This window comes from Zingiber officinale, chromosome 8A (genome assembly GCF_018446385.1).
Source record: "Zingiber officinale cultivar Zhangliang chromosome 8A, Zo_v1.1, whole genome shotgun sequence".
NCBI classification, from domain to species: Eukaryota; Viridiplantae; Streptophyta; class Magnoliopsida; order Zingiberales; family Zingiberaceae; genus Zingiber; species Zingiber officinale.
The window spans coordinates 108,580,064-108,652,152 of record NC_056000.1 but is presented as its reverse complement, the minus strand read 5'-3'; the positions used below and the strand labels follow the sequence as shown (position 1 = coordinate 108,652,152).

Genomic DNA, 72,089 nt, shown 5'->3' with positions numbered 1-72,089 from the left:
AAGTGTTGAACCTTAAGCCAATATCTTATACATTTTCATGAGGAACATCATAAGCACATTTGTTTTAAATTCCAAACTTCCTAAACCCATTAACTCAAGGTGGCCGAAACATATCAATCATGGAACTAGGTTTTTAGTGGCATAAGAGCATGAAAACCACAACTACATTTCATAGCATACATCACACGAACATCATAAGCATATACAAGTTGGATTCTAAATTCCTCTAGGCCTTTAAACTAGTAGTGGCCGAAACATATCAAGCATGAAACTAAGTTTCTAGGGGCACAAGAGCATGGAAACCACAACTACATTTCATAGCATTTATCACAAGAACATCATGAACATATCTAAGTTGGGTTCTAAGTTTTCCTAGGCCTTTAACCCAAGGGTGGCCGAAACATGTGAGCTTGGTTTGGTTTTTTTTTTTCAGATGGCCTAAAAGCATGGAAACCCTACACAATTTTCATGGCAACATTACAAGGAACAACATGGTAAACTTAGTTTAAAATCTAAGCATCCTAGCTTAAAAACTTAGTGTGGCCGAAAGTTACATGTAACCAATCTTCTATGTAACAAGCAACCATAAGAACATCAACTAGTTTCATATCATTTTATCAAGAAGGTCATGAGCCTCCTAGACTTGGTTTAAACTTTCCTATACTTCAAATCTCATCATAACCGAATCTTCATAAGCATGTAATAGGATTCATAATCAATATACAATCATGGCATAACATTATAGCTTCATATCTTGTCTTAGGAAAAATCTTAGCATGCTTAGTTTTTAGGTTTAAAACTCTCCTAGGCCTTTAGTTCTTCCATGGTCGAACATTCATGAGCATGGAATTGGAGTTTCAAACAACATACAAGTAAGAGAAAAAGTTAACAACATCATTATCATAGGGTACATAACACAAGAATAAGGAAACATGCTTAGTTTGAGTCTTAAGCTTACCTAGTCCTCTTGTTCATGCTTGGACGAGAGTCTAGGGTTCATGGATCTAAGTTTTCATTGTTCATTCTAGCATGGAAACCTTAGATTAACCTCTTATATAAGATACATGTCACAAAAATAAATAATAAGCATATCTAGTTACAATTTTCTTAAACACTTCCTCTTGTCTTGGCCGAAATTCTCATAAAGCAAACCTTAGGTTTTTAAGCGATCTATCTTCATGGAAAACCATATAAACTATTGTACCACAGGTGAGGGGAAACTTACCTAGTGTTCCCTTGTTAATCCTTAAAGAAATGGTACCCTTGGTGAAGAGGAAGGAGGCTAGCACTCCTTTTGATTTCTCTTGCTTGGAAGGGTGCACCTTGAAGGTTCCTTCTTGTAATTTAATTTCCTCTTAGGGAGAAACCTAAACTTGGCTTGTGGAGATGAGGGAGGAGGGCTTCTAGTTTTGGCAATGGTGAGGGAGAAGGAGAAAAATGAAATCCTTTCCTTTCTTTCCTTTTTATGCTAGGTGGGTGGAAGATACAAAGATGAACTTTGCTTCCCTTTTTCCTTAATTCATGCATGTATTTTTCTAATGAGAATATGTCCTCATTCCTTTCCCTTAATTCTTCTCTTCATTATTCTCTTAAACTCCACGAAAATAGAGAAGGAAAAGGAAGAAAGACAACTTGCCTTTTGCTTACTCCTTTTCTTAACCAAGAGGTAAACAAGAGGAATAAACCTACTTGATTTTCTCTTGTTCCCTCACTTAATCATATCCTCACTTTTAACTACAATTCCCATCATTTTCCATTCATATGTTATTCATTATCCTAGTGGTTATCATACATAACTTTATTTCTATCATTTATGAGAGGTTCAAGGTTCAAACCTTCACCTCTTCTTTTTATTTCTCTTATTTCTTTTTCTTTTGATTTTTCTTTTATGCTCTAAAGAAAATAATACCCATATACTTATCTTATAATTTTGTGGGTGTTACAAGGGAGAAGACCCTAGAGGGAGCCTGTTTACGGGAGAAGGCCCCAGAGGGAACCTGTTTACGGGAGAAGGCCCTAGAGGGAGCCCATCTATAGGAGAAGGCCCCAGAGGGAGCCTAATATTGATAAGTCTACTGCGACAACATGATGAGGTTTGATGGGAATACTATGAGTAAAAAGGCCCCGGAGGGAGCCCATTTATGGGAAAAGACCCCAGAAGGAGCCCGTTTATGGGACAAGGCCCCAGAGGGAGCCCAATATCAGTTTCTGTAACAGCCCGCCCCCTCCTGCTAGTGAAGGCGGTGTTACTTTCTACATACATAACGTACGTACATGAATTTCTAAACAGCGGAAGTAATCGTTCATTTTTTTTTCACAACTAATCATACTAGCATGCTCAGCATAGTTACAAACTTAAAGAGTCATAATATCCATATCTTAACATAAGCATAAGTAAAGTGATCATGCAAGTCATCAACATAAAATAAGCATGGTTCATATCAATCCTAAATCAACATAAGCAGGTCTTTCTTTCTTAGCCAAGCCACCACCACACACATCTCCTGCCCCTCCTGCTGCTCCTTTAGTTTATCCATCCTTTACCTTTATCTGTGGTACAAGGAAAGTAACTATAAGCACACAAGGCTTAGTGAGATCCTTTCCTACTCACAAAAACCATATGTCATAACATAATCATTCAACATAATACAGATAGCATGGACATACAGAACATCTAAACCACATATTTTGTAAGAGTAATCATATCACATATCATAGCATACATGAACATCATATCATAGCACGAATGTAAGTGGAACTCATACCATAGCATAAATGGAAATCATATCATGGCATAAATGAAAATCATATCAAAGCATAAAGGAAACATCATAGCATAAAGGAGCATCATAGCATGACATATGAAAGCATCAGGTCATATTATATCATATCATAAAAGGAAATAAGCATCATGACATATCCTATCATAGCATAAAGAACATCATATCATAGCATAAATGTAAGCATCATATCATATCATTTTATAACCATACATGCAAGATGTCCTTTAAAACATGGGTAATGTCATGTGCAAGATGCTTTTCAAAAACATGCTTCATGTCATGGTGCAAGATGTCTTAAAAAAAACAATATAATATAGTACTTGAAAATAATTTCAACATGAGGGGGCTCGGCTTAGTACCACATACATATATAAATGCGCACATCCTAAGTAGACCCAAGGTAGCTAGTCTTGAACCTACTAGGAAACTAGGCCCGTAGCTCGACCTAGGGGCACGTAAGGAGCTCACCCTTTACTAGGCCCGTACTTCGACCTAGGGGCGCATAAGGAGCCCACCCTTTTGGTACAAGCCATACAAAGTAAAATAACATGTCATATAATCATAGCATATCATGTTCGTGTCATGCATAGCATATCATGTACATGTCATCCATAGCATATCATGTTCAAGTCATTCATAATTCATCATTTTCATATCATTCATAACTTAAATTAGCATGAAGAGTGCTCTTAGTCCCACTTGATAGGGAAACAACTCTTAGGCCTTTCACTTAGCATATCATAAAGAGTGCTCTTAGTCCCACTTGATAGGGAAGCAAAATCTTAGGCCTTTACATTGTCCTTTCATAAGCATACATACTTGAGCATATAGTACATCATAGGAGATCTTTTAAATGCATGATTCATAAGCATATATAAATGAGCATATATCATATCATGGGAACATAATCATGCATGACACATAAGTTAACATCTCCTAAATCATATCATGGAATGTGAAACACATAAAGGGTCATAATTGGGTCTCAATCATCAATTCCTCATTGGTGGCCGAAACATGCAAGGGATCATCTAAGTTGCAAGCAATCATATAAACATATGAACCCTAAACCAATTTCATAACATTTATCATAAGTAACATCATAAGCATATTTAGTTTAGGTTCTAAGCTTCCTAGGTCCACAATTTATGATGTGGCCGAAACATGCAAAGGTCTAAACCTAGGTTACAAGCAATCATATAAACATATGAACCCTAAACCAATTTCATAACATTTATCATAAGGAACATCATAAGCATATTTAGTTTAGGTTCTAAGCTGCCTAGGTCCATAATTTATGATGTGGCCGAAACATGCAAAGGTCTAAACCTAGGTTACAAGCAATCATATAAACATATGAACCCTAAACCAATTTCATAACGTTTATCATAAGGAACATCATAAGCATATTTAATTTAGGTACTAAGTTTCCTAAGTCTAAACTCATGATGTGGCCGAAAGTCATGAAGAGTGGAATTAAATTCTAAACCAACCACAAGCATAAGAAGATCATGGTAACTTCATATCATATTATAGGGAAGAACATGAGCATGTTAGAGTTGAGTTTAAGCTTGCCTAGGCCTTCAAACCTATCTTGGCCGAAAGTTTAAACATGAAAACCTAGTTCTAAACAACATGAAATCATAAGTACATCAAGTTATCTTCTTATCATATCATAAGGAAGAACATGAGCATGTTAGAGTTGAGTTTAAGCTTGCCTAGGCCTTCAAACCTATCTTGGCCGAAAGTTCAAACATGAAAACCTAGTTCTAAACAACATGAAATCATAAGTACATCAAGTTATCTTCTTATCATATCATAAGGAAGAACATGAGCATGTTAGAGTTGAGTTTAAGCTTGCCTAGGCCTTCAAACCTATCTTGGCCGAAACCCTAAGATGGGGTTTATCTAATTCCAAGCAACATACAAGCATGAACTCTAAGGAAATATTCATATCATATCATAAGAAAAATCATAAGCATGTTAGTTTTGAGTTTAAACTTTCCTATACCTTTAAACTTGTGATGGCCGAAACCCTAAGGTGGGGTTTATCTAATTCCAAGCAACATACAAGTATGAAACACCAAGGAAATATGCATATCGTATCATAATAAAATTCATAAGCAAGTTAGTTTTGAGTTTAAGCTTTCCTATGCTTTAAACTTCTCATAGCCGAATCCTACCAGGACATCCCTAAGGTCTTTTTTCTAACCATTCAAGTTTATAGAAAAACCATAAACCACTTGTACCACAGGTGAGGGGATACTCACTTCCTTTTGCTTGGTCTTTTCTTAAGAGAAGGTACCCTTGTGGAGAAGAAGAAGAGAGCTCCTCCTTCTAGTATTCCTTTTTGCCCTTCTTGCCTGTAAGAAGTAGATCTTGAGGACTTCTTCTTGTGGTTTAGTTTTCTTAGGGAGAAAACTTAGTTGGATTTTAGAATTTGGGAGAGGGGAGGCTCTAGGTTTCAGCAATGGTGAGGAAGGAGGAAGAAGAAAGGAATAAAAATGGTACTCTCCTTTCTTATTTATCCTTAATGATAAAATAAAGGGAAAATGTCCCTATACATCCCCCTTGATTCTCAAATCCCTCTCCTCATTAACTCCCACGAAAATTGAAGAAAGAAAGAAAAGAAAAGAAAAGAACACAAGAAGAAGGCAACTTGTCTTTTGCTTATTCTTTTCTTAATCAAGAGAAGAGGAGGTAAGCTACTTGATTTTCTCTTGTTCCTTTATTTAACTATCTTCTCACTCTTAACTAACATTTCCATTCTTTTCTATTCACATATTATTCATTACTCTAGTGGTTACCATACACCAACTTAATTCTATCATTTGTGGAAGGTTCAAGGTTCAATCCTTGACCTCACCCTTAATTTCTTTCCATTTTTTTTTTTGGTTTCTATTTCCATTTATCTTTTTCTTTTATTCTAAAAGAAAAAAAATACTCATAGGTATAGCTTATCATTTCGTGGGTGTTAAAGTTTCCATAATATGTTATGAATAAGTTAGGTTCTGGATAAGCTAAATTCAGATCCATGTTATGCTATGAATACATTAAGTCCATAATATGTTATAAAAATGTTAAGTTCATGATATGCTATGTTCATGCCCACGATTAAGTCTATTCATGCTCATGATTATGGTTGTTAATATGCACACTCATGTTTATTCTCTCTTACTTATATCGGTGCCTATGCTTACGTTCATAGTATGCTAGTAGAGAGACCCCAAGTTACCTTGTATATGATTCCCCTTAGTACATTAGATTATATTCGCTAATTAATACATAACGCTGTTTCGAATATGCTGAGTTTCTCGACTCACAGATTATATTTTTTTTCCAGATAATGAGACAAATGAGACAGGAGACATTGACCAGTGAGCCAGCTCGGAACAAGAGCAGTACAACCCGAAGACCATCCAGATTAAATTCTGTATTTTGTTATGTTTATCTTTGAACTGTCTATGTAATTTGAACTAAGAAACCTTTATGGAAGTAAGAATAGGTGACGCCCACAATTTATATTTTATTACGTGTAAAAAAAAAACTATGGGCGTTACAGTTGGCATCAGAGAAAAAGTTCTTGGAAGGGTTGTGCCTACAGCCGGTTCCGAGAAGCTCACGGAGTCAAGCCTCAATTCTGTAAGTTTAAATGCCTTGTATTTTTGATTCATGAAGAAAATGAAATTTTGTTGAAATATTAAGTTAGAGGATTGTTAATATGGGTAACATGGATTAAAACTGCTTAGACTTAATAAATTGCTAGCTTGCGTGTCAAAACATTATTGTTAGCTTTAGGCCCAATCTAATATTTTCCCCCGAATATAGAATGACTTTTACTGACTTGGTAAGTGTTAATTTCGGGGATGAAATTTTATTTAAAGGGGGGAGGAATTGTAGTGTCCAAAATCACTTATTTAATTAAGGAAATTTATTGAGTTAAATTATAATTTAATTAGAATCCAGATTTATTGAATGAAATTATAATTTAATTAGAATATGGATTTATTTAATTAATAAATTTATTGGATTAATTATAATTAGATTTTAAATTTATTTAATTAAGAATATTTATTGGGTTAATTGTAATTGCTCATTTGATTTAATTATGAATTTATTTACAGAAATAAATTTAATTAATTCAGCTAGTTCACAATTATGTAAATTTGATTAATCAAGTATATTAAGAAATTGGAGCTAAATATATAAAATTTATAAAGATCTAGTATTTATATAACATATTTGTATAAATTTTTATAGATTATTAATCTAATTAATATAGAAGTAAAACATTAGAAATATATGACACATAATATATAACTAAACAAAAATAAGAAGAATATAATATATATGTACAACGTGTATTAAGTAGAATATATACAAAATTAATGCAATTACTTAGTATTATAAACATGAATTATATGTTACCATGTATAGTTAATATAAACATGGATATATATAAATATAAAATTAGTATATGGATAAGTATATGGATATAGGCTTCTATTTATACTTAGTATTAAGTTTTATAAAAACTAGTGTGATCGTAATATAATAATATATAAATTATTTGGGTATTTGAAAATCTGAATTGTTTAGATTTTCTAGTGTTTAGAGAATCCAGCAATAAACTATTGTAATGAACTTCCCTATGCAAAAAAATATTTTAATTTAATATTATACTTATCTTAATAAAAGAAACTAAAAAAAGTATATTTTTTAACATCGTCGGCCTAAAATATTTATAGAAGCTTTTTAATCATAGTGTTGTCAATTCTAAGATGTGGGACTAAAGAGAACTATATTCTTTTATATAAAACAACCAAAGAAAATTACTAATAAACCTTTGAATTATTTTTAGTGTGAATAGAAAAAAGGACAGTAACGTAAATTCATTTTAGGCTTCACCAAAGTTAGTTAGTAAAGGGGTGAGATTTTTAATAAAATAGTAAGATAATATAAATGATTTAACATTTATAAAACCTTTAACTTACCGATTTTTATATATGTGGATATATATGGAATTATATTAAAATAATAATAATAATAATAATAATAATATACCAATATACAAATATTTAGTATTTATATAATTTATGTGAATAAATAATTCTTCTAAATAATATGAAAATGAAATATAAATAATTTTATATATATATATATATATATATATATATATATATATAATATAAATTATATAGTATAAAAATAAATGTATGAAATTATATAGTAAATAAGAAATATTATGTATAATATAAAATATATTATATAAATTATATTGTGTAAATAAAGATTAAACAAGAATGAAATTAAAACATGTGGATAAAACTTAGTATATAGGAATTAATGGACTTAGCATTTAGGGATAAAATTTAGTATCTATAAATTTATAGAGATTATTCATCTAATTAACATAGAAATAAAATATATATAATATATTATATGAAATGTATAATATAAATTATAAAGAATGAATAAAAGTAAATAAGGAAAAAAATATATATATACGAAACACAACGTGTAACATACTATTTCTATAAATAATATATTATATACAATATAAAATATATAATTAAATAAGAATAAGAAAAAAAAATAAGATTTAATATATTATGTATGTAACGTGTAACATATATGAAAATAAAGTATATATATAAAAAAGAGATAAATAAATTATATGACTTGAAAAATAAAATTTAGACAAAGTCTTAATTTCCATCTCTTTAAAAACCCTACCTCCAAAAGCCCCATCCGCTTGATGTGCCGCCGGCCCTAAGGAGCTCCTCTCATTTCCATTATTCTCCACCAGTTCTAGAGCCCCAAAGAAAGACGAGAAGTGGGAGTTGGTAGAAGGTATGTTCCTAACCTTGTTATTGTGGTAGTTAGCCTCTATAGTCTTGTGTAGTTTTGGGTGTTTCCTTTTTATGATATCATGTTTCGATTTCAATGAATGGTGCATGTTTCTACAATGTTAATGCTCTTAATTAGTTTCTATAATTATTTAAAGTTTCGGATTAGGTAGCTTGTAAGGTTAGGTTTGTTTCCTTATTATGATATCATGTTTTGGTTTCATATGAATGGTGCATGTTTTCAATTATGTTAATGCTGTTAATTAGTTTCTATAATCTTGTGAAGGTTGGAAATTTTATAGCTTGTTTCTTGGTTATGATATCATGTTTAAGTTAAATGAATTGTGCATGTTTTTAATTATGTTAATGCTCTTAATTAGTGTTTATAATTTTGTGAAGTTATTAATTTTATAGCTTGTAAGGTTGGCTTGTTTTCTTATCATGATATCATGTTTTGGTTCTATATAAATTGTGCATGTTCTAAACCAATTTATGCAATATTCAGTTCATATAATGATGTTTAGGAATAGAAAACCCAACCATGTTTAAGAGATAATTTAGTATGTTATGTTAATTTTGGTTCTATGCTTTTGAATGCTGTAAAATTAAATGCATTTTTTATTGGTAATGATTATGTTTTTCTCTTCTTGTTCATGCGATGATTCGATGAAGTTCTAATGACTTTTCGGTAGGGACCATGTGGTTTAATTAACTAAAATTATGATTTGTTTCTTTAATTAATCGTGAGATTTATTCTATTTATTTGATTCCAATTGTTAGTTAAATTTAATATCTTAATGAATAGGTCTACTATGTAATTTATATATGGTATGATAATCTAATCTTGATTAGAGATTTAATGAATTGAATTATTTATAATTTATTATTCATAGATTGATTAAATGGTTGGTGATATAATAGATATTCATTAATTGGTTGAGGTTGATTAGTATGTGATTAACTGCATTAACTATTAATCTGATTGAATACATATTTAATGGGTCAATCAAGTAATATTAATCGAGTTATTAGTGTAGTTTGATTATTGAAGAAATAGTTGATTAATTAAGTCATTTGATTAATATGATTAATTAACGTAATCAGAAAATTTATTTGAGGGGTTGCATAACTAAGATTATTAATTAAAAAGTCGGTTAAGTAATTTAATCAACTTAATTGATTAATTTAGTTTGTTAGATTAATTAATTAATAAGGATGATTGAGAGATTAATTAAGGAATTAATTAAGGTGAGTTAATTAATCTATGATTTAGTTAATGGAATTGGTTAGGCAATTTTATAACAGTTTAATTGATAATCTGAACTTTAATTCTTGTTTTAGTAAAATAGTATTAACACATTAATTAACAAGTGGTTAATGAGATTCAATGAAGATACCATGAGGGGAAAGGCCCCAGAGGGAGCCTGTTTACGGGAGAAGGCCCCAGAGGGAGCCCGTTTATAGGAGAAGGCCCAGAGGGAGGCCGTTGACAGGAGAAGGCCCCAGAGGGATCCCAATATCGGTAAATTAATTAATAAAAATTTAATGAGGATACCGTGAGGGAGAAGACCCTAGACGGAGCCTGTTTACGGGAGAAGGCCCCAGAGGGAGCTCGTTTACGGGAGAAGGCCCCAGAGGGAGCCCGTCTATAGGAGAAGGCCCCAGAGGGAACCCAATATCGGTAAGTCTACTGCGACAACATGATTAGATTTGATGGGAATACTGTGAGGGAAAAGGCCCTGGAGGGAGCCTATTTATGGGAAAAGGCCCCAGAGGGAGCCCGTTTACGGGAAAAGGTCCCAGAGGGAGCCTGTTTATGGGACAAGGCCCCAGAGGGAGTCCAATATCAGTTTCCATAATATGTTATGAATAAGTTAGGTTCAGGATAAGCTAAATTCAGATCCATGTTATGCTATGAATACGTTAAGTCCATAATATGTTATAAAAATATTAAGTTCGTGATATGCTGTGTTCATGCCCACGATTAAGTCTATTCATGCTTATGTTCATGCTCATGATTATGGCTGTTAATATGCAAGCTCATGTTTATTCTCTCTTGCTTATATCGGTGCCTATGCTTACATTCATAGTATGCTAGTAGAGAGACCCCAAGCTACCTTGTATGTGATTCTCCTTAGTACACTAGATTATATTCGCTAATTAATACATAATACTGTTTCGAATATGCTGAGTCTCTCGACTCACAGATTATACTTTTTTTTTCAGATAATGAGACAAATGAGACAGGAGGCATTGACCAGTGAGCCAGCTCGGAACAAGGGCAGTACAACCCGAAGACCATTCAGATTAAATTCTGTATTTTGTTATGTTTATCTTTGAACCGTCTATGTAATTTGAACTAAGAAACCTTTATGGAAGTAAGAATAGGTGACGTCCGCAATTTATATTTTATTATGTATATAAAAAAAAAACTAGGGGCGTTACACATAGGTCTTTCACGCTTGTGAATGGTTCTACTCTGTTCAACTCTTCTTTGGTTAGGTCACACCGTAGAATTTGAGTTGTCTTTGTGTCTTCCTTAATCTTCCTTTTGGTTGATGCATCCCATTTGTCACAGGCAAGAGGTACTCTATCTTTAGTTGGGAGTGTGAATCATGTTTGAATCATGATCCACATCTCCACTTGGGTCTTCAAGTGATACTCCATTCGGCTCTTTGAGTAGCTGAAATACTCGTTATAGAAAAGAGATGGTTGTGCGGTACTGTAGCCTTCTTGATGGGCAAACAAAACAAATCTTGCACACATGAAAATAAACGCGAAGAAATATCCCAAGACTAAGTATTGAATTACTAGTACAAGAATAAATTAACGAGAAGTGAAAAACGAGTGGTATTGCACTAATTTCGAGAAATTACAGCAAAACAAAAGATTTGTCAGAAGAGATAATTGCACTAATTCATACTAGAACGATGGTTGTATCAATTCAGAGCGACCCTGCTCTGGATCGAAGAAGCGCTAAAGGGGGCGTGTGAATAGTGCGTGTCACTTTTTGACATTTTTTGTAAACTCAAGACATAGCAACGGAAATAGAAATGAAACACAACACAAACACGATTTCTTTTTTACTTGGTTCTAAGCCCAGCGACTGCTAGTCCAAAGTCCACTATCTTGATCACTTTCAATGGGCAATACACTATCAATTCATTGGTTATAGAAGATTAGGAGTGGTAGCACATTTACCGTCCTTATAAAACAAAGTACGAGTAAGACTAATAAAAGAAAACAAAGTATACCAACACCAAAAAGTAGAGGATGAAGAAGAGTGTCGTTGTTAGAGCAACATTTCGGCGTTGCAACAATGTTTTTGAAGCGTGGAGCACTTAGAAGAAGAGTAGCAATTGATGATCTGAACTTGTTGGTCGAAGGTTGTATTTATAGTGCATCCAAGGTGCCTCGAATGACCTAGGGTGCCTCGAGTGAGCCTCATCTGGTTCGATGCAATTGCGCGTTATCCATTTGATAAGTTTTCTGATCAAGGGCGCCCTAGATGTTTCAAGGCCCCCTAGATGTTTCAGGGCGCCTAGATCCAAGCCCCCTGGATGTTCCAAGATGCTTGGATTCCAAGCTCTTGGGTTTGTTCCAGGGCACTTGGACCGGCGCCCAGAAACTCCTCTAAGCATCTGGAACTTCGTCTAGGCCATTTGCTTCGGCTGCATGCATTACAAAGTTAGCACTCAAGTATAAAATCAAAGTAGACATAAACTAATTTAATAGTCTCGAGACTGTCTAGTCATGACTTTTGGATTTTTAGTGAAACCACTAGGTCGGACCGACGTCTATTGTTCTCTTTAAGAGAACATGTCCTCACTTACTCCTCTCACGAGAGTTTACCTGACTTATTGATACCCATGATTTTGCTACATTATTTTGATTCATAATGCATGTTTTTAATGGTCTATTCATAGCTTAATCTCACATTTACATCATATTTTATAATTGCATGTGATCTTGGACTTAATTATAAATTAGCCAATTATCATGATATTTGATGCTAAAATTTGATTATTATTTTGTAGGCATCAAAAGGGCCATGGACCCGATCAGATCAGACCATACTTGGGATCAAATCTAGGGCTAAACAAGGCGATCAAGCCTTGGAGTGATTTGGACCGTCCATTGAAGATCGGAGAGATCTGAGCCATCTGTCAAGAATCTGGACCATCCGACTTAATGTGGAGCAGATCTCGTCTGTTGATGAAGATCTAGAGATTTTGATCCAGATCTGGGTTTATCCAGCCGTTGATCAAGCCCGAATTTTTCTGGACCGTTGGATCAGAAATGAGGAGGATTTAAATCGCGCGAGAAGGTACAGTGCTTCCTGGGCTCGGCGTTTTCGCGACATCGACACTATTCTTCTTCCTTCTTCCACGACGCCGAGGCTCCATTCTTCATCTCCAGATCTCAGATTTCGATTCCGTCTTCAACAGCGAATTCATGATCTCTAGGCAATCAGCGAATGAAGATCAGATCGTGATCCAAGGTCGTTCTCTAGATCTGAGGCTTTCTGGCATTTACGGAGGCTAGCTGGAGTTCTCCTGAAGCTTCTTCAATCGTTCCGCTTCCACATAAGCTCGCAGCTCTGAGATCGAACTGATCATTCGATTCTGAGCTGTGATTTTCATTTCTTCCTCCGTTCTTCACGCAACAAGATCGTGAGCCATAAGGGTGTTCTCTGCGGCTCAGCGATGCTTATATCCACTAGCTGAACGTTCCTGATGCAACTGTTGAGAGCCAGAATGGCGTTCTCTGCGGCTCCTTTGCAGATCAGCGAAGAGAAGGGATTGTATCTAAGATTTGGAGTTTGTGGAATGTTTAGGTTTTATTTTCTTTTAATTTGTTCTTTATCAGTTCTTGAATCTTGCTCAGATCTATTGATTTGATTCCCTTCCTTGCAATTTCTTCTTTGATTGAGGTTTCTTATGTAATTCCGATTCTGAATTTTACTTGCAATCCTCTTTTCTCTAAGATTTCTGCAATTTCAGTCACGTATAGCTACTAACTTAGTTTGCAATCTAGATTTTGATTTGAATTAGACGATCTGATTATAACAAGGCTGTTGAATTTCAATTCAAGGATTTAGAAGAACAATTAGTTCTATTCATTAGGATTGTTGCGATTGTAATGAACTTTAATTGTTGAATACTTAATTTGAGATGTTGAGTGTTGTACCTCTATTCATTGATATTGTGAATGAGCTTCTGAGTTCATTGTTGATTATGATTAAGATTTGAACTTGAGTGTGATGTTGATGAAATATTAGGTTCGGTTCTTGCAAATGTGATGAGGTTTTGAATGTAATGGGTACTGTGGTTGTGAATTGTAGAGATAGTAGTTGACTCATTTGATTCAATGTTGCATTATATCTAGGATTTAACTGAGGTTCACATGTTTAGAAGGAAGTGGATCATGTTTAGAAGGGAGTTATATTTCTTTGATGTTATTCTTGATCTGATTGACATTAGATGTTGATTGGAATCAATTCTAGAATTAACACACATTAACTAGTTATCCTTGGAAAAATACGACTTGAGATTCCATACTACACGAGTTTTCTTTAATTATAATGAGTTTTAATAATAATTAATTTGATGTGCCACGTGACATGCAAAAGGCTAACACCACTTATTAAACATCTAATCCTTCAAACCTATTTTGACTTCCTGCTTGGCATCTGATCCTCTGACCCAGAACTTCCTTTCAATGTTTGGTCTTCCAGACCCATCGACCTGCTAGATTCCGATCCTCTATACCCATTTAGACTTCCCGCTTAGTGTACTCGATCTGTAAAATCTTCTGCCTCATATCCGGTCCAGCAAACCTACTAGGATTTTACCTTTGCCTAGCATTCACTAGGACTTTCGTCTTGACTAGTATCCAGTCAACTTGACCTACTAGAACTTTCTAGTTGAGCTACCTGTACACTTAGTCAACCTAATTAGATCACAACAAAGCCTAACTTGAAACTCTTTACCAATATTAAAACCAGGTTCAATTATCTTGTATTTCATGCACCAACACTAAGTATATGTTCGTGTCATCTTAAATGTGTCAGACAGAGTTTTCCCTCAATAGGTGCAACCTCTTTCGCTCTAATATTTACATTTCACAATATATTTAAAAATTTATAAGTCATGCTAAGATATATGCTTAATCAAGTGAATGATTTTGAGGTGATGTGTAAACCAATGCTCAAATTAAGATAGCATAGGATGGTAAAATTATTGTTTGAAAGCAACTTATTGTGGCAAAAGGTGAATACGCTCGTCCTCAGCGCCCCCGTAAAACTAAGGTAGGGTAAATTTTTTAACGTGACTGGGCCCACCGCTCCGCGACCCCATACCCCAGAAACCCCCGAAGGAATTTTTTGAGGAGCCTCAGTACCACGTATCCGACGGATAAAGAGTTGATAATAATTTGAAAGCAGCACCTAGTCAACATGTAGTCAAAATCACTTATAATTTATAGTCACAAGGACTATTACTTTGGCCAACATTTAAATATTCCTTGGTTATGATTAATTAGGTTAGTTAACATGAATTGCTATCTGTTATATAATTTATGTGATAGAGATTACTTGAATTCCTTAGGATGATTAATTTAATATGTTTATAATGAATTTTTAATATTAATCAGTTATTTATTTGATATTATGCTATGTGGTGGCTGGGAGTCAAATGTGGATGTGAATGAGGACTTTTGGCTCTTGGTATGAGTTTCGAAGTGATTTGAATACTCACAATTAAGCAGAGGTGATGATAAGATGCTGAGCACTAAGGTTAAATCTAAGAATTATGGTGGCAGCTAAGACAAGTGGCAATGAAGAAGTTGAAAAGGCTCCAAATTCAAGCATCCCTCTTATGTTGAGGCTTGAAGATCAAGCAATGGAAAATCGGTTTAGTCTGAGGGGAAAGATGATTCAAAGGGGATGATGTGGTTTACTAGGTTTGAGCATATGTTCATAAGACCTTAACAACAAGAAATGTGTGAGGTGGTGTTTCTTCACATGGAAATCAGAATGTGCTAGAATTAGTTATGTAGTAACTAAAACAATGGATGCCAATGCCAAGAAGAATAGAGAAGATGATTAAAGAGAGAAGATGAAGTTGGAGGGGAGTGAAGTTACCCCATCACGTCAAACACATAGCCTCTAGGGTACTTGATAGAGAAAACTTGGCCGTAAGATTTGATCTACTCAACTGCCAAGTAGAGAGACACATTATTTGATGTATCCATAAAAATAAATAAATAAATTACACCATCAATATATAGTTCTTTAAATCAATACCCACTAACTGCATATCTCAGGAGGAGCCATAAACATAACTATAAATTATAATAACTTATATCAGATGTAAACGAATAACACATATGCCTCATGCAACAACCCTACTACACTACATACTTTTCTTGAAATATTAGCAATAGTTTCCTTGTTCCATGGGTGGATCTAGAAAGAGCCCAACGGGAGCAATTGCAGTCACTTGGCTCAGAGATATTATTAAAGATTTTGCGTAGTTTATTTCTGATTAAAAACACAAAATAGTTCTCAACCCTACAATAATGTCAAAATAGTCTTTAATTTTCTCCTTGTATCCATCTAACTTTGATATTTCAAGGCATGAGCTTATTTTATTTAGTGATTGATATCATTGTCCATCTCATATCTTGAAAAAAAATAAATACTCTTATCTATTTTTGTTTCCTTCTAGTTTATTGTTCATAATCACGTTCTCTTAATTGAGCTTGTACAATTCAAAGTATCCAATTAATAACAACATTTTTAGAATGATTAAAGTTGTGTATTACGCGAGCCAAGTGAGCAATTGCTTCGGTTAACTTTCTCCCATTGCCCTCCAGGTCTTGGATCTGCCACTGGGCTTGTGGACTATAAGTGCGCATCTTGAGCCAACACCAATCAAGACTGACTAGCTATTCCACTTGGGATATCAATAACCAGATACAAAGCCTCGAGCATCTCTATCCAGCATACATTATATAGCAATAATCTCTCAACATATGCAAGTAGAATACCTGAATTACCAGAAAATGCCATCAAAGGAATACCTTTGAAACTAAATGATAACTTCCTCCTTGGGTGTCTCATTCAGAATAGGTTTAATTCCGAAAACAACAGCAATTTTTTCAACAAATAAGCCTCCTCATCGCCTAACAATCTTAAAATTTTCCTCTTCTATTCTGATTTCTTCCAATGAGATACCAGTTCACAAGATAACTAGTTCAAATGAAAACAAAAACAAAACAAACAAAAATGCAAAGCTCTATCCCCGGACGAACCAAACAAGCGAGCGGAGCCATTATGATTATCAAAGAGAAATGGTAAGGTAAAAGAATGAAACAAGTGGCAAAGGCGAAATCGCTCGCCCCCAGCGCCCCCGTCACACCCGATTCCAGACCATCACGAGGAAGGTAAATCACGACAGCCGAGCAGGCAAGTAGTGGGTGGAGTGAGGTACACAGGGTCCGGGGATTTACTCCCCGACAACCCCGTGGTTCGACCTCGCGTTCTCAAGTGGCAAATGAACCACTACTTACCAATTCGGATGACCGTGAAACAAATATAAATCGTACCTCAGGAAAGAAAACATACATTAGATTCTCTAGCCGGTGAGGATCGAGGCGAAGGAGAAGACTGTAAATGGGAGGAAATGGAACGTAGGCGGAGTAATTAATTTATTATTTTATGGAACTAATTCAACTTCTTTTCTCGTAGTGATTGCATAGTTCCATAGCTGGTGACCACCCGATTAGAATGACTCATGTTACACCCATCATCGGGTTCTTGAACTTGCACGTCGAGCCCCTCACCTCTTCTTCTCCATCCTAACCATTTTAGATTGAAATTATACCTCCTCCGTGCTGATCTTGGTATGAATTGACGGGGATATTGGGGGCGAATGTAGTCTCCTTTTACCACAATTTTAGATTAAAAGTATTATTATTGATGTCTCGTAACATTGTCAAATCCAAAGTCAAGCAAAACTAAACATAAAATCAAATCGAACTAGGGTAGAGTCAAATCAAACTTAGGTCAAGTCAGAATGAACTTAGGTCAAGTCAAATTGAACTCAGAACAGGTTAGAATGAGCTCGGGCTTAGTTAAACCAAGCTCCAACCTATCAGTCTTGATAAAAGACCCAATTCAATTTTGTCTGAGTCACGTCGAAGTATGGATCACCCCAAATTGGAACTTAGATTTGATTCAACAATTGGTGAAGCGCTGATCACCAAGAGATGCATCAATTAAAGCACCAGTCATCAAGCAAGGTGTCTCTCGGTAAAAAAGGAAGAGGTGTGCCATTTGGTAACTAAGTCATCCTTTCGCCTTCTATTTAAAAGTAACCGATTGCAGCATATAGGCAAGCAATCTCATCATTATTTACTCTCCATACTTTTCTCCATTTGTTTTCTTCACCTTTTATTTGAGGTTTGACTTAAGCGTTGGAGGAGTCTTGCTAAGGTTTGTCTTGACCCCCCCCCCCCCACCATTTTGATCTCTTCCTTGAGTCTTTTCATACCTTTGTTTGGAGGATCTTCTTGCTACTCAGCGTCCTGAAAGCCCAGTTGAAGGAAGCCTGACTTAAAGGAAGTTAGCCAGTTGAAGCCCGACTTGAAGAAAGTTGGTCAATTGAAGCCCGACTTGAAGGAAGCCCTACCTAAAGGAAGTCAGTCAGTTGAAGTCTGACTTAATTTGTATCCAGCCGATCAAAATTACTCGATCATAGTTACTTTGTTGATTTATTCCATCCCTTGATCTCAGATCGGATCAAATTGGTGTCGCCCATGAGAATTTAATCTGACTTGAGACATTGAGATGGGAGATACAAGAAGAAATCTAGAAGATCTCAGATCTGCCAATGAAAGAAGTCAGGTTGCCATGCTTAGTTTAGAAACTCCTTTGAAAAGAGAGAATTTAAGCCATATAGTGGCCGCCACTATGGAGGAGATTATTGGAGGATCTTGCGGCCGGCTTGAAGGGGGGTTGGATAGACGACACCCCCAAATCGCTCGCTTTCTACGTATTTATTAGTTGCGCAGCGGAATACAAATAATACAAACACAAATACGAAAGCTAAATACAAATATAAAGAACAAGAAAGATCAAGCAAACCAACACGCGTCGATGTAACGTGGTTCGGAGATGATGCTCCTACTCCACGGCTGTCTGTAAGGTGGACGATACCGATCCTTCGGTGGATTAGCCCCCGGTAAATTCCGGCTACTCAAGTAACTCCTTATGGGTGGAGAAACCTCAACACAACACCAACCAAGAACACTTGGACACAAGAGACCTTGAGCACTTTGGTGACTACTAATTATGCTTTAACCAAGTCTAATTTCGTTACCTTGGCCGGCCATCCCAAGCTCTTTCTTATAGAGCTTGGAGCAAATCAGTAAGCTGATTTGCCCGTTACCAGTCGACTGGTCCTTGCACCAGTCGACTGGTGCCAGCCCAACGGCTCTCTACAGTGTACCAGTCGACTGCTACAGTCATCAGTCGACTGCTACAGTAACTGCTACAGTGCCCCCCACGGGATTTTTTCCCGAGTACAATCTCTCATGCACTCGTACCCTCACGACTCACTTGACTCTTCTTTTGCAGCCTTGACCTCTTGCCTTCAAGCTTACTTCCTTTGGCTCTCGTCCCTCGGATGCATCCAAGCCCGCGGCTCGTCCCCAATGCCATCCTTCGCGTATGCCTCGAAGTCGCTTCCCTCGACCCTTGTCCTTGCTGCCTTGTCCATGATCCCTCAGATGCTCCATCCTTCACTGGACCCGAAGTCGTCAACCTGAGTCACATGTGTATCCTGCAGTCCTGCACAACTCAAGTACACATATCAAATACAAGGGTGAACCTAACTTAAACCCTTTGCCCAAACACCAAACACATGGTCCCACGGACCATTGGGATTGCTCCAACAATCTCCCCCTTTTTGGTGTTTGGCAATACGTTTAAGTTAGGGAAAAAAATAGCAAAACAATATGCTAAAACAAATGGACTTACATTGCCAAGGCTGCACACTTGGATTTACACCGCCGAATGAATTTACGTTGTCAAGGCTACACACTTGGACTTACACCGCCAAAACAAAATGCAAACAGGCATTGGAACCTATCCCAAGGCTCCCCCTACACCCAAGCTCCCCAATGAGCTAGGATTTTCCCACAGGGATTTTTAAGAACCTATCACAAGGCTCCCCCTATGCAAAGGCACTTAAGGTTTTCCCAACTAAATCTTACTTCTACCCCTTCGCTTAACATCCCAAAAAAAATTCTCCAACAATATCCCAATTGTTGAAAACTTATCATCCAAACTGACCCTAAACTCATGTATTTATCCCCCATGGATCCCATACATCTAAACGAGTTGACATGGTCAAGAACAGCACTGACAAACAACATCAGGCTAGTATCAGTCGACTGCCCCAAGTACCAGTCGACTGCCCCCTTCGATGCAACCTTACAGAATCATTCTGTGGTCGAAAAACACTGTTACCAGTCGACTGGTATCGACACCAGTCGATTGGTATCGACAAAATGAGCTTACAGAGATATTCTATGCTCAAAAACATTGTTACCAGTCGACTGATATCTGTATCAGTCGACTAACACCCAATTTCTGAAAAAATCAACCTTTTCAGACCAACTTCAGAAATACACCAGAAATTCCTTAGACCTCTAAAAATTCCCAAATTTTGTGGAGAGGTCTATTGTACCATTATCTACTTGGGAAAAATACATTACAAAATGTATCTATCACCAATCCCAAGATTGACACAAAATCCAAAACTAGCTAAATGGTTCAATTGAACCTTGACCTAAAGTCCTAGTTTTGGCTTCCTCTTGATGTATTTGCCCATACCAACCCATAATGCATCCCTAGAATTGGTTTATATAGCATCTATACATCCAAAACTAATTGTCATGCAATATGACCCCAATGTCATATTTTCAAGCATGAAACTTAACTCCATTGTGCCAAATCCCTAGGTTTGAGACTTAAGTCCGTCTCCAAACCATTTGGCACACTCCATGACTCCTCTAGACTCCCAAGTAGTACCCACCTGAGATCCATTTGCCATGAGTTCTAATTTGACTCTTTGAGCTCCCCCTAGAGCCCTTAGCCTTAGCCACCTCCCTAGGTGACTTATCCACAATCGCTAGGCCACATTGGTGCATCTCCGGTGACACTTGGCCTACGAACCTAACTTTCTTAACCTTGGATACCTTGTCCTTGGTTAATTTCTCCTTACCTTTAAATGGCTTTCCCTTGCCATTTATTGGCTTCTCCTTACTCTAATCATATGCAACCCTAGCATACGACTTTCCCTTAGCATTGGAGACACTAGATTGGTATCCTAGACCTGATCTATCATTGTTGGGTCTTTGACTACCCAACACCATACCCAAACCCTTAGATCTAATATTGAATCTTTCTAGGGTTTTCTCCAATTTATCAAGCTTTGCCTTCAAAACTTGATTTTCCCTTTCTAGGTTCCTAAACCTAGAGTCAACATGTCGACATTCCTAGACCTATCATTCCTAGGCATATGTCTCCCCTTCTTGGGATTAATGCCTTGGTTCTCTATTGCCTTCTTCTCCTTAGGTAATGAGAATTTAACTTTCCTAGGTCTATCATGCATAGGTCTCCTAGGGTTATGATCAACATTTACCCTATTCTTATCATGATATTTAAATCCAAAATTTTACATGGGCATACAATGATAATCAAAATCATTTCTCCTAGCATGCATGAGAACATGAAAATTTGAATTGCATTTCAAATTAGGGTATACCTCCCTTACCCTTGAAACTCCCCCTTGACACTTGCTTCTCTCCTTCTTCTCCTATTTCTTTAGATGCGCTAGCTTCTTAATTTCTCCCTTCTTGGGGCATTTGGTGTGGTAGTGGCCCTTCTCTCCACACGTGAGGTATATGATGCGCATCCTCCTTCCTTGGGTTTCTTCATTCCTACAACCCTTGTTAGTATTCAAATTAACTTGAATGAGTTTAGGAGTTACCTTCTTCTTACCCATAGGACATCTATTCTTGTAGTGCCCCTTCTCATTGCACCCGAAGCATATTATATGGTCTTTTGACTTCACTTCGGTGTAGGTGCTTGCTAGGTTGATTTCCAAGACTTCTTCTTCTTCTTCACTTGTCTTGGATTTTTCTTGAATTCTTGAGGATGTAGATGATATCTCATCTTCCTTTTCCTCCTCGGATGTTGAGCGTGACTCAACTTCCGTTTGCTCCACATCAACTTGAGCAATTAAACCCATCTCCTTGGGTTCTTCTTCTTTTTGTGTAGGTTTAGGTTCTTCCCGTAGAACCATCTTCACCTTGCTCCACAAATCGTGGACGTTCTCATAGTCACCTACATGACTCATCAAGTTATTAGGCAAAATATCAATTAAAATCGATATTACCTTTGAATTTGGCTTTGACCGTGAGGTTTGCTCTTTCGTCCAATATCGCGGTCGGAGTTTCTTCCCTTTCTTATCCTTCAGGACTTCAACGGTTCATTTACCACCATCATGGTGTCACAATCCGTGTCGAAGAAGATCTCCATCTTCATCATCCAATAGGTGATGTCCCCAAGGCTTCCTCCTTCAAACTTTGGAGGTTCAATCAAGCCGGTCATCTTTGCTTCCTTGGCGGTTAGTCCAATGGAGAGCGGCCTCGCTCTGATACCACTTGTTGGAGGATCTTGCGGCCGGCTTGAAGGGGGGTTGGATAGACGGCGCCCCCAAATCGCTAACTTTTTTTTACGTATTTGTTAGTTGCGTAGCGGAATACAAATAATACAAACACAAATACGAAAACTAAATATAAATACAAAGAACAAGAAAGAGCAAGCAAACCAACACGCGTCGATGTAACGTGGTTCGGAGATGATGTTCCTACTCCACGACTGTCCATAAGGTGGACGATCCCGATCCTTCGGTGGATTAGCTCCCGGCAAACTCTGGCTACTCAAGTAACTCCTTGTGGGTGGAGAAACCTCAACACAACACCAACCAAGAACACTTGGACACAAGAGACCTTGAGCACTTTGGTGACTACTAATTAGGCTTTAACCAAGTCTAATTTCGTCACCTTGGCCGACCATCCCAAGCTCCATCTTATAGAGCTTGGAGAAAATCAGTAAGCTGATTTGCCCGTTACCAGTCGACTGGTCCTTGCACCAGTCGACTGGTGCCAGTCCAACGGCTCTCTACAGTGTACCAATCGACTGCTATAGTCATCAGTCGACTGCTACAGTGTCGTCAAACTGCTACAGTACCCATTGACTGCTACAGTGCCCTCGTTCACTGCTACAGTCCCCCCCCCCCCCCCGGGATTTTTTCCCGAGTACAATCTCTCATGCACTCGTACCCTCACGACTCATTTGACTCTTCTTTTGCAGCCTTGACCTCTTGCCTTCAAGCTTACTTCCTTTGGCTCTCGTCCCTCGGATGCATCCAAGCCTGTAGCTCGTCCCCAATGCCATCCTTCGCGTATGCCTCGAAGTCGCTTCCCTCGACCCTTGTTCTTGTTGCCTTGTCCACGGTCCCTCGGATGCTCCATCCTTCACCGGACCCGAAGCCGTCAACCTGAGTCACATGTGTATCCTGCAGTCCTGCACAACTCAAGTACACATATCAAATACAAGGGTGAACTTAACTTAAACCCTTTGCCCAAACACCAAAACACATGGTCCCACGGACCATTGGGATTGCTCCAACAGAGATATTGTGGCGACATTTTTTGCTGAGTCTAGCACCTATCAGAGTATCTATTATAAGTGCCCCGGGTTAGTTTTGATATGGTCAATCGAGTTAAGTTAGGTCCTGTAGTTTTGATGCCTTGTGTCTGAGTGTACAGGAACTTAGGAACACAAGAAGTCGAGTAGAAAATGCAACATATGAGAAGGATGACATGGAAAATGAGTCGATGAGCTCGATGCATCCGAGGGATGAGAAGTTATGGAAGAGTATACTGGTGGACGCCAAGGACACCCCCGACGCTTCCTAGGGATGAGAAATCAGGAAAGAAGCATGCTCGAGGAGAAGATCGAAGTTGGATTGAGTGAGCTCAATTCCGAATGGCTCAAGCATCACCCAAGCAAGCACGAGGAAAATAATGGTCAATACAGTAACTGACCATTCGGATGAACAATGCTCGAGGCGCCTCTAAGAGACACCTCTAATGGCTTTGGAGGTGCCTCAAGCTTTGGTAGTGAAGCTACTGAATTCAAGACTCGAGACACCTCAGTTGATTGGAGGCGCCTCGGATGAACAATGTTGAGGTGTCTCGGATGAACAATGTTGAAGCACCTCCAATGCGGCAGAGCCGTTGTGTGACTGTTGTTGCGTGAATAAAACTTTATCCACTTGGAGGCACCCTAGATGCCTTTCGAAGCACCTCCAAGCCATGTTAACACAATGGTGACTTTTTCCAGAATGATATAAATAGCACATTGGAGCTAGGAGTTCAAACAACAATCACTATACTCATTTCTTTAGTCATTTGTGAGCTTTCAAAGTCTGTAAGAGACTATTCCGCCTTCAACAAAAGAGAACTTTTGTAGGCTTTTACTTGCCTTGGGTTAACAACCACCTAGGTTATAACCAAGTAATTCCTTTATCCTCTTATTTTATACATTTCCTTTTGATTGTTTAATTTATATTGTCTCCTTGCTAAGTTTGAAAAGTAAGCAAAAGATTTTTTTTAACTTTCTTTTCAGGGCTATTCATCCCCTTTCTAGTCAACTTATCTGGAACTACAATTGGTATCAGAGCTCAACCGTTTTAGAACAACTAACCACCATCTAAAGCAACAAGTAGATGACCGGACTGAGTATTCACCCACCAAATTTTGAAGGGGAGTTCGTAATATCAAAAAAGAAAATAGAGGTATTTTTTAAAACATGTTTTGATTTATTATTGATAATCAAATATAGTTTTACATTACCCAAAGATCAACACAGAGAAGAAAAAGAAGTGTATCTCTGGACTAAGAAGGAGTAGGCCAACTTTATGGCCAACAAAAAAGCATAATTTCATCTTCTAACTCTGTTACCATCTCAAGAAGTCAACCGTATTGACAGCTACAACTCGATCAAAGAACACTGGGAAAAGTTCCTAGAGCTTCACAAAGGAACATCTGAGACCAAGCTAGCAAGACGAGACATCCTCTGAAGTTGAATAACTAACCTCCAGATGGAAGAAGGAGAAAAGGTGGCTCAACTGCACGCCAAGATAAAAGAACTGATCACAAAACTCAACAACCTTGGAGAATTGGTAACGAATCGAGATTCATTGAGGTATAATTTAAATGCATTTCAAAGAACACCAACATGAACATCTATAGTCCACTCTTACTATATTTCCAAGGACATTGAGGTAAGTATGTTAGAAAATTTATTTTCAACTTTTGAACTTCACGAGCCTCGATGTGCAAGTCTTAAAGATAGAAAAATTCAAACAATAACATTGCCCTAAAAGCGAAGAAGATCAAACCGAAGTCCTAATCATCACTCGATGAAAATGAAGAAGCCTACATGGTAAGGAAGTTTAGTAAATTCTTTAAAACTAACAATTTTGATAAGAAACAGGCAACGAAGCTACTCTGAAGTAAAAGGAAGGTTCGTTGCTACAATTGCTAAGAAAAAGGACACATCAAAAATAATTGCCCAAAGTTAAAGAAAAGGGAGAAAGAAAAAGATAAAGGGCCAAGACGAAACACAAGAATCTAAAAATCACATAGGATGAGTCGTCATCAGAGTTTGAGATTGAGGCCTATGTTGAATTTGCACTTATGGAAAATCATCAAGAAGATGAAGACGAAGAAAACTCATCCAAGATGAACATTGAGAGTGTCAATAAAATGGGAGCATCAAATTACGAGTTTGACATGATAAATGAGATATGCCTCTTACCTTTAATTAACTTTATAATGCAATATAGATGTTATCTAGATCTCTATGTAAATTAAGAACCAAGTATTTGAATTTAAAAAATGATAACATTGAATTAACAATTAAGTTAGTTAAAGCATGCCCATTAAAACATTTTGACAAAGTTCAAATGGAAAATTGAAAATAAAAAAAAACAAATAGAATATTGAAAAAGAATTATACATGCTCAAATTTTTTACCAATGTCTCATAGGAGCCAAATTGTAAAAATACCTAGAAATTATATTCCAAGAAAATATTTGATTAATTAAGTAGATAAAAATTTATATTGGGTTCCTATATTTGTTCTAAACTATTAAATTGACTTTATATGTATGCTAGAAATTAGCTTAGTTGAATACATTGGTAAAATTATTTTTCTTTTAACTTTTTGTTCGATTTTTTTCTACTTCAATTTTTTCTATGGTAAACTAAGAGGCTATTTCTTTAAGAAAAATTATCAAAAAATTTTGACCCTTATATAATTTTTTTATGAATTTTGATAGAAAAATATAATTTTTAAAATTTAAAATTTCTTAGAAATTAATTTTGAAAAACATAATTTTTTGAATGGCCATTGTATTTTGAATGCTTAGAAAAATTAGCAAGATTTTTTAAAATAAAAATATATTTTTAAATATTTAAATTTAAAAATAAATATTTTTGTTTAAAAATATTTATTATGGTTAAAATAATAATATTCTATTCATGACAATTTTTGTCATATTTCGAATGCTTATGTTTGTAATTTATAAAAATATTCAGAATTTTTTGAAACTTAAAACTTTTTTTTTAATTTTTTTTTTACCAAAATTGAGGATTAATTGATAAAAATTATTACTCTTAAATTAATTTTGGTAAAAGGACATATTCTTGAATATTCTATTTAAAACTCCAAGAATATTTTTCAATATTTATTTATTTATATATATTTTTCTAATATTGTTCGATGTAATTAAATGGTGAGAGAGATTAAGTTAAGAGGGAGGTATAAAATTTCATGTTCTTTACTTGTATTTATTGCAAATTTGTTACTTGTAATAATTATAAATTTATTTGCTTAAATTATTTTATTATTTGTTTACTCTAACTTAATTTGGGTTTATGCACATCACAAATGGTAAGATTGCAAGTACTCCAGGTTAGTTTTAATGTTATCAAGTGAGTTAAATTAGGTCCTATGGTTTTGATGTCTTATGTCTGAGTGTGCAGGAACTTAGAAATACAAGAAGTTGAGCGAAAGATGTAGAGGACGAGAAGGATGACACGGGAAGTGAGTCGACGGACTCGGTACATCTAAGGAATGAGAAGTTACAGAAGAGTACACTAATGGACAAGAAGGACGCGCGAGGTACTTATGAGGGACGAGAAGCTGGGGAGGAAACCTGCTCAAGGAGAAGACTAGAGTTCGGTTCGGTGAGCTCAATTTTGGACAATACCCAAGCAAGCACAGGGAAAAGAATGGTCAATATGATAATTGACCATTCAGATGAATAGTGCTCGAGGTGACTCTAATGGCTTTGGAGGCGCCTCGAGCTTCGGTAGTGAAGCTGTTGAATTCAGGACGCAAGGCACCTTAGTTGATTGGAGGTGCCTCAGATGAACAGTGTTGAGGTGCCTCCAATCACATTGAAGGCAACTGCAACGCGGCAGAGTCGTTGAGTGACCGTTGTTTCATACATAAAATTTTATCCACTTAGAGGCGCCCTGGATGCATTTGGAGGCACCTCCAAGCCATGTCAACACAACGATAACTGTTTCCAGAATGTTATAAATAGTATCCTAGAGCTAGGAGTTCAAATAACAATCACTGTACTCATTTTTTTAGTCATTTGTAGCTTCCAAAGTTTGTAAGGTACTACTCTATCTTCAACGAAGGAGAACTTTAGTGTACTTTCACTTACCTTGGATTAATAACTACCTAGGTTGTAACCAAATAATTTCTTTGTCCTGTTACTTATTTTATGCATTTTCTTTTGATTATTTAATTAATATTGTGTCCTTGCTAAGTTTGAAAGTAAGAGATTTTTCTAACATTCTTTTCAGGCTATTCACCCCCTCTAGCCGGCCAACCTGGACCTACATGTATAGCCCTTACCAAGGTATTTCTAACCCCCACTACAACACCTGATGGGACATCAGTCCAGTAATAAGAAGAGTCTAGGGAATTAATGGCCTGGGAAACACCTTAAAGAAACCTTAAAAGAGGCAAAGCCCCTGCTAGTTGAAAGAAAAAGTATTCTGGATACTCCTTTCTCTCATAACATCCTATTTGAGGAGTTGCAAAATCAATTTCGTCCCTTGTAGCTTGGGGAATATACTGTTAGAATATTCCCGATGCGGTGTGTACTAAAAACATATTTTGTAAACATGCACAACAGAATATTTAATGATAAATAAACTAATTTATTACATTACACTACCATTTACATGCAAGATATAATCACGCAGATAAAATCATAAAACAAAATGAAAATGAATAACAATTATTCTAGGTATATCTTATGGATGACCTGTAACGAGAAGAGCATCAACCTTTTACGAAATTATCAAACCTTGCCTCTATTCGTATCCACGCTGAGCTCTTCAAGACAACTCTAAGAGAACAAGCTTCTCCTTTGGAAGGTACTAGCCATGAGCGAAGTAGAAGGATCACAAAGAGGAAGAAGTAAAAGGAAGACCTTTTCCTTTGGGTGTCTCACAGCAACAAGAGGAGAACCTCTTGTTGTGGTCGGCAGTAAGAGAGAGGGAGAGGGAGAGAGAGGTATTGGATTTAAGTTTCCAAAACCTAATCAAGCCAATAATGAATTATGTATTAATCCTCTCTTAATCATATCAATATATAGTCCTCTTTAATGAGCTGGATTAGAAAGCCCAAATCTAATCCATTATGTCTTAACCCAAAATTAGCCCATTAACCTCTAGTTTGATTCACAACTAAATCAAGTTGGTTCATGACTAAACCAAATAGGGCCCAACTATCTCATAAGAGATGTGGCTCATCCGCGCTTCCATTCTAACAAATATTTTCATATTTTTCTTATGTATGGTCCAACCAAACATTTATTTCTTGATTTGAGAATTCTATTCTCTAACTTGTTTATGTCTAATAGAGACTTGTTGTGTGTCTAATCCAATAGGTTCTGAGTTTATCTTGGTCATCCATAATTAACTACTTAATTATGAAATGATCGTGAGTAACACCTAGTAGTACATCATAATCCCCAATTAACAAAAAAATCACAATTGATCTCATAACTAATTTTGAAGCTTCAACAACTATAGTTAGTCTTGCCTCATTCCTTTCACTCGTCTTATACCCACTTGGTTCAGGGCATAGTCTATGTGTCTACTTCCACTAGGATGACTATGTCACACCTAGCCCAAGTAATACCTTCTCATTCTGTGGAATCAAATTACTTGTACATATGTACAAGAGTCACATACTCTTAACATGTGATATTTTGACCAAAGACTTTGAGTAAAAATCCTAACGAGTAGTCATAGGGTATACATCTTGTAAGGAGCAGTGAATCCTTTATGGGATATCCAAAGACCTTCGGGCACTTTGACTTATACCCAATCATCTCAACTTCACACCTCTAAGAGATGCTTGCTTAAGATATCAAAGTATAAGTCTCCATAACCAAGATGACTTTATACCTCAAGTCAAAGAAAACTTGCACTCAAGCTACAATAAGAACTTCATAGACATATCCACATATCTAGAGAACCATATGAAGTCTTACAACAAGTCACTCCAATGAACTAATTATCATAACTAGCATCCACGTTTAACTCTTGACATCCCAATGTCTCTAGCTAGTGAGAAATAACTGCTTGGTGGAACTAAGGAGTATAACCCGTGTTAGTCTTACAGAATTGATGATGTTCGAATGCACCAATTTGACGACTAAGGAAATTCCAATACGTTCATAATTGTATATATAGAGATAATTACATTATGATCCAATCACAAATTCTCTCATGTTATAAATTATATTACCGACATTCAGTAAATGAGTTTACAACTATTTAAATATATAATATATACTCAAATAGTGAATCTATATTTATCAAATAATAGTAAAATATAAGACAATTTAGGACATCTCTCAAAATCTAATACTCCCACTTGGCCTAATGTCAATCACTATGGTGTCCTAAACTGTAAGCATGAACGTGACTCTCAAACTTATTTTGTGGTAGAGCCTTTGTCAAAAGATTCACTAGGTTTCTTTTAGTGAATATTTTCTCGAGTTATATTTCTTTCCTACTAATGATCTCCCTGATTAGATGATAGCGGCGAAGCACATGTTTCGATCATTGATGAGACCTAGATTCCTTTGCTTGCGTAATGGCTCTAGTGTTGTCATAGTAAACAGGTAATGCTTCAATAGTGGATGGAACCACACCAAGTTCGGTAACAAACTTCTTGATTCAAATTGCTTTCTTTACTGCTTTCGAAGCTATAATGTATTCTGCCTCACAGTTAGAATCTGCAACGGTGTATTGCTTGGAACTCTTCCAAGTAACTACGCCTTCATTTAATATAAATATGAATCCAGACTGAGACTTGGAGTCATCCTTGTATGTTTGGAAACTGACATCTGTATACCCACGTATGATCATATCACCATCTTTATATACCAAGAATATATCTTCAGTTCTTCTTAAGTACTTAAGGATTGTTTTGATAGCCACCCAATGATCCATTCCTGGATCTAACTGGTATTTGCTCATAACACTCAGAGCATATGATACATCGGGCCTTATACATAATATAGCATACATGATAGATCTTATTATGGACGCATAAAGTATCTTATCCATGTAAATACTCTCATCTTTTGTGCATGGACAGATATACTTTGAAAGGTGAATTCCATGCTTCATAAGTATGAAACCTTTCTTGGATTCAGACATGCTAAATCATTTTGGCACTCTATCTATATATGTTGTCTGTGAAAGACCAAGCAACATTTTCGATTTATCTATATATATCTTCATCTCTAGGATATAAGTTGCTTCTATCATGTCTTTCATGGAGAATGTTATAGACAACCAAACTTTTATTGACAGTAGAACTGGCACATCATTTTCTATAAGTAATATGCCCTCAACATATAATATTAGGAATACGACCACACTCTCACTAACCTTTTGATACACACAATGTTTATCTGGATTTTATGAGAACTCAAACTCTTTGATCACCTCATTAAAATAGATATTCCAACTCCTAGATACTTGTTTTAGTCCATAAATGAACCGTTAATGTCACACCCTGAGAGTAAGGTTGTCCGTTGAAAATTAGACAGCACTTCCCTTGTAACCATGACAATTAAAACCTAGATATATGGTCACAAGGCAATACAAGAATAATATATATAGTCCACATGGCTGGATTAACTACACAACAAAATAAATAAATAAATAAAAGTGTCCAACCTGGACAATAGTGGGATCTACTCGATCCACTTTAGATGTGAAAACAAGACAAACTACGAGCCGACCCAGCTTGACACAACAACCATCAAACCAAACAAAAGACCAACACAAGACAAAAATCCATACACTGTTAGTTAGAGCCCTAGAGCCAATCATTTGATGATTGTATGAACTCATTGTATCATATTCTTGTATATTAATAAAGACATTTGGATTTTGCTTATTATACTTATTTGTATTGGTGCCAAATAAACTAAGTATAATAATGTCCTTGAGTAGATGGTTCTCACCTATATCAATCGGTTAGTTGAACCGATAGTGAGATGATATAGGGAACACTACTCTTAATCATTCCTAGTCGAGTATTAACATTCAGGGACAATGTTAATGCAATAAGACTAGCATGTAGGTCAACTCGATGACTTGATCTCACAAGTCATGGATATAGAGATATCAAGTTGACACAAGGGTATACATTAGAGAATGTATACTGAATGACCCGCCATGAGAAAGTATCATGGATCGTTATATGAGTGTCATATACTTTCTCATGTGGCTATTAGTATGACTACTAGTCCTTAGACCTGAAGTCACCATAGATCCCTACATAAGGAGTTATGTACTTTGGTTTCGTCAAATGTCACCCGTAACTGGGTGGACTATAAAGGCAATTACTGGGTATATAACAAATTATGCAGAGGGATGTGAGTGATGTAGATGGGATCTATCCCTCCTATATGACGGGAGAGACATCGGTATTCTTGATAGAGTGAGACCACGAAGTGCATGGCCATGCCCAAATGAGTCAATATGGGATATTGAGCTCATTTGATTTAGTGAGTCTACTTGGAGTTCAAGATTTAGATTGGTCAGAGGATGACACGGTCTATGCCTCACATTGATCAATCTAGATGTCTAGGATAGAAGGACACTTGTCATATATTGTGAAGAGTCACAATTAGTAGTCACAAGGTGATGTCGGATCTCGACATTCTTGTAACTTGGGTAGTAATGATGTGTTGCTAGATACCGCTCATTACTTATGCTCCTAAATGGGTTTAGGGCATTGCCAACGTTACAAGAACCTATAGGGTCACACACTAAGGACAATTAGATGGATATTTGGTTCATATGATGAACCAAGAGGATTAGATTCATTTGATGAATCAAATTAGATTAAAAGTAATCCTAATTGGGCTAATTGAGTTGGACTCAAGTTGATTCATGTATTCAATGAGTCTAATTTAGATTATGACTTATTAAATCAATTTAATTTAATGAATTAGATTCATTATATTAAGTTGGCTCGAATCAAATGGTTGGATTAGATCAACCATGGTAGAGATTGGGTCAAGTTTGACTTGACTTGAGAAGGAAGACCAAAGGTCAATTTTGACTTGACCTTTTGCCACCTCATTGGTGAGTTGGCATTAGGTGGACCAATGATGATGTTCCACATCATCATGGTGTGCCACCTCATGGGAGTTACATACCCATTCTCTTTAATGAGGCATTAAATGAGAAATGGGGGTTACTCTTGGAGAGGTGGCCGGCCACTTTAGGGGGTTAATGAAATTCATTTTCATTGAACTCCTCATTCACTCCTTTCTTCTTCCTCAAGCTCTCCCTCTCCCTCTCCTCCTTGCTTGGCCGAATCTTACCAAGGTGCTAGCACACCTTTGTGTGAGGTTTTCTCCACCTACGTGTCCGTGTGGATACTTCTAGAGGACCGACGCTTGACGGTCTAGAGATCCGGCAATTCCTTGGACGAGCGGGAACGCGAAAGGGCACGCTTCAAGGTATACTTCTTAACACATAGATCTAGGAGTAGATCTAGATATTTAAAACTCATACTCATAATTTTCGTTCGGTTTTCCTTGCACGGATCTACGATTTTGGGTGATTCGGGGTTTCTGCGACGCGAAAAGCGGTTTTCGCGGCCCGAAAAAAGCCAACAGTGGTATCAGAGCCACGTGCAAGGCTTGTACGAGTTTAATTTTTGGTTTTATGAAAACTAAACCTTCTGTGATTTTCTGTAAAAATTTAGTCTTTTATGTTTTTATGGGTAATTTTTTCGTAGAAGCGAAGCACAAGTATCTCGGCACTTGTAGGCTTCGGCTACCGGGAAGTTTTTCCTTAAACGACTTCGTTTTGCCCCAAATCCGTTTGGGACAGCGGGCTTGGGTGCCATTAGATCGCAAAGGAGCAAATCACGATGGTTAGATCGTGGGTAGGGTATCGCCCTAACCCCGCAGGATTTGCTCATGATTGCACCCAAATCGCTAAAACGAACTCGCCGGAAGATTTTTCCGAACGGCAATGTCTCGACCCAAATCGTTTGGGACAGCGAGTTTGGGCACTGTTGGATCGTAGGGACCCTCGCGATGGTTAGATCGCGGGTAGGGGCGCTGCCCCCGCAAGGGGATCCGTTCACGATTGCGCTCGAAACCGCTAAACGGGACCGCCGAAAATTTTACTCGTAAAATTGTAAAAAATTAATTTTAAAATTATATAAATTATGAAAATATATAATTTTGAATTATATATTAATTTTGTGATAGTCATGGCCCAAAACCCAATATGATTGGATTGTGTTGTAATTCATAATACGGCCTGCGTGCCGTTATGTGTTTGCGTGTTTTTATTTTTCGCGACCTGCGCGTCGTGCCTTTCTCATATATTCTGGTTGTAAATTAGATTTAGACTCGAATGTAACTCGAGTTTCAAATTGTAATGTACAAATTGGAGCGGTGGAGGGTCCACATGAGACGGAGTTCCGAGGCGGGCACGAGCAACACAAGGTGGTCAAAGGGAGGAGCTTGGAGAAGCTGTTGACCCTAGGTTGACCATTCGATCTTCTCATTGGCTTGAGAGGATTGTAGTAGGGCCATGAATAAATCACAAATAGATTAATTAGTTAATTGCTTATGTATATGATGCATGTTTAATAAGTAATTAATTAATTAGTGCCTTACGATTAGATTAGATCTAAGTCGTGCACATGATGCACCCTTGCGATTAGATTAGATCTAAGTCGTGCACAAGATGCATCCTTTTCGATTAGATTAGATCTCGATCGAACCAACTCTAAATGCCTAACCGTGCCGTCATACCTATCACTACCTCGATCACATGTATTGTTGAATCTGCCAAAGCAGAGCAATACATATTATCTTGGTAGGGTATGGAGGGACAATCTTGGTCCCGCCTATCAACGCATGGGTGAATACAAACTCAATTAGATTGAGTATTCCTAGTTGCTCGGTTAGATCGAGTCAACTATAGGCATTCTTCCAACGGTTGGAAAAGATAGGTCAAAATCACATCTATTCCCGGACGAACCAAACAAGCGAGCGGAGCCATTATGATTATCAAAGAGAAATGGTAAGGTAAAAGAATGAAACAAGTGGCAAAGGCGAAATCGCTTGCCCCCAGCGCCCCCGCCGCACCCGATCCCAGACCATCACGAGGGAGGTAAATCACGACAGCCGAATAGGCAAGTAGTGGGTGGAGTGAGGTACACAGGGTCCGGGGATTTACTCCCCGACAACCCCGTGGTTCGACCCACGTTCTAGTGGCAAAAAAACCACTACTTACCAACTCGGATGACCGTGAAACAAATATAAATCGTACCTCGGGAAAGAAAATGTACATTAGATTCTCTAGCCGGCGAGGATCGAGGCAGAGGAGAAGACTGTAAATGGGAGGAAATAGAACGTAGGCGGAGTAATTAATTTATTATTTTATGGAACTAATTCAACTTCTTTTCTCACAGTGATTGCGTAGTTCCATAGCTGGTGACCATTCGATTAGAATGACTCATGTTACACCCATCATCCGGTTCTTGAACCTGCACGTCGAGCCCCTCACCTCTTCTTCTCCATCCTAACCATTTTAGATTGAAATTATACCTCCTCCGTGTTGATCTTGGGATGAATTGACGGGGATATTGGGGGCGAATATAGTCTCCTTTTACCACCATTTCAGATTAAAAGTATTATTATTGATGTCTCGTAACATTGTCAAATCCAAAGTCAAGCAAAACTAAACATAAAATCAAATCAAACTAGGGTAGAATCAAATCGAACTTAGGTCAAGTCAGAATGAACTCAGGTCAAGTCAAATTGAACTCAGAACAAGTTAGAATGAGCTCGGGCTTAGTTAAACCAAGCTCCAACCAATCAGTCTTGATAAAAGACCCCAATTCAATTTTGTCTGAGTCACATCGAAGTATGGATCACCCCAAATTGGAACTTAGATTTGATTCAACAATTGGTGAATCATCGATCACCAAGAGATACAACAATTAAAGCACCAGTCATCAAGCAAGGTGTCTCTCGGTAAAAAAGGAAGAGGTGTGTCATTTGGTAACTAAAGTCATCCTTTCGCCTTCTATTTAAAAGTAACCGATTGCAGCATATAGGCAAGAAATCTCATCATTCTTTACTCTCTATACTTTTCTCCATTTGTTTTCTTCACCTTTTCTTTGAGGTTTGACTTAAGCGTTGGAGGAGTCTTGCTAAGGTTTGTCTTGATGGCCCCCAACCCAAATTTTAATATCTTCCTTGAGTCTTTTTAGACCTTTGTTTGGAGGATCTTCTTGCTACTCAACGTCCTGAAAGCCCAGCTGAAGGAAGCTTGACCTGAAGGAAGTTGGCCAGCTGAAGCCCGACTTGAAGAAAGTTGGTCAATTGAAGCCCAACTTGAAGGAAGCCCTACCTAAAGGAAGTCATTCAGTTGAAGTTTGACTTAATTTGTATCCAGCCGATCAAAATTACTCGATCATAGTTACTTTGTTGATTTATTCCATCCCTTGATCTCAGATTGAATCAAATTGGTGTCGTCCGTGAGAATTTAATCTGAGTTGAGACATTGAGATGGGAGATACAAGAAGAAATCTAGAAGATCTCAGATCTGCCAATGAAAGAAGTCAGGTTGCCATGCTTAGTTTTGAAACTCCTTTGAAAAGAGAGAATTTAAGCCATATAGTGGCCGCCACTATGGAGGAGATATTGTGGCGACATTTTTTACTGAGTCTAGCCCCTATCAGAGTATCTATTATAAGTGCCCCGGGTTAGTTTTGATATGGTCAATCGAGTTAAGTTAGGTCCTGTAGTTTTGATACCTTATGTCTGAGTGTACAGAAACTTAGGAATACAAGAAGTCGAGTAGAAAATACAACATACGAGAAGGATGACATGAGAAATGAGTCGACGAGCTCGATGCATTCGAGGGACGAGAAGTTATGGAAGAGTATACTGGTGGATGGCAAGGACACCCTCGATGCTTCCTAGGGATGAGAAACCGGGAAAGAAGCATGCTCGAGGAGAAGACCGGAGTTGGATTTGAGTGAGCTCAATTCCGAATGGCTTAAGCATCACCCAAGCAAGCATGAGGAAAATAATGGTCAATACGGTAACTGACCATTCGGATGAACAATGCTCTAAGAGACACCTCTAATGGCTTTGGAGGCGCCTCGAGCTTTGGTAGTGAAGCTACTGAATTCAAGACCCGAGGCACCTCAGTTGATTGGAGGCGCCTCGGATGAACAGTGTTGAGGCGTCTAGGATGAACAGTGCTGAGGCGCCTCCAATGCCGCAGAGCCGTTGTGTGACTGTTGCTGCGTGAATAAAACTTTATCCACTTGGAGGCACCCTAGATGCCTTTCGAAGCACCTCCAAGCCATGTCAACACAATGGTGACTTTTTCCAGAATGCTATAAATAGCACATTGGAGCTAGGAGTTCAAATAACAATCACTATACTCATTTCTTTAGTCATTTGTGAGCTTTCAAAGTCTATAAGAGACTATTAAGTAGGAATGAGTATGGGCTAACGTATGTCTCACTGGTTTGGTTTATGATATGTAGAATGGCTAGAGGATGACCGGCTAGACAACCGAGAGTTAATGAACCTCAACTAGTGGAAAATGAGTCTGCTCCACAGCCCAACCTGTTAGAAGTAGTGGCTCAGCTGCAGAGACAACTGGCGGAGTAGCAGCAGGTTATTGCTACCCTGGCTGCTAACCAGCAAGCTCCTCCCATAGTCTCACTGGAAGCCAATATGGTGACACTTATTATGACCAAAGTTCCATCAGTTACACCTATAGCCCCAACAAAGGTAGCAAGTCAAGACACATACCTCATCCAGTGGCAGAAACTGAAACCAAAGAATTTCTCTGGCACCAATGAACCATGGGATGCTCAGACATGGTTTAAAACCCTAGAGAGCATAATGGAACTACTAGACTGGCTGAAAATAGAAAAGATAAAATGCGCTTTCTTCTGTTTTACTGGTGATGCAAGAATATGGTGTGAACGGGTCAAGGCAAAATGAAAAGTGGATCAAATGACCTGGTCTGACTTCGAGATTGAGTTCTTCGAAGAGTTCTTCCATATTCAAGTCACGAATAAACATTATGACGAGTTCACAGAATTTCGACAAGGAAATTTATCAGTGGACGAAGCCGTGAAGAAATTCAATAGACTAGCTCGCCTATGTCCCGAGCTGGTCAGCACGGAACGAGAAAGGGTGAGGCTAATGCTCAAAATTCTGAGGCTGGAGATAACCCTAAATGTAGCTGGCGGAAGTAATAGACCACAGACTGTAGAAGAGCTGATTGTAGTGCCCTGATCACGGAGCGTTACCTGAACAGTATCAAGCAACAAAAGCCAGTACTGATTGAGAATAAAAGGTCAAGGGAGTTCTAGCACTCAGAAACCTCAGAGCCATGGCTCAACTTGGAAGGGGAGCTCCAAGAGGAACCAGTGGAGTAATAAGAAGGGAGGATCCATAAGCAAGTAGCCTAAGTATGCTACATGTTCCACGTGCGGAAAGATGCATCCTTGAATCTACCGCAAGGGTACGAGTGACTGTTATACATGTGGTCAAGAAGGGCATATGGCCAAGAATTGCCCGACCAAGATCAACCTACCTCTCGCACAACCTGTGCAATATGGAGGCAAGTAGGCACAACTACACCAGGTGCAGGCCGCGTTGGAGGGTCCTCATATTAGGCAAGGTAGACTGGAAGCTCCACCAAGTTCTACAAATGCTCGAGTTTTCTCCCTTACCAGAGAGGAGGTAGTAAATGCCTCCACCGTTGTCACAGGTCAGATATGCATTTTTAATCGATATGCAACTGTGCTATTTGATACTGGGGCAACCATTCGTTTGTCTTCATAGTATTTACCGAAAGTATAGGTATACCCCCGGAGGTCCTAAGCGGACAGTTTTTGACGACACTACCCTCAGGAGTGATAATGACATCTACGCACTGGCTACGTTCTGTTCCAATCAAAATTTCAGACAGGGAATTGTACAGTGATCTGATAATACTGAATATGTCTGATTATGATGTTATTTTTGGGATAGACTTTCTGAACAAGTATGGTGCTTCCATCGAGTGCCGTAAGCGACGAGTCTTGTTCCAACCCGAGGCAGAGCCTAAGTTTGAATTCATCGGTGAATCAAGGAAGAGACCTCAGAAATTGTTATCGGCCATAAAAGTTCAGAAAATGTTAGCCAATGGATGTACCGGGTTTCTAGCTCATGTGGTTAACACCCAACAAGAAAGAGTCCAAAAGATAGAGGAAGTTAGAGTCGTATGTGACTACTCAGAAGGGTTTCCGGAAGAGTTGCCAGACTTAGCTCTGGATAGGGAAATTGAATTTGAGATTGAACTCATTCCTGGTACCCATCCAATCTCAAAAGCACCCTACCGCATGGCTCTGACAGAATTGAAAGAACTTCAGGGACAGTTACAGGAGCTACTCGACAAGAGTTTCATTCACCCTAGTCACTCACCATGGGGAGTTCTGGTGTTGTTCGTAAAAAAAAAAGGGTGGGTCCATGCGAATGTGCATGAAATACCGAGCACTGAACAAAGTAACAGTCAAGAATAGGTATCCTTTGCCGAGAATTAATGATCTATTTAATCAATTAAAGGGAGTCATAGTCTTTTCCAAGATAGACTTGCGATCCGGATATCATCAAGTGAAAGTGAAAGAGGATGATGTACCGAAGACGACATTCCAAATGAAGTATGGGCACTATGAGTTTGTAGTTATGCCTTTTGGAGTGACGAACGCTCCTGCTATATTTATGGATCTAATGAACAGAGTGTTCAAACCATACTTAGACAAGTTTGTAATCGTTTTTATAGACGATATCCTTATATACTCCAGCACCCAGGAAGAACATGCTGAACATCTTAGAACAATATTACAGATTCTTCAGCAGAGCCAATTGTACGCAAAGTTCTCCAAGTGCGAGTTCTGGCTCGATCAAGTGTCCTTCTTAGGTCACATTATTTCCAAAGATGGAGATATGGTGGACCCTACAAAAATAGAAGTTGTGAGTAACTGGAATAGACCTAAGAATGCCAGTGAAATCAGGAGTTTCCTTGGCTTAGCAGGCTACTACAGGAAATTTGTAGAGAACTTCTCAAGGATCACTTCCCCATTGACAGTACTTACCAGAAAGAACAGAAAATTTGAGTGGACAGAGGATTATGAAAAGAGTTTCACTGAACTGAAAAGGAGACTGACCAGTGCTCCAATCCTGACTCTTCCAGAGGATAACGAGAGCTTCGATATTTACAATGATGCTTCTAAATTAGGGCTCGAGGCTTGGGGCTTAGGGCTGGAGCTGGTCAAAGACTATGACTGTGAAATCCTCTACCATCCAAGGAAAGCGAAACAAAGTGACAGATGCACTAAGTAGGAAATCTTGTGAAATGTTATTGTCTATATCTGCTATGTCCCATCCCCTATAGAAAGAAATAGTAAATTTTGGGCTTGAAATTATTACTAGGCAACTCTCCACTTTGACACTAGTATCAACCCTGCTTGATGATATACAGAAAGGGCAAGATGAAGATCCTAATATTCAGAAGATCAAGCAGGGAATACAGGAAGGAGAAAATGGGGAGTTCTGAGTATCAGACAATGGGATACTATATTACGGTAATCGCCTCTGTGTCCCTAATCAAGAAGAACTGCGAAATAAAATTCTAGATGAAGCCCATAGAACACCCTATGCAATACATCCGGGTTCCACCAAGATGTACCAAGATATAAAGGAACTCTTCTGGTGGTCTGGAATGAAAAGAGATATTGCTAGATATGTCAGTACCTGTCTGACTTGTCAACGGGTTAAGGCAGGACATCAGAGACCAGACGGAGTTTTGCAGCCTATCTAAATCCCAGAGTGGAAGTGGGAGGATATATCTATGGATTTTATAGTAGGGTTACCCAGAACCACGAATGGTTACGACGCTATCTGGGTAATAGTGGACAGATTGACTAAGTTTGCTCATTTTCTAGCTATTAGAATATCCTACTCTATTGAACAGCTAGCGCAATTGTACGTTAAAGAGGTCATCAGATTGCATGGAGTTCCCAAAACCATAATTTTTTATAGAGACGGTCGTTTTACTTCACACTTCTGGGAGTGTATTCAAAGAGCTCTTGGCACTGAGCTGCGATTTAACATTGCATTTCATCCTCAAACTGACGGGCAAACAGAATGAGTGAACCAAGTTTTAGAGGATATGCTATGGGCTTGTGCCTTAGATTTCAAAGGGAGCTGGTGTCGATACCTATGCTTAGCAGAATTCACATACAATAACAGCTATCAAGCTACTATTGGAATGACACCCTACGAGACTTTATATGGGAGGAGATGTAGATCTCCTATCTGTTGGTATAAAGGTGGTGAAAAGAAATAAATGGGACTCCAGACAGACCTTATCGAGGACACCACCATAGGCATTCAGAACATTCGCCAAAGAATAGAAACTACTCAGAGCTGATAGAAGAGTTATGCGGATGTGCGCCGAAGACCGCAGGAATTTGAAGTTGGGGACTCAGTGTTCCTCAAAGTAGCTCCTATGAAAGGAGTAATGCGGTTTGGAAAGAAAGGCAAGTTGAGTCCACGTTATGTGGGACCATACCTGATCACTAGAAGGGTGGGCAAGGTAACTTATGAGTTGGAACTACCTCAGGAAATGTCAGCCATCCATAATGTATTCCATGTCTCAATACTGAAGAAGCATGTTCCCGAAGTAAACCAAGTGATTGAGCCATAGATGGTACAAGTTCAAGAGGATCTCAGTTATGAAAGTTGACCTATTCATATAATAGATCGAGAAGTTAAGAAGCTGAGGAACAAGGAGATACCCTTAGTAAAAGTGTTGTGGCAAAGTCAACGGTATAAAGAGGCAACATGGGAACGTAAGGACGATATGAGACAGAAGTATCCACACTTGTTTTAAGTTCGAGGATGAACTTTTTATAAGATAGGGGGATTGTAACACCCGTAAATTTTCTATTCCAAAAGAGCAAAAAGAAAATAGAAGAAGAGAAAAATAATAATATATATATATATATATGTATATGTATATCAGAATCGATCTGCTGCGGTGAGAGTCCTGCGGTTTTCGTGCGGCACGCTTATGTGGCGAGTTCCACGTCATCCGCGTGAGAAGTTATAAGCAGAATCGCATCAAACTTCTCCTCGCGCGATTCTTCACCACGAAACCTAGCCACTCCTCCCTCTCCGAATCGCCGAACGCGCCTCCCTCTCTGAATCGCCGAAGCACCCCTCTCGCCGCAAATGTGCCTCTCTCTTGCTAAAGCTACGGGATCAGACGTACGACTGACTCTCTCTCGCAGCGAGCCCTTTTCTACCGTGAGCTCTCCCTCGTCGTGAGCTCTCCAAATCGCCCATCACCCATCCCTCTCGCGTCGAAGCTAGGATCTACGACTCTCTCTCTAGCCAAAGCTCCCCTCTCGTCACAAGCACGCCTCTCTCGCTCTGAGCTCTCCTGCGGCGAGCTCTCTCTCGCTAGATCTAGGGTTTCTCACTCTGCAACCTCTCTTCGCCGACAAACTCCTTCACTGGTAAAAGCTCGTATACTCAGGCGAAAAATGATGTTTCTTTAGAGTGACCTCAGTTGCAACTTTGAGATTTACCTTTCGGCTTTTATATTTTCTAGCCTCATCTAAACCTTCCAGCTTTTATATTTTCTTGTAAAACAGATCTTGCAATTTTTCTTCTGAACATCAAATTCAAGTGGCCCTGCAGCCTCTTCGATCTGTAATTTATTAACTTTTAGATGTTTGAACATAGCCTTATGCATTATTTTACTGTTTCTTTCCTGAGAATTTGCTTCTGTTTATCAGAATCGCTTCTGTTTTATATCGGCAGAAAAGGAAGATGAATTTCACTAGTTTTCTGGAAATGTGTTTCATTTAGTCTACTCACTTTATTGAATATGCTTTGTGATAAATAGAGTACCATTTACAATAGTCTAATGAATGTAGAATTACTTCAACCATGGAAGGAAGCTCCTCTGGAGGGAGGGAGTCAACTTTAGCTTTGATGGTGAGGAATATTTGTGGGTGTTATCTTACGGACTTTGCATTTACATCTGTCAAGAACCCAATGCAGGCTTTCGTCTCTCATTTTTCTCCTATTTTAAGTTATTTACTGGTTCGATCAAATTGATCTATTACGTCGAATGAGTGATTCCAGCCATTGAATTTTGACTTGGTTCACAGAACATGGCGCTTCATTCTCCTCGATGTGTAATTTAAATTCCTTAGACATCTATAGCATATTCTTTGTGTGTGAGTGCAACATGAAATTTTGCTTAGCTCATTTTTAAAATCAGTTCTCAAAATCTTGTGTTTGAACTGCTTAATGTTGGAAAATTTTGGTAGTTTAAATTTATAAGAATTTGCAAATTTTGAATTTTGATAATTTACTAGCATCAATTATCTCAAACAAACAGATTATTATGAGATAATAGTGGAAATGCATTAACGTGAGATTTGTTTCGTGGAGAATAATCGCGAGGAGAGGTTTGACGTGATTCTGCATTCGCGGCGTTATCAACTTCTCACGCGGATAGTCCACTGGGATGCAGATGGTACCTGTTATATTTTAGTCAATTCTTTTACTTTTGTAGAGTAATGTTTATCCTTAATTTTATATCTGAACTATGTTAATGCAGGTGGGAAGCCACTGGAGCTCAATAGGATTCTTAGACCTGGAGGTTTCTTTGTTTGGTCTACAACACAGGACCAAAGCATCTGGAAGTGTAGTGACATTTGTCAATTTCTTTAAATTTCATGACCTCCTTTGTCATAAGCAAGACTACATGACTTTCGGGAGCTAGACTATCTTAAATTTTTATTTAGCACCCTTTTAAATTTTTTTCTGGATCCGCTATTGACATTGATTACTCGACGCAAACTTGGTTTGTAAATGGTTAAATGTTGTAATTCTAGATGTAAACTTGGTTTGTTAATTTATATCATTAAACACTGTTGAATAATGTTGGTGTTGTAATTGTGGTATGATAATGGTGTTGTAGCTTTCAATATATTTGAGGATCTTGTCAGTTTGATCCTCTTCAATTTCAACATGTAGCCATAATGAGTCTCTAATGTTGTTCTTGGATTATCCACTTATTGCTTTTACTTTGTAGTAGCAACTGTGCCTCAGCACTGCATCAGTTATCAGTATTGATCTCCATAATCCATATGCAAATGCATCTGATCCAAGATATGACATGTGGAACTTGAGTGGGAGAGTGGATCATTCCTTGCTCCAGCTCAAGTTTCTGAGACATTTGAATTTGAGCTACAACAACTTCAATGACCTTCATATACCACGCTTCATTGGCTTCCTAAAGAGATTGTAGTACCTAAACCTCTCAAATGTAGGCTTTGCCGGCACTAGAAAAATGAGGAAAATTGAACTATTTTTGCCTTTAGTTGTTAAACAATAATTACTCATGGAATGAGAGAGAGAGAGAGAGAAAGAAAGAAAAGGAGACTCCTTGAGAAGCTCCACGGCAGAGAGGTGAAGCAAATTTATGATATTTTAACTAATTAATACAAAATTCAATAAAGTTCTTTCACTGAAACAACAACAGCAAAGTCTACTAATATAGACAGGGAGATCACTTGTAGGAAACAATGAAGCAAGCAACTAGTATATAATTTGACAGGAGAATGAACAACTGCACGAGGTCAACATACTGTCGTTACAAGAGATAAAGAGACATAATTAAGAAAATGAAACTATCATTACAAGTTTAAGCAACTGGCTGTTTAGAAACAAATTACAACACCCGAAGCCAACAAACAAATAGTTACAGTCCAATACCTGACCCCAGAACATACAACATAAGAAGAAAAAAAACAAAATAGTAGAATTAATTCAGCCTTTGCTCTTTCCCCTGCAGCTCCTAGTGCCACATGCAATGGATAAAAGTGGTCTGGCCATGGATGTGCCATTCTAGCATTTGGTGCCTTCTTCATCATATCTATACAAATATAAAGAACATAAGATTTTCAGTGCAACCCTAGATTTGTTGTCAAAACAATAATAATAAAAACTACACGAAACAAATCTCACGTTAATGCATTTCCACTATTATCTCATAATAATCTGTTTGTTTGAGATAATTGATGCTAGTAAATTATCAAAATTCAAAATTTGCAAATTCTTATAAATTTAAACTGCCAAAATTTTCCAACATTAAGCAGTTCAAACACAAGCTTTTGAGAACTGATTTTAAAAATGAGCTAAGCAAAATTTCATGTTGCACTCACACACAAAGAATATGCTATGGATGTCTAAAGAATTTAAATTACACATCGAGGAGAATGAAGCGTCATGTTCTGTGAACCAAGTCAAAATTCAATGGCTGGAATCACTCATTCAACGTAATAGATCAATTTGATCGAACCAGTAAATAACTTAAAATAGGAGAAAAATGAGAGACAAAAGCCTGCATTGGGTTCTTGACAGATGTAAATGCAAAGTTCGTAAGATAACACCCACAAATATTCCTCACCATCAAAGCTAAAGTTGACTCCCTCCCTCCAGAGGAGCTTCCTTCCATGGTTGAAGTAATTCTACATTCATTAGACTATTGTAAATGGTACTCTAATTATCACAAAACATATTCAATAAAGTGAGTAGACTAAATGAAACACATTGTCACGCCCCAGAGGAGTCCCTGTCCGAAGAAATTTCGACAGCACCTCCCCTATACGGGTGACAATCTGAAGCATTTCTACAGACATAATATACATCAGCCACAGACGGCTAGAATATACACAAAATCACGCAGTTATATATATATAATGAGCCTACACGGCTGAAACAAAACCAATACAGCGGATAAACATAAAATACAAGCCCATACAAAACCAAATAAAACACTGCTAGCCGGCTAGGCTTACACCACACAACCAAAACAACACTCCGAACACAAAACCGAAACACAAAGCTAAGTACACAAATACATATACCAAAAATAACAATAAACAAAGGCAGAGACAGGGCTTCTGATGTGGCGTGGGGACCGGCAGCCAGGATACTCCAAGCGTCTCCATAAGTAACCTAGTACCTGAAAAAGATAGTGTCCACGGGGGTGAGTTCAACAACTCAGCAGATACCTAGTTGACATGTATAGTAAATTATAACAAATAGTAATAACTATGGAGTACAATCTCCTGAACAAAAGAAGGTAATGCATAATAGAAAAGACTGAAGAGTACTGTACTCACCAGGGCCACCTATCAGAATAATTAGGTTGTCAGATCGGAAGTGTCATAAATCCTGTATGCATGTCAAACATATGCATCCATCCAAATGCAGCATATAAGTGTAGCAAACACAAGCAATAAATGCATAAATGCGTATGATGCCAATGATGCGTCCTGGTCACCCCTGACGCCAGTCAGTCATTTCACACACAATAGTGAGGCCGAGTGGGTAGGACTGTAACAACCGTGCACTCTACCATCACTACACCTGATGAGTGAGTGAGTGGACGGGATGTTGTCGGAGTACTCCTGTCCTCTGACCCCAAATCATAAATGGGGGAGCTCAATGCTCTCATCTCCCGGTATACGATAACGGGGAGGTATCTCTTCCGGCTACCACGCTGAGTCACCTGACTAACGGAGCCAAATAGAGTCCACCGTCTGCCGGCTACTACGCTGCTACACTAAATGCCAGCGGAGCCAAACAGAGCGGAACTGTCTGCCGGCTACCACGCTGAGTCACCTGACCAACGGAGCCAAACAGCAGAACCGCCACACACCTGCCTGATATACCACTAATTTATGAGTGGTGGTGTGTGTGCAGTATATGTAACTGGCGATGCGCTCAACCATAGTGGAGCTAACAATCGCGCAGCATGCAATCATGATGCATGACACTAAGCATAGCAATAAACTGATCAGCATAACCATGTCCATATATATAAAATGAGTACCGTAATGTCGATGGTCAAATACCAAGATCTCAAGTACACAGGTCAGATAGGATATCAAAAACCTATTTCCTGAACATAACAAACATGGTATGTCACTACCTATCTGAGCATATATATAATCATGTGGGTACTAGCATAAAATGCATAACAGGTGAGCAAACAAGCATGTAACAGGTATCCAGTAGTGACGTACCGAAACAATGATGAACATAATTATTACTAAAGGTTATAACCTACTAAGTATATCAACAAGACATTATCTAAAAGATAAGTCAAGGTACCCGCCTCAAATAGTAGGTTCAATCCAGTCGAGTCCAACGTCGAGATGCTCGTCTCGAATCAACATCCTGTAACAACATGATATATATATATTTAGCTAATTACGTATAAATTAATTAGCCAAACCAAATCTCCCAATCACTGTCCTACATCACATAGGTAACCTATCAATTACATATGTTATACATAACTAAATCACATTCTGCATGAATCCTACAAGAACAAGATACGAAACAAAATTTAAGGATCTACCACCAATGTATCCTCCTAATAACCAATTCAAATCCTCGTTCCAAATGAAAATTTCCAATTGGATCAACTTAGATGTAATCTAATAACCTATGCAGAATCTGTACAGAATAGATCATCCTCAATAGGAATCTAAAGAAAATCACTGAACATCAATATGCTCACCTAAGTGTATGAAAAATGATCAGATTCCTCATCTCCACAATAGTTTAATCCTGTTGATACCAAACATATCCCGGAGTTGCTTATACATCCAACCAATAGGCAATTAGGGTTTTGAAATATTAGAGATCAAGAGCATAACTTACCCAAATTCGCAAGTGGTGGATGGTGGTACAAGCTGGCCACAGAGGTTTACAATTCCTTCCCCCCTGCCTTCACTTCCTAGCCTTTTTCCGATTCTCATCAGTGTAGAGAACAGAAAGGCGTGCAGTGCCAAAGATAAGCCCATGTCTGCCGGTGATAAATTTAAGACCACAACGCTTGCAAGGGACGAAAGAAGGTGATCTAGTGGCTTGAGGTGGATCTGCATCCCCTAGTGCTCGCGTGGCTGGAGAATGAAGGGAATCGGATCCAGGGCTAGGGCACAGAAAGGCTGCGCACAGGTATCTGAGATGTTGGCCGTCGGTGATCGGTCATGGCGGTTGGCTTTGGCTAGGGCGCGGCGTCGCCGATCGGCTGAGAAGACGAGAGGAAGAGGGCGTCGGCGTGATGTGGCTAGGGCACAACGGCGTCGGCACTATGCTGAGTCGAATCTGGTGGCCGGCGGTGAGAGGTGAGGAGCTGGGTCGGCGGCGGTGCTAGGGCACGGCGACGGCGGTGCTAGGGCACGCTGGAGAGGTGTCGGGCGAGGCGGCTCGGGTGCGCGAGGGAGAGGCACGCACAGATTCGGGGGAGGAAAAAGAAACGGAGGAATAAAGAAAATAAAAAGAAATAAAAGAAAAGGAAATGTAAATATAAATATTTCCTCGCTTAAAGGGGTAGCTTAAACAGTCTTTCCCGGGCCCCATTTTTTTTTATCCCCGTTAACTCGTCCATACGAGCTCCGAAAAATTCTCGAAAAATTTCCAAAAATTCTGGAAAAATTCCCTTATTAATATTCGCCTATTTCTGGTATTTTACACACATTTCCAGAAAACTAGTGAAATTCATCTTCCTTTTCTGCCGATATAAAACAGAAGCGATTCTGATAAACAGAAGCAAATTCTCAGGAAAGAAATAGTAAAATAATGCATAAGGCTATGTTCAAACATCTAAAAGTTAATAAATTACAGATCGAAGAGGCTGCAGGGCCACTTGAATTTGATGTTCAGAAGAAAAATTGCAAGATCTGTTTTACAAGAAAATATAAACGCCGGAAGGTTTAGATGAGGCTAGAAAATATAAAAGCCGAAAGGTAAATCTCAAAGTTGCAATTGAGGTCACTCTAAAGAAACATCATTTTTCTCCTGAGTATACGAGCTTTTACCTGTGAAGGAGTTTGTCGGCGAAGAGAGGTTGCAGAGTGAGAAACCTTAGATCTAGCGAGAGAGAGCTCGCCGCAGGAGAGCTCAGAGCGAGAGAGGCGTGCTTGCGGCGAGAGGGGCGCTTTGGCTAGAGAGAGAGTCGTAGATCCTAGCTTCGGCGCGAGAGGGATGGGTGATGGGCGATTTGGAGAGCTCACGGCAAGGGAGAGCTCATGGTAAAAAAGGGCTCGCTGCGAGAGAGAGTCGTACGTCTGGTCCCGTAGCTTCAGCGAGAGAGAGGCGCATTTGCGGTGAGAGGGGCGCTTCGGAGAGGGAGGCGCGTTCGGTGATTCAGAGAGGGAGGAGTGGCTAGGTTTCGTGGTGAAGAATCGCGCGAGGAGAAGTTTGACGCGATTCTGCTTATAACTTCTCACGCGGCCGTGATGATGTGGAACTCGCCACATAAGCGTGCCGCACGAAAATCGCAGGACTTTCACCGCAGCAGATATATATATATATATATATTCATAAATGACCCTGGCTAGGATTGAACCCTAGACCTCTTAGTTGAGATTAGTTTAAGTTGCCATTAGGGTGGTGGTAAAGCATCACATTAGCAATAGAAACAAATCCTTATAAGCAGATTTTGTGTGAAGAGATGTTTCAATTTGCACTTAGTATAAAATGGAAATGAAGAGACTAAAAACCTAACTCTTGGTTCCCTTTCTTCCTCCCTAGCCGAATTCTCTCTCCCCTCTTGTCATTTTTTGGTCAAGAACCCTAGGGTTCCAAATTTCCAAAGCTTTTCAAGAAAAGAACCTAAGAGGAGGCTTCCCCACGAGGATTAGTACGTGGGGGGGGGGGGGGGGGGGGGAGAGAGAGAGAAGTTCAGAGACCAAGGCATATAAGGGAGGCTTATTCTCTCAAACCCCTAGTGGTATAATCGTAAGGAATAGCGAAGGGATGTAAGTATCTCTCACTTACAGTGTAAGTTTCTTTAAAGATGTGTTTTGTAATGTCTTTTATGCATGATTTAGAAGATGCATGTTGAGATATGCTTTAGACGTGTTAAGGAAGAAGCATGTCATGTATGTATGATGCCCTTTAAAGTTTTGGGATTAAGAGCATGTTTAGATCATCTTAATTTGCTTCCCATTAAGTTCTGGGGATAAGAAGTATAATCAAGTGCCTAAAGTGCTTCTCTATAAGTACGAGGAAATTAAGCACACATAAGGTGTTTGGTTAAATGTCAAGCAAGTGCAAGTACAAGAAATTAGTAGTTAAAAGAAAGTATTTTACTTTTGAAAGGCATGTACCGAACACAAGGTCCATGGGTGGGCTCCTACATCACCCCTAGACCCCTAGATCGCCTAGTAGTACCTTGATAGGTTCAGGATTAGTTACCTCGGATCTTATTAAGGATGCGCGCAAAGAGGTACAATGTCGGTCCCAAATCAAGATGATTATTATTTTCACTAATTATGTACTATAATGTTTTCAAACTTCATGGTTTGTTTTAGTATAAGCTTCCTAAGTTGAGAATTTGAGTTATATTGTGTAGCATTGATGAACTCTATAATATGCCAAGAATCCTATGTTCCTTACATTCCTAGCATGGTTTTTAAGTTGATGGTTTGCATGATAAATTGGTTTAAAAATGCGTGTCCTGTACATATTTCCGAAGTATGAATTCAGTGTGAGTTACTATCAAGTGATTGCTTGTGTTTTCCCTAAGCAGGTTTAAAAGCATGGTTACATTGTTGCATTTTCCTCCAGCAGTTTTAAAATGCATGTTCTCTTTTAATGTATCATTTTGTGAGTAGATGATACTTACTAAGCATCCGCTTATAGATTTGCATTTCCTTATACTGCAGATAAAGGTAAAGGAAAGCTCGAGTAAGAGGGGACAGCAGGAGCAGTGCTTGGTGGGTGCGTGTTAGAACCATGGAAGAAGATCCTGGAACTTTCTAGTGCAAGGAACATGTTAAACCTTGGTGTAGTGTATTTTCCTATCTTTTGGCTATGCATGAGACACCGTTAAGAGTTGCTTATGATGATTTACAGTTTGGTAGTAATTAATGTGTCACAGATGTTGGATCGAGATCGCGCTAGAGGGGGGGGTGAATAGCGCTTGTGGCTATTTTGTACGATTATCGGAAATCTATCGAATTATCAGAGTAATAAGCAGCGGAATAAAACAATCAACCACAGAGACACAGGGAATTACTTCGTTCAGAGCCTAAGGCGACTCCTACTCGAAGGCCCGCGATCCTTGATCGCTTCCGGTGGGCAACAACTATAATCTCGATAAGAACTACAAGCTTCTTACAAAGAAAGTATTATAATAAAGTTATACCGACAACTTAAAGAAGAAGAAAGCGGAGCTCCGGGTTGTCGGAATGTTGTAGCAGCACTTCGGAATGATTTTGTTAGCAGCACGTTGAAGAAGGAAAGCCTCAAACTTGATTGATTGAAGTGCTGGTCGAAACCCCCTTATAAAGGGTGTTCAAGGCGCCTTGAAGGCTGTCCAAGGCGCCTCCATGCTGCCTAGTCTTCCGCGTGGATCAAAACTGACCTGGTCGAATTTCATCCATTCAAGGCGCCTTATAGCCCTCTCAAGGTGCCTTCCAAGGCGCCTTCTGCCTGCTTCAAGGCGCCTCCAGTGGTGCTTCGAAGCCAGCTCAGCTTTTGCACCCGAGGCGCCTCCAAGCTCCATGGAGGCGCCTCGAACACTGTTCATCCGAGGTTTTAGGTTGCTCCTTTGCACCTACAAGATACGTTAGTCCCAAACACTATCCTGCAGCACAAAATAAGTACAATAAACATGATAAATGAAGTATAGACAGTCTCCGGACTGTCCGAGTCTGACTTCGAATTTCCAACCGGAAACCCTAGGTCGACCCGACGCCTACTGTTCCCTCTACGGGGAACGCGTCCTCACCTACTCCACTCAGGAGATTTACCTGTTGCCAGTCGATCCTCTAGATCGACTGGGCTTTTGCTCAGCACTCGATGCTTCCGGACTTTCTGCTGGACATCCGCTTCCCCGGCTAGTCCAGTTTTTCACCTGGTTCGCGACACCAGGATTTTCCACCTAGGGTTACCACCCCCTAGGACTTTTGCCTGAAGACATCGACCTACCAAGACTTTCCGCATAGGGTTACCACCCCCTATGATCTAGGGTTACCACCCCCTAGGGTTTTACCTTTTGCCTAACCGCAGCTAGGACTTTCCTGAAATCCTCAAATAGACTTGTTAGACTACAAAACATCTTAACTTTGAATTCTTTACCGTTATCAAAACACGAGTTCGATCGTTGGATGCTTCCCGCACCAACAATCTCCCCCTTTTTGATTATGACAACTCAAATTCAAAGTTAAGTAAACAACCGAATAGATAGACATTTTTAACACAGGCAAATCTGCTAAGTATAGATGAACAAGGTAACTAAAGCAAATTTGCCCTATATGCTCCCCCTTAACTTTGGCTCCCCCTTAACTTTTGCTCCCCCTTAATTTTTAACTTGAATTTTATGTTTATGTTTACATTTTTGCTACTCTCCCCCTTTGCCATAACTCAAAAATGGGCAATAATGAGTTGTACATGATTTTATTAAGGTCAACAGGTTAGCAATGTTCAACAGGGTTTTAAGGTCAATTGGAATAATATTTTAAGTTTTAGGACAAGGTTATTCATTTAAGTTCAGTTGGTCCTTAAGTCCAAGCACAAGTCATGTTCACTAGATTGATTTACTAGGTATCAGAGCCATAAAGAACAAAACATTCTTAAAAAAATTGAGTATCTTTTACCAACTGTCTAACCTTTAGTTACTTGCTGATTGTCTACAGGGCAATAGCTTTCACTAGGTTAGTCAAGTTAAGTTATTTTGGTCCAGATAGGCTTGACTAGAGCTGGAGAACTTAACTTGATTAATGTTTATTGCATATTTAACGCCCAAACTCATATTGATGCACAGATATAAGCATTCTTGAGTCCAAGCTATACCCTATGCATCTCACGCCGTTCTATGTTTTTCAAACACAATCAAGGTAAACATAGGTGTTTGTGAGATGCTCTGGCTTAATTCTAGGGGAACATGATTTCTAGGGGAAAAGCTTAGGCTAATTCCAAAATTTTGAACAATCTAACAAAAATTGGAGTTTTGAAAACTGTTTTTCCTAGAATTTGAAAAACAATAATAGAAATAATGGTAAGATATCTACTCTACCCAACACATTCCTATTTGCCTTCTAAGTCCACTGAACTCAAGTTCAGGTAAGGGTTTTGTAAAGATGTCAGCTAGGTTTGATTTAGACTCAACATGGTTGAGTGCAATTTCACCTTTAGCTACATGATCCCTTACAAAGTGGTGTTTTACCTCTATATGTTTGGTCCTAGAATGGTGAATAGGATTTTTGGTCAGATTAATCGAGCTGATATTATCAATAAAGATTTTAGTATTTTTATAGTCTAGTTGATAGTCTTTTAGTGTATGCATCATCCATAACAATTGAGATGCACATTCTCCTAGAGCTATGTATTCAGCTTCTGTAGTGGATAAAGCAACACAATGTTGCTTTCTGCTTGACCAACTTACTAGGCACTGACCTAGAATTTGGCAGCTACCACTTGTACTTTTCCTATCTAACTTGCACCCAGCATAGTCTGAATCAGAATAGCCATAAAGGTCAAAGGTGCAAGTTCTTGGATACCAAAGTCCTACATTTAGAGTTCCTTTAATATACCTAAGTATTCTTTTAACATATGTTAGGTGTGACTCTTTTGCACATGATTGGTATCTTGCACACATACCTACTACAAAGTCAGGTCGACTTGTAGTTAGATAAAGTAAACTACCTATGACACTTCTATAGTATTTTGGGTCTACAGGTTTTCCTTCAGGGTCAGAGTCAATGTTTATGTTGGTTGCCATTGGAGTATTTATAATTTTTGAATTTTCCATGCTGAATTTTTTGATTAACTCCTTAGCATATTTAGTTTGATAAATGTAGATTCCATCTTTGGTTTGTTTTATTTGTAAGCCTAAGAAAAAGTTGAGTTCCCCAACCATGCTCATTTCAAATTCACTTTCCATTAATTTAACAAATTCTTTCAAAAATTTTGAATTAGTTGAACCAAAGATTATATCGTCAACATAGATTTGGGCTATAAAGATGTCTTTTTCTATAGTTTTTACGAACAAGATTGGATCGATTTGTCCTGGGTTAAAGTCTTTGGAAATTAAGTAATTAGATAATCTTTCATACCATGCTCTAGGGGCTTTTTTTAGTCCATATAATGCCTTTTTAAATTTAAATACATGGTTAGGATAGTCTATGTCTTCAAACCCTGGAGGTTGGCTTACGTAGACCTCTTCCTTGATAAAACCATTTAAGAAGGCTGACTTAACGTCCATTTGGTACAATTTGAACCCTTTATTTGCTGCATAGGCTAATAACATCCTAATGGACTCGAGTCTAGCTACCGGAGCATAGGTTTCATCATAGTCTAAGCCTTCGACTTGACTAAACCCTTTGGCTACCAGCTTAACTTTGTTTCTTATTATTTCACCATGATCATCCAACTTGTTCCTAAAAACCCATTTGGTGTCTATTATTGATTTATCTATGGGTTTAGGTACAAGGTCCCAGACTTGGTTTCTCTCAAATTGTGCTAATTCTTCTTGCATTGCAATAGTCCAGTCTGGGTCAGGAAGAGCTTCATCTATAGTTTTAGGTTCAATTTTGGAAATGAGGGCAATCTGACTAAGGTTTCTATGGGATGATCTAGTTCTGACTCCTAGGTTTGGGTCACCCAGAATTTGGTCAGGTGGGTGAGAAGTACTTACTCTAGTTGGTCTTGGTTGTGGTTCAGGTACTGGTTCTTCTACCTCATTAAGATTAGGTTGGATTTCATCATCTTCTACGGCTCTTGGATTAATGTCAACATTGTCAATTATATTAGGTAAATTGTTTTCTTCATCAAATATTACATTAGTTGTTTCTTCAACTTTCAAGGTGTGTTGATTATAAACTCTAAAGGCTCTACTGGTTGAGGAGTATCCTAAAAATATTCCTTGGTTAGACTTGGGTGTAAATTTTCCTAAGTAATCTTTAGTATTTAAAATGTGAACCTTACAACCAAATACTTTTAAATAGTTTAGGTTGGGAATTTTATGATAGTAGAGTTCATACGGTGTTTTATTGTGAGATTTGTTTATTAAAATTCTGTTTTGAATATAATTTGCCGTATTTATTGCTTCAGCCCAAAATTGATGACTTAACTTATATTCGTTTAACATTATCCTAGCGGCTTCTTGTAGTGTTCTATTTTTACGTTCTACTAGTCCATTTTGTTGGGGTGTTCTAGGACATGAAAATTCATGTTGGTATCCATTTATTTTACAAAATTGCGTGAACCTATGATTTTCAAATTCTCCCCCATGATCACTCCTTATTCTTTTAATTTTAGTATCTTTTTCATTTTCAGTTAATTTGCAAAAGTTACTAAATATTTCATAGGTTTCATCTTTTGTTTTTAGGAATTTTACCCATGTGTACCTAGAGTAGTCATCAATTATTACTAAGCAGTATTGATTCTTGCTTAGTGATTTGGCTCCATGTGAGTCAAATAGGTCAATATGAAGGAGCTCTAGTATGGTGTTGGTTCTTTCTAGATTGGTTGATTTGTGGATTGACTTGGTTTGTTTTCCTTTTTGACATGCATCACATATTGAGTTTTCAATGAATTTCAATTTGGGCAAACCTCTAACTAGACCATTGTGACTCATTTTTGAAATGAGTCTGGTGTGAGTGTGACCCAGCCTTCTGTGCCACAGTTGAGTTTCCTCTTGTTGTGTCAATAGACACTTTATTGAGGATAATGATAAGTTAATTGTGTAGATGTTATTTTTCCTAAGTCCCTTAAGCCTAATTTCAGGGTTTTCGATGTTTTTAACTAAACATCCAGATTTGTCAAAATTGACTAGATATCCGCTGTCACATAATTGACTTATACTTAGTAAATTAAAATTAAAATTTTCAACCAATAAGACATTTCGAATAATGAAATCGGAACTAAGTTCAATATTACCTTTTCCGATTACTTTAAGTTTACCGTCGTTGCCGAATGCAACTGATCCTAACTTCTTGTACTTGAGTTTAGTAAACTTCAATCTATCTCCAGTCATATGTCTAGAGCATCCACTATCCAACATCCATTGTTCCAATTCCTACACATGAAGTAGTTTGAATTGGTTCTTAATGGATTTAAAGATAGCTTAATTGAAGTAGACTCCTAAGATTTTCTAGGTAATTCAGCAAGTACTTACGCCAATGATATAATTTTGATCAGGATAAGGTTTTTAAAATAATTTTGAAATTTAAGTTTTTAAAATAATTTTGAAATTTAAGTTTTTAAAACCATTTTGAAATTTAAAATTTTTTAAATAATTTTGAAATTAATTTTTTTTTAAAACCATTTTGAAATTTAAATTTTTTAAAATAATTTTGAAATTTAAGTTTTAAAAATAATTTTGAAATTTAAGTTTTTTAAATAATTTTGAAATTTAAGATTTTTAAAATAATTTTGAAATTTAAGTTTTTTAAAATAATTTTGAAATTTAAGTTTTTTAAAATAATTTTGAAATTTAAGTTTTTTTTAAAATAATTTTGAAATTTAAGTTTTTAAGATAATTTTGAAATTTAAGTTTTTTAAAATAATTTTGAAATTTAAGTTTCTAAGATAATTTTTAAATTTAAGTTTTTTAAAAATAATTTTGAAATTTAAGTTTTTTAAAATAATTTTGAAATTTAAGTTTTTAAGATAATTTTGAAATTTAAGTTTTTTAAAATAATTTTGAAATTTAAGTTTTTAAAATAATTTTGAAATTTAAGTTTTTAAAATAATTTTGAAATTTAAGTTTTTTTTAAAATAATTTTGAAATTTAAGTTTTTTTTTTAATAATTTTTTAATTTGAAGTTGAATTAATTATCAGTTTGATTTTAATTACTTAGTCATCTCACCCGATCTAAATTCTCAATCAGGGAATCCTATAATTTTTGTGAGATGAATTGAGGTTCAATTTAAGGGTTAGGTTTAGTCTTGTGTTAGATTCAGGTTTAGCTTTGGGTTTAACAAGTAAGCATTCTTTGGATAAACTTTTGGGCTATGGTGAGTCACAAGGAGCTCATTAAAGTAACCATGCCTTCGAGGTTTTCCAAATAGTCCTACCCATTGAACTTAATACTAAAATTTGGTCTAACTAGTTAGGATCCATTTAAGGGTAGCTTCGGTCAGTTCCACTTGGCCAAATGCACCAGGTCGAAGCCATATCTTCCTAGAAATGCGATGCCCAAGCTTCCCTAACGTACTATCATCCAAAAACTTCACCAGTACTGTGGTTCAAGTTAAACTTATCCCGTTTTAATCTAACCTTAATTACCCTGCCGGGTAACCTATTCTTGTTTTACCCATTCCTGGTAAATTAGGTTCAGTTACCCTGTCGAGTAGTTTAGTTGGAGGTGCCAGCTAGTTTGGATCCTCCATCTATTTTTCAATTTTATAATTTTGACTTGTTGAATTTTGAATTTGTAATTTAATTTTGAATTTAATTTCGAATTTTGAATTTAGAATTTGTAATTTAATTTAATTTCGAATTTTGAATTTAGAAATCTAAGATCGTTTTCATTTTAGCTTTCCCTGGATCACGACCTCGATATGGTCTGTCGAGGTAGTATATTTGATCCTTCGGAACCTAGTATTGGCCAAGTCCAATTTGATTGATCAATTTGGACTTGGGGACCCATGCTTGGACTGATTTACTACTTTGTTTGTTTATTAAGGATAAATAAGATTTATATTTCTTTTTACTTTTATATCCTAGCCCATTTCTATTGTAGACGGCTCTTTGTGTCCCAAGAATTAGATCCAAATTCTTGGAGCCCAGAGAGAACTTTTCTAAAGTAATTTTAAAATCTTTTAACTGATTTTTCAGATTTGAATTTTCTTTCTCAAATTGTTGTACTTGAGTTGAATCTTCAGTTTGAACTTAATTAGGTAAAGATTTTGAGTTAGCTACTCCTTTAAGAATGGTTACTTCTTTTAGAAGTGACTTAATTTTCAAATTTGATTTGGCTAATTTGCGAAGTAAATAATTGACTAAATTATTAAGCCTAGGAATACTTACAGCGGAGTCTGGCCCTTCGGAAACGGATGCGGATCCGTGGCTTTGCTCGGAGTCGGCTTCTGACTCGCTCTCGGATTCGATGATCTGGTCCCGGGCCATCAGTGCGAGTAAACTCGTTTGGTCGAGTTCGTCGTCTTCGTCCTCCGAGGAGGATTCATCCCAGGTTGCCTTCAGTGCCTTCTTCCTTCTTTGCTTTTTGGCCTCCTTTTGGTTGGGACAGTTGGCCTTGATATGCCCCTTCTGGTTGCACCCGTAGCAAGTGACTTCGAATTTTACCTTTGAGTTCTGTTGGGCTTCCTTAGATTGAACTGCCTTCTTCAGATCTTTCTTGTTGATGTCACGCCCCAAAGGAGTCCCTGTCCGAGAAAATTTCGGCAGCATCTCCCCTGTACGGTGGATAATCTGAAACTTTTCTACATCCTCCCATACCTCAGCCACAGGAGGCTGGAATAATAACAATAAATAAAATCATTCACCACGCAGTTTATAATAGTAACATCACAATACTACACTGACTCAAAATCCACCCTACTCCACTACACTCGTAAAACTCAAATCCGACGAAACTTACCTCTTCTGCCGTCCAGGCAGGCATGTAGTAAAAACATATCGAATAGAACATCCATCAATATCAAAAGAAAAACATACGATGTCCAAGTATCCAAATAACCAAGTACACACGTAAGCAAATAAAAACCAAACCAAATGGTAAATAAATCCTCGAGGTCTGCAGGGATCTAGCACTACGTGCAGTGAGGACTAGCGACTGGAACTCCCTCCGGACAACATCAACCTGAAAATAACAACAATGGAGGCGGGGTGAGTCCAACACTCAGCAGGTACAATTGATATACAAAGTAAGGAAACAACACCTAACACTAATCATGCGTACAGTCTCCTGATAAGAAAGATAAAAATGCATCTGAAGTAAACAGGAGAATACTGTACTAACCAGGTCCTGAGTATAATGTCAAACAGTTCGAGGGATAAGGAAATCCTGTATGCATGTCAAACATAGGTATCCAAACAATATGCAGCATATAAATGCAGCAAAAACAAACACAAGCAATAAATGCATCATGCATATGATGCCAATGATGCGTCCTGGTCACCCCTGACGCCAGTCGATCATCTCACACAATAGTGAGGCTGAGTGGGTAGGGCTGTGACAACCGTGCACTCTGTCGTCACTACTCCTGATGAGTGACCGAGCGGACGGGATGCTGTCGGAGTACACCTATCCTCCTACCCCAAATAATAAATGGGGGAGCGCAATGCTCTCAACTCCCGGTACATGACGGGAGGAATCCCTTGGATAACACGTTGTGTCACACTACCCATGAGCGGACCAACGGTGCCTAACAGAGTCCCTGCTGCAACACACTGCTGAATCGACCACTAACCCATGAGTGGTGGTGTGTGCGGATCCATGTCGATGTGCTCAACAATAATGAAGCGGACTATCGCACAGCATGCAATCATGCAAATGGTGCATGGCAATAACCATAAAAACATCCTGACCTAATCCATATATATAGAAAAGTGCACCCTAGGTCAATGAATCATATCGAATCAAAGGTACACAGAAGGTATAAAAACCTAGGTCCTGAACATGGTGAAGCATGATATATCACTACCCCCTATAAGCATGTATAAACAAATAAAGTATACATGGGATGCAAATCAAGCAATCAATCAATCATGTATCAGATATTGGGTAGTAACTAACCGAACCAAATAAAGGACATAATTAATGCAACTTGTTAAATTCACTACTATGTATATCAAATGACATAAGTCAAAAGTACCCGCCTCCAAAAGAAATGGTCCAATCCGTCCAAATCCGGACGTCGAGAAACCCGTCTCGCGTCAAGGTCCTGTGATACCAACAGAGATATATTTTATTTAGCTAAAATTCCAATGAATTGCTAAATAGAATCCTTAAAACTATTTAGGGCACAAAAACCCTAAATAATAATCACCAATATACCTAATTCAATTAGGAAAACCCTAATTATTGATCAACCTTAACTGGTCATCGATTAATTTCTCCACAGCAAGACCTAAATCCACAATGTTAAACAAGAACCTTACCTTTCACTGATCGGATCAAAGTTGGATATCAAGGAAACAACCAAGGCATTCAGTGTTGTGGTGGCCGGAATCCAACAACTTCACACCACTGTCACTGCCAATTGGAAAACAAATTCCATATCTAACTAATTGGAAATCCCTACAATAGCATACCAAAAATCTACATCACTGTTGAAATTAACAATACCATTACCTGACCTTCTTCTCCAGCGATGGTAGCAACCAGCAATGGCTGGAAAAATCATGTATCAGCTCACTGCCGGAAACCCTAGGTCAGGCGCTGCTCCGTTCAGCCTCAGGTGGTGGCGGCGCCTGGTGCGGCTCGGGAAGGAGGAGAAGGAGAGACCGACCGGCAGAGGGAAGAAGAGATCGAGCGACAGCAGTGGCGTCGCTGTGGTGGGGGGAGAGGATGCTAGGCTCGGCGATGGGCCGGCGCTAGGGCAGAGAGGCTTGGTTTGGCTGGTGCTTGCGCGTCGCCGCTGCTTGGACAGTGAGGAAGAAGAGATCGGCGCAATTTCCTCTTAGGCGGCGGTTTTTGTACACAAGGGAAAGAGAGGAAGGGTGTGGGCGGTTAGGGCACAGTAGAGGGCTGAGAGGAATCGGCGTCGGGGGAGTTGGGGAAGAACTCGGGTGCGCGAGGGAGAAAGAAAACGGGACGGCGAAAAACAATAAAAAAAATGGAAAAAAGGAAAAAGAAATTAAAACTTTTCCTCATTAGAACAGGGTAGCCTAAACAGGCTTTTCCGGACCCTGTTTTTGTCCTCGTTAACTTGTCCATACGAGCTCGGAAAAATTCTCGAAAAATTTCCAAAAATTCCAAAAAATTCCCTTATCATTTTCGATATTTTACAGTTGAAGCCCTTCTTCTTCTTGTAGAGCTTTTTTACAAGATTCACAAGTTCGCTGGTCAGTTCATCTTCTGAATCTTCTGAATCAGGTTCGTCTTCTGATTTCGATTCAATTTTTCGCCGTCCTCTTGATTCCCGTGTTCGACTCGTTCCTGCAATCAAAGCAATACTTTTCTCAGATGGCTGTGCATTAGTTTGTTCATGGAGTTCAAATTCACTAAATAACTCGTCTAATTTTAAGGACGACAAATCCTTAGAGACTTTGTAGGCATCCACCATTGATGCCCACAATGTACTCCTAGGAAATGAGTTAAGGGCATACCTTATTATATCTCTGTTTTCTACTTTATGCCCGATTCCATGAAGGGAATTCAAGATATCTTGAATTCGAGCGTGTAAAGAACTTGCCGTCTCGCCTTCCTGCATTTTCAAATTATATAGTTTATTAAGTAACAAATCACGCTTACTTACCTTAGTTTCAGAGGTGCCCTCGTGAAGTTCGATCAGTTTCTCCCATAGTTCCTTTGCGGAGGAGAATGGACCGACTCTGTTGAGCTCTTCTTTGGTAAGACCGCATTGGATGGTGCAGGTGGCTTTGGCGTCGGCTTCCACCTTTTTGATAAATGCTGGCTCCCAGTTTTCACAGGATGTAGGCTTACCGTCTGTACCAGTTGGTAGTTCCAGTCCTGTTTTGACGATCATCCAGGTGTCGAACTGGATCTTCAGATATATCTCCATTCGCCCCTTCCAATATCCGAAGTCTTCTCCGGAAAATAGTGGGGGACGAACGGTGCTATATCCTTCTTGTTGGGCCATTTAGATCTAAAAGAACAGAAACAACAAGATCTATTCCAAGACTGAGTCTTGGATTAGTAGTGTGGGAGGAGAAAAAAGAAAAAACGAGCCCAAGTGGTATTGACCAACTTTGAGCAACACCGATTTGAAAAGAATTAGAATTTTTAGCCAATTAGCTAATCTCCAATTGATCTAAAAAAAAATACCACGAAAGAAAAAACTGTTTTGAATGGTGGTTGCACCAATTCAAAATAACCCCGCTCTGATACCAATTGTTGGATCAAGATCGCGCTAGAGGGGGGTGAATAGCGCTCGTGGCTATTTTGTACAATTATCGGAAATCTATCGAATTATCGGAGTAATAAGCAGCGGAATAAAACAATCAACCACAGAGACACATGGAATTACTTCGTTCGGAGCCTAAGGCGACTCCTACTCGAAGGCCTGCGATCCTTGATCGCTTCCGGTGGACAACAATTATAATCTCGATAAGAATTACAAGCTTCTTACAAAGAAAGTATTATAATAAAGTTATACCGACAACTTAAAGAAGAAGAAAGCGGAGCTCCGAGTTATCGGAATGTTGTAGCAGCACTTCGGAATGATTTTGTTAGCAGCACGTTGAAGAAGGAAAGCCTCAAACTTGATTGATTGAAGTGCTGGTCGAAACCCCCTTATAAAGGGTGTTCAAGGCGCCTTGAAGGCTGTCCAAGGCGCCTCCATGCTACCTGGTCTTCCGCGTGGATCAAAACTGACCTGGTCGAATTTCATCCATTCAAGGCGCCTTATAGCCCTCTCAAGGCGCCTTCCAAGGCGCCTGGTGCTTCGAAGCCAGCTCAGCTTTTGCACCCGAGGCGCCTCCAAGCTCCATGGAGGCGCCTCGGACACTGTTCATCCGAGACTTTAGGTTGCTCCTTTGCACCTGCAAGATACGTTAGTCCCAAACACTATCCTGCAGCACAAAGTTAGCACAATAAACATGATAAATGAAGTATAGACAGTCTCCGGACTGTCTGAGTCTGACTTCGGATTTCCAACCGGAAACCCTAGGTCGACCCGACGCCTACTGTTCCCTCTACGGGGAACGCGTCCTCACCTACTCCACTCAGGAGATTTACCTGTTGCCAGTCGATCCTCTAGATCGACTGGGCTTTTGCTCAGCACTCGATGCTTCTGGACTTTCTGCTGGACATCCGCTTCCCTGGCTAGTCCAGTCTTTCACCTGGTTCGCGACACCAGGATTTTCCACCTAGGGTTACCGCCCCTTAGGACTTTTGCCTGAAGACATCGACCTACCAAGACTTTCCGCATGGGGTTACCACCCCCTATGACCTAGGGTTACCACCCCCTAGGGTTTTACCTTTTGCCTAACCGCAGCTAGGACTTTCCTGAAATCCTCAAATAGACTTGTTAGACTACAAATCATCTTAACTTTGAATTCTTTGCCGTTATCAAAACACGAGTTCGATCGTCGGATGCTTCCCGCACCAACAACAGACTCTTCCTCAAGAAAAGGAATAGAATGGTAGTCCAAGGAGGAGTACAAAAGGGAGAACAACCTCTTTTGTAGGGCTGGGTGTGACCCCCACACGACTCGTGACACGACCGTGTGGAGTCACACGACCCCAAACCTCTCCCTCTCGGCCCGAGTGACACGACCGTGTGCATTCACATGGTCGTGCCAGAGTGGGGTGTGTAATCCCCACATGGCCGTGACACGACCGTGTGGAGTCACACGACCCCGAACTTTCTTCTCTAGGTAAAGTTGACACGGCTGTGTGAATTTACATGGTCGTGCCATGCTCCCTCTCTGGAGGACTTACATGATCGTGTGGTATATATGGTCGTGCCTAACCTAGTCTCTGAAAGGGGTTACACGACCGTGTGCTACACACGGCCATGCAAGGCTTAACCTCTGGAAATGTCACACGGTCGTGTGACACACATGGCCAGATGATGGGTCTTGCTTCAAAGGTAACACGACCGTGTGCCCTTTACATGGTCGTGCCCTGCACTAGCAGGGAAGGCCTTACACGGCCGTGTGGCACACACGGCCGTGCCTAGACTCGGGCCCAATAAGGTCACACAGCCGGTTATCACCATACTGCCACGACTAGCTCCTTCTCGGGTGAGGCTACACGGTCGGTCAGGGTCACACGACCCAGACCCTCTAGCAGCTCTAGACTTCATCTCAGTTTTGCATCACTCCAAACCATGACTCAACAGTCGAAACAAATCCAGAGTAGATCTTTGAACCGAGCAGTGTGCATACAACAAAGTCTTTAGAAGGTATGAAAAGTGTAACATTTGTGACTTAGGTTTTAGGGTAATAAGTAGGAGGGGCGTTACAAATCTAGTGCATAAAATTCGTGAACTGGTTGGGATGTATCAAGTGAGATACACGCATATATATCGTGAGGCTAATGTTGTTACAGATTTTCTTGCTAATCAAGCTTTTATGTTCGATACTGATAAAGCATTGATAGGGGACCTTATGGATAGAGAGTTTTTTGATATCTGTAAAATTGATAGAATTGGATTACAATACATAAAAGTGTCTTGTAAGTCAATACAATGAGATTTACTTGTAAAAATCTGTTTAGGCTCTTGTATAATTTTTCTTGTGTCTATCTGCAAAATGGTGGTTGAGTTTATACTAAGAAGGTAATTGGGAAAGCAGAGGAAGATTTTGAATCTGATAATGTGGTTTTTCTTGCTAGGGTTTTTCTCCCCTGTTTGATGAATGGAAATGGGGTTGTTGGTGTTCTGCTTTATGATGGTACATTTCAATCATGAACTTTTTGTTATTTTGGTGATTCTGTTTGGATGAAAATATTTGTGATGTTTAAGTTTTTGATTCTGATGTTGTGGCCTTCTTACCGGAAAATGGTGTTTGTAGTGAAGACTTGGTGGATGTGTTTGGTCTATTGTTATTTAGAAAGCAGAGGATGCTCTTGATTTGGTATTTTCTGAACAAGGTGGAATTGAGTTGTTGTCGTTTTGGGTCATGATTTTATTTATTGGTGCTGTTGTAATGATGGAAAAGGGGTGTGCTATTCCTTTCGATTAGTATTGTGGCAAAAGGTGAATACGCTCGCCCTCAGCGTCTCCGCCAGTCCGTCTCAAGGTCAACACGGAGGAGGTAAATCACGGACGGCTACTAGCCTTTGGAATAGTGACTAGCACATAAAGGAAGTATTTACCTCGACTTTACCGAGATTCGAACCCCAGATCTCATTATGACAACACTTCATGTGCTAGCTACTATACCCATCCGAGGGGATCCTTTCGACTAGTATTGCACTTATATTAGTGTTATGTGATGATTTTTCTGCGAGGTATTGACGTTAGGTGCTGTGGCTTTCTTGCTTTTGGTCTTATGATGAATGGAAATGGTGCTTGTAGTGAAGATTGGTGTAAGTATTTTGTGTTGAGATTTAGGGGGTGTTTGGTTAAATGATGGGAATGACTATAAGTATGAATTTGATAGTAGGGTGGAATGAGAATAGAAATGGAAATGAAACCCATCAAGTTATATGAGTTTGATTGATTCTCATAAATCTAATAATCATTCCCAAAATGTCATTCCCAAACCTACAATCCAAACACTATCTTTTACTATCATTCTATTCCCTTATTCCCAAACCCATCAACCAAACACCCCTTAGATCTATGCTCGGTGAGGAGAGGTTGTGTTTTTTGGATTCATGTAAATCCTTGGTTTTTTTTTTGTAAATTTTAGTAGGAGATAGGTTTGGCCCCCTCTTACTACAATTCTCTCTTTTATATATGATGCTTTCTTGTTTACTAAAAAAAACCAAGGATCAAGCTGTTATTAGACCATATCACCTCTTTCTTTGTATGCACTTAAGCATCCTCTTAGTATTAATATATTCTTTGAGTCTTCAAAACCATTGTTCCTCATTCCAAATACAGTTCATCTGCAATAGTCCACATGACCTATTATCACATTATCATTGTAATTTTTTGATCATTTCACATAAATACTATAACTGGTAATGTTAAGCTCTTATTCTCTCACTATGACAAAATATGCATTAGATAGTTATCCTTATCTAGGATAAAAGTTGATGGAAAGACCTTATAATTTTAAAGGAGTGTCACAAAAGAGATGCACCTGCCAAGTAGCCAGAGGAGACTGAGGAAGCAAGAGTAGAAATACCAACTAGAGATGTGGTTTCCCATGTCTAGCGCTGCTCTCACCACATCATACTCAAGCATCCCTTTCCGAGCTAGATGATCACTCTTAGGGGTAGTATCAGGAGATCCATCGACATTTGGTGATGATTGGATGGGCATCTTGACTCAATAGAGCAGTAGAAAAGGGACATATGCATGTTTAATTTTCTCTGAGACTAGCATGTTAGCCAGCAGCTCCCTCCCTCAAATGGTGGCAAGAGATGAATATTTTCGTCCCTACGTCCTTGTCAATCCGTCCTAGCTCCCTCCCTCATATGATTATATCTAAAGTTGCCTGTTTAGGCTAGACTATTATCTAGTCTATGTTTGATAGTTTGACTTTTAGGCCTTTGATGTTGAACTTTTATGACTATTTGTTGTATTTGACTTATGTTGTTTGCGCATGATTAATATGTTTTCTATATATATATTTTTTTTGTATGCTTGATCTAATTGAATGTCTATAATTTATGGTTGCTTTAGATAAATATTTAGAATATCCTTTTTAAAATTATGAAAATATTCCCTGGGAAAATTTGTATTCCTTTGGAAAATATTTTGAAAAATATCTTTGAAATTTTCATTGATAAATATTTTGAAAAATTGTCTTGGAAAAATTGTTTGGAAATGTATTATCACCTTTGAAAATTATTTTTTTCACCATTGAAACTTTTGAAAAAGCATTATCACTTTTGAAGATTTTTAAAAATGCATTATTACTTTTGAGAACTATTTTGAATATGCATTATTACCTTTAAAATATTTTTGAAAAATACATCATTACCTTTAAAAAATAATTTTGAAATGCAAATATTTTTGTAAATGCATCATTACCTTTGAAAAATATTTTTGAAATGCATTATTATCTTGAAAATATTTTTTGAAAATGCATTATTATCTTGAAAATGCATTATTTTGACAAACTTATTTCAAATCTGTTTTGAAAATTGTGCATTGATCCCTATTTTGATATGTGTCAAAGAATGAGAGATATGTTTAAAGTGAGTTGAAAGAAAATTTAGAAAGAAAATTGAACTGTAACTTAGATGTTAGTTAGTTATCTCAAGTTTAATTGAACTTTCAACTTAGAAAATGAACTGATTACTTACCATTTTTACTATAACTTATGCTGTTAAAGTTTTAAAGTCTTGTTTTAGTGTAACTTAAACTTTAAACTGTTATATAAGTTTAAGTTAGCAAATCATCTTAATTTAAGTTTAACTATTTTAGGCTAAAGTTATGTTTTCTTAAAAAGCATATTAAACTTTGGTCAGAAGTATGTTAAATCTTTTTTTATTTTGATTCAAGTTTATTTGCTTTGGATTAAGTTTGAAATTAAAGCATGTTAAATTATATTAAAGAAAGGTGTGGTTTTCTAACTTTAAACTGTGTTGCTAAACATCAAAAAGGGATATTATTAGTGTAGATAATCGAACTTACATTTTAATGTCTATCAAAAGATTTAAACTTAGATATTATGTGTTTGATATGTTAGTTAAGTGTGCAAGTCACTTAATATGGAAAGTCATAATGGGTTAAGAATATCGGACATTAGGTATCAGAAAGATCTAGTGGTTAGGATGAACGGACACTAGGCAAGGGAGTCTTAGTCGATCAGAAGGACCAGATACTAGGTAGAAGATCAAATGAGTTGATTTAGCTGAATACTGCAATGTTTGAGAGGTGTCCTAAGAAATCGACTTAGATATTATGTTATTTATTTTATAAATAAATTTTATTATTTGAGTGTGTAGTCTATATATATATGTGATTTGATCTTAAACTCAATTAATAAAGCCCATAATACAATGCAGAGCATAAGATAATTAAATTATGATTGGATCACAATTAGTGGTATCTCATCATGTGTAATTATGTATGTATTGAAATCTTCCCTACTCAATAAATTGATGAGACTAGACATCATCGATTCTGTAAAACTATCATATATTATGCTTCGTGGTTCATCCAAGCAGTTGGTCCTCACTAGCTAAAAATATTGAGGTGTTGAGAGTTAATATATGACTGCTAATTAAAAGTAACTAGTTCATTCGATGTGACCTACTATAAGAGTTCATGTGGTTCTTTAAATGTTGATGAGGGTCTCATTATAGCTTGAGTGTCAGTTTCCTTAGAGTTGACATTCAAGTCATCTTGGTTATTGAGGCTTATACTTTGACATCTTTGCTATACATTCCCTAGGATATGTAGTTACGGGATGATTGAGTATAAATCAATATGTATAAAGGTGTTTGAATAACTCACAAAGGATTCACCACTCCTTTTGTAAAGGAGACATATACTCTATGACCTTTTGTTAGGATTATTACTTATAAGCCTTTGGCCAAAGTAAAACATGTCAAGTGGATGGTTTTCTTGTACACATGTTTGATTAATTTGAATCCATAGGACAAGGAACTATTAATTGGGCTAGATGTGATGTAGTCAGCCTAATAGGGACTGACACATAAATCATGTCCGAACCAAGTGGATATAAGATGCCTGAAAGGAACAGATGCACTAATAACTGTATCTGCAAAGGGATTTAGAAATTATTCTCTGATGAAATGTTATTTTTTTAATTAACTGGGGACTACGATATACTACTAGGGGTCACTCATGATTTTTTCATAATTAATGGTCAATTATGAATAACCAACATAATCGGGAACCTATTGAGTCTCATGCACTATGAGTATATTCAAAAGACATAAAATAAGTTTGAGAATAGAATTCTCAAATTTAGAAAGATTAAGTCTAATAGGACCAGATGAAGTGCAAATATGAAAAGTGTTTGTTGAGCCAAAAACATTAATGGCTAACAGTTCTTATAGGCGAGTTGGATCCACTTCGATTTAATTATGAAGCAAAAATGGTTTTGTTTTAAACCAAGTTAGTTTGGTTTTGATCTAAGCTTATTGGGTGTGGGTTTGATCTTGCTTATCAAACTTTGATGGAAGCGTATAAAACCCCTCCATGAGGAGAAAAAAATGACAATTAATTTTAGGTTTTAGTCCTCTCCTCCTCTCCCTCTCTTGTGTCGCCAAAACCTAGGTTGCCAACACCCTTGGTTGTCGCCGCCGCTAACTACACTGGCTGCCATGCTATCGCCGCCCTTCCGAGCATCTACCTTCCTATCATCGGCCACCCAACTAAATGGGAGCCACCACATCCATTGGCAGCAACCTCTAAAGCCTCCAAATAGCAGCCAATAGGTTGTTGCCCACTTTTTTTGGTGTCGTAGGGTTACAATTGTCATCGGGTACAAAATCGAGTAGTGGGTTCTTCTTTTGGATTGCGTCGTCTCATTCCTTTGGCTAGTACTGAAGTGGAGATGTGACTTGCGGCTTTATGAAGTCATCTTGAAGGCATCTCTATGTAGATACGAATAGAGTCAAGTCTCGCGATGCTCGCGAGTTGATGTTGTTTCCGTTAAACATCATTCAACAGGTATAATTTCTAAACTAAATTCTATTCTACGATTATATCTACACATGTATTATCTTGTGGATGTGTGTGATGAGTATTGTAATAATTTAGGAAATTATTATACTTCTGTTGTATGTTTTTTGAAAGAATATTTTTGTATGTATATAGAGTCACTGATAGTGGTATTAGAGTCACTTGTATTTTGACATGGATAGTAGTTATCTTATTCTTTTTTTTTTTGCATGTCTTAGGTTGTCTAAACTTTTAATTTGGAAAAATTAAGAAATTTTGGATACGGAAATTGTTTCCTAATCTAATGTTAACTTTCAACTTTTGAAAATTATTTCTTAATTTGTTAGAAAATATAATTTTGGAAGTTATCTCTTAACATGTTAGGAATTCTAATTTTGAAAATAATTTCCTAATTTGTTAGGAAATTCCAAACATAGAAATTATTTCTTAATTTATTGGGAAAAACTAATTTAGGAAATTGTTTCTTAATTTAATAATGAACTTCCTAATTTGAATATTATTTCCTAATATAATAAGGAATTAAATTCGTAAATTATTTCCTAATCTAATTAAAGAATTATGTTTTATGAAACCAAATTCTTTATAATATTTTATTTTCTAATTAATTTATGACAACTATTCCATGATTTATGCCATGATTGATGTCATGATCTAAGCCATGTTATTTCATATAGATATATTACAATTGTGTATACTTTCTTTGCATGGAATAGATGAGACCTGAATTAAGTAAATTCCTTATTCAAAATTTAAAGCTTACACCTTCCGTTAATATTGTAAGAACTAGAGTTTAATTTTATGTTTGGATTATTGGACTCTCTCCAAGCCTAACTTGAAATTAGACATGTTCGAGATATGATCTCATAACTAAGGGATTGTCTTTAACTTGAAATATTAATTTGTTGGACTTATTCCAAGGTTAATATGGAAGAGGTGAAGTTGGATAATTTGCATAAAATGTATATATGTTAATGAGTTAATAACCAGATGCTTATTCAAATATCAATTATTGATAGCATAATGTGATAGTTATATATATGTGATATATAATTAGTATATTTGATACCTACAACTAGAACTAAAAATGACTTGTTGAACTCACTCCACGGTTGTTCTTATCTATAGTGGATATCAACCCACTTGGAGACAATCTACCATCTCCCGAATTCAAAGTAAGGGCTCTTGAATTTGTACAAGTGAGATCTCATTTATGAATGTAAATTAATTGCATTAGATATTTAATTCATTTCTCTTATATGCTCAATTTTGTATTTATAGGTTAATAGAATAAAAATGTCATCTTTGAATTTATGCTCGATTTTGGATACAAACAAACTAGTCAGACCAAACTTCTTGGATTGACTTCGAAACTTGAGAATTGTCTCCAGCTAAGTTGAAAAGATTGCCTATGTCCTTAAAGAGCCTCTCCCACAAGCCTAACAGATGATGTAACTTTTGACCAAATGTTAGCTCATTAGAAGGATATGATTGATTCTGAGCTTGCAAGTTACATCATGTTAGCTTCAATTTTCTTGAACTGCAAAAATAACATGAGCATATGGATGCTTATATTATTATTTATCATCTTAATAAGTTGTTTAACGAGCAAGAGAGATCCAAATGGTTTTAGGTCTCCAAGCTTCTCTTTTGCTCAAAGATATAGAAGGGTTCATCCAAAGTACAATTTTACTAAAGATGAATGACTCTATTGGGCGGTTGAGATCACTTGAATTTGTTATTGATCATGAGTTAAGTATTGACTTAATTCTACATAGTTTTTCCAATAGCTATTCAAAGTTTTTGATGAACTATCAAATGAACCAAATTGAATCCACAATTCTTGAGTTGATCAACATGCTTAAGACAATGGGAGTCATCAGTTAAGAAATAACTAAAAGTTGTGATGATGTTTGACTCTTCTAAGAAAGATTCTAAGAGAAAATAAAAAACTCAAACAAAAGGGAAGAAAAAGGTTAAGAAAGAAGAACTGCCACCAAAGGGTCCATGTCACCATTATGGCAAAATAGGACATTGGAGAAGAAACTGCAAGATTTATCTTGAGTCTGTAAAGGAGAAAAAGGTATCCAATGCCCCATCTACTTTAGGTATCTTTATTATTAAATATCATACATTTTCTTATGACACATGGGTATTGGATATAGGGTATACGTCGCACATATGTAATAATATACAGAGACTAAGGAATAGTAAACAACTAGCCAAAGAAGAATAAAATTTATGAGTTGGTAATGAAGTAAAAGTTACAGCTATAGGCATAGGAACTTATTTGTTAAAACTCCCTAGTGGACTAGTTTTAAAATAGATAATTATTATTATGTTCCTTTTCTAATAAAGAATATTGTTTTTGTTTCTTTCTTAAATAAAAAAGGTAATCATCTAACTTTTAGTAACAATTGTTGTTACATTATGTTAAATGGTGTTCTTTCTACGATCGAAACACTATGCAATTGTAACTACGCCCTAGATATATTCAATGGCATATTCAATATCAAAATGAGTAGCAAATGCACTAGACAAGATGATCAATTAACTTGCTACATGTGACATTGCCACCTTGGCCATATAAATAAGAAGTGCATGGCTAAATTTTAAAAGAATGACATTTTGGAGTCTTTTGAATTAGATTCATTTGATACATATACTTATGCTTAAAAGACAAGATGACTAAGTTACATTTTAAGAGAAAAGGTAAATGAGAGAATGATGTATTAGGCCTTATACATATTGATGTATGTTGACCTATGTCAACTCATATACGAGGAGGTTATAACTATTTCATTACCTTCATTGATGATCACTCATGATTTGAATATATGTATCAGTTAAGATACAAATCTGAGGCTTTTGAAAAGTTCAAAGAATACAGACATGAAGTAGAGAAACAACTTGAAAAAAGTATTAAAAATACTTCAATCAGATCGAGGTGGTGAATACGTAAGCCAAGAGTTTCAAGATTATCTTAGGGGCAATCACATATTATCTCGATGAACTCTGCCATACACACCACAATACAATGGTGTGTCAAAGAGGTGAAACTGAACCTTATTGGACATGGTCAGGTTGATGATGAATTATGCAAATTTTTCCAAATCCTTTTGGGCCTATGCACTCGAGATAGCTATTTACTTGCTAAACAGTGTCCC

The 72,089-nt window shown here is 37.8% G+C and overlaps 1 long non-coding RNA gene across 1 annotated transcript; it reads left to right on the top strand.

The window, feature by feature from the left end:
- The first annotated feature begins 41,823 nt into the window (after positions 1 to 41,823).
- On the top strand, positions 41,824 to 43,148 carry LOC122012407. Its single transcript, XR_006120213.1, has 3 exons — positions 41,824 to 41,966; positions 42,860 to 42,997; positions 43,082 to 43,148. It is a non-coding gene; the product is annotated as an uncharacterized LOC122012407 (long non-coding RNA).
- The last annotated feature ends 28,941 nt before the right edge of the window (positions 43,149 to 72,089 follow it).